The sequence below is a fragment of the Cucurbita pepo genome, chromosome 12 (genome assembly GCF_057944985.1).
Source record: "Cucurbita pepo subsp. pepo isolate OVF chromosome 12, ASM5794498v1, whole genome shotgun sequence".
NCBI lineage: Eukaryota > Viridiplantae > Streptophyta > Magnoliopsida > Cucurbitales > Cucurbitaceae > Cucurbita > Cucurbita pepo.
The window spans coordinates 7374163-7440320 of record NC_141809.1 but is presented as its reverse complement, the minus strand read 5'-3'; the positions used below and the strand labels follow the sequence as shown (position 1 = coordinate 7440320).

The window sequence follows — 66158 nt, the reverse complement described above, 5'->3', positions numbered from 1 at the left end:
CATACCAATATGTTTTTCTATTTAGAATTAAATAAAATACTATTTTGTTTCTCTTTAAGAGTAGCCTACACTTAGGCATAATTTTGAACATATTTGTCTTAGCATATATGCTTGATTACAATTATTGAAGTGTTGTAAACTAAGTTTACTACATTTCCATAATTCCAAAAATTGTCTCATAGACAATTTTGAAGGCAATCATGTTCACTATGCAATCTCGGTTGCATATCGTAACAAGAGTTCAATAATACTGTATAATTTTTTTTTAATACGTGACTATATCTAATATAGTATTGTTTTCTCCTCTTACATCACAATTTTACAAAATTGTATTATGTTGAGAGTTGGAAATAAATTCCACCTTCTATCAACTAATTTTAGTACACAATGTTCTCGTACTATTGACAGATGTCCTTCTCGTACTATCAACTAAACCTTAAACCCTAAACCCTAATACCTACCACCAAGAAGGAAAATATAAACTAACTAAATCTAGTGAATAAAATAAAATATACTACTATTCAAATTTAAAATATCTAATATATATTCCCTAACTAATATATTCTTCAATATTAAATGATTACCTATATTCAATAACTAATTCAAACTAGAAAGAAGTTGCACTAAATTCTGACATCTACATTATCAAGTATTTTCCAAGAATTACATATCAAGTGTAATGAAAAATAAATCTTGGTAGTAGATCTTATATCAGCTATAAGGGGTGGCATCTAGTCTCCACAAAAAATCTAGTAAATCAAATTTACTTTCATTTAGTTTTTTTTCCATAGAGTAATTTGAAAAATTTCTTTCACTATAAGCTAGGAACTATTTCCTACCAATAGCTTTGGTCATAAAATTTTTCTTAAATTTTATAATACTTAATTTGGAGATCATTTAAATAATTATCTAAATTTAGCTTCTATGGACTTAAACATCTCATATGTTTTTTGTCTTTTTCTTATCTTTTAGTCATGACATCCAACATATTAACTAGAAAATATGAACAAAGCTTTCTCATCACCTTTGATTTATCAATCATGTGCTCTTCGAATAATTCGATTCACAATAGGTCTTGAGAACATTTCAAAATAAAGACAAAAAAAAAAAAAAAAAAAAAACACTTCCATCATAGTGCTAATATTATTTTTTCAAGTATTAAAATTTTCTCAACACAGTAGTGAAAATTAAACAATGGAGAGATCTTGAACATTATATTTGAAATATATAAAATATTATTTAATTACAAAGTTCAAATATAAAATATTATTTAATTAGAAACCATCAACTATCCATTCAATTTGAGCATGAGAACAAACAATTTTATAAAATGAACCCTATAAATCATTTCTAATGCTATGGTACTTTAGTGATTTAGAACAAGTGCAGCCGTAGGGTAGGTCAAGTGTTCCTTCACTAAACTGATACAATCTCAACCAAACATTATATCAGAATAACTCTTATTCCTATAATATTTAATTACCATTAGTTCAATCGAGAACATCATTAACAACCTTAATGATCTATTCGTAAATGTAACCCATCATTTTAGATCTTGTAATTTTATACCAACAAGTGCCGCCGTAGGGTAGGTCAAGTCTTGGAAATATAATTACTATCTTATCATTCCCAAGAGTTCACCCTGATATTGACCCATGCAAACACCTTCCGTATGGGGACGGTCCAAAAGCCGCCATGAGGCCCCGCATGGATCTCACGTTATGAACCAATAATGGAGACCATAGGATATGTTGACACATTTCCTTCTCTCATTTACTATAAATACTTTCTCAAGATTCACGTTGATATTTACTCATGCAAACACCTTCCATGGGGGATGGTCTAAAAGCTGCCACGAGGTCCCGCATGAATCTCACGGTGTGAATCAATAATAGAGAACGTAGGATATCCTGACATGTGTCCTTAATATCTTTATATTGACCGATGTCCTCCACCTAAGTATTTTGAAATAGGGTTTTCTATTACTCAGACAAATTAGACTAATCTCATTTATCTAAGTTTTCAATCTACCCTTTCAGAACCCTCATGTTTGTTTGATTGCTTTTAATGTGAATTGCAAAGTTTTTAAACTATTAAAGAAAACTAATCACATCGTGAGCTTGCTTAATGAAATTAAATAAAATTTGACTAATTCAACTCCCAAGTCGGTTCTGAGGTACAAGTGTTCCATTTCTGTCAGCTTAAATACCTCAGCCTAGCCAAAACCTTCCTTAGACAGAGTTCCCTTGTAGTCAATTTTTATTTAAAATTCATTCCTCTTTAATTAACTATTAATTACAAGATTAATGAATGAATTAAACTGTCTTTAGGATCTAGGATCCTATTGAAAACTAATTCCCTTCTAGAATAATCTTAAAAATCTAGCATTTTAAACCCTTTAAAATTAAATTTAATAGATTACTCAAATTCTAATTATATTAGAACAAACCATAATCGTATTAGGTAAATAGCATGCATTCAATTTAAGAAATAAATATCCTAATTTAATTTTCAAGCATAACAATTATACTCAAATGCATATGGAAAATACATCCTAATTAAGAAATCATCTTATTTATATAAGAAAACAACTTAATAAAAAAAATTTCAAATATAACATTTATATTTAAAAAAAAACAATTAAAATGCATGATTATGCTTAACCTATAATGGGATTTTAAACTAAATGACATACCAGATGTATTTAATCAATCAATTTAAAACATACATCATATGCATAATTAAATTAAAAAAAATCAAAATTGACCGGCATGTATAGCATATCTTAGAAATTGAAAATGAATTAAATTACAATAATTTAGATGGAAGACATGTCTTGATTTTCAAGATCTTTTATGTTTGGAACAATTCCAAATTTAATAAAACTAGATTTTAAGATCTTTCCTATTGTAACCAATTCCAAATCTAATAAAATTAGGGTTCGAGATTTTTCCGATTGATGGTGTTAATATAACACATGCGGAAGCAATTTGGATCTTAGGCACTTTTAGAACATCAATTATAGTAAATAACTAGCATGTTCATAAGTATTAAAACTTAATGAGTTTGAATACTAACCTTTTATAGTTCAAATTCCTTTTTCCTCACGAACCGGTTTCGAACTACCTCTAGTGTCTTCTCCACTATCCTCCGGCCTTAGAACGGAATTGTTGAATCCGGTAAGTGACTAAACTTGGGAGGGATTTTGTATATATGAAGAGAGTGTTTGTTAGAGGTTTTTCTCAAGGTTTTTCACCAAGAAGAAGAATACCTTCCATGTATCATGATCACTCTATTTAAAGAGTCATGTTTGCATGTTCATGCAAATTTGAGATCACCAAATTTTGACACTCAAAATTCCACTCAAATGTTTGGGATTATGTGGCAAGCATGCATGTTTGAGTTAACCAAATTTTGACACTCAAAATTCCACTCAAATGTGTGGGTTTATTTGGCAAGCATGCAAGTTTGGTTAAACCAAATTTTGACACCTCAAAATTCCACTAACATGTATTTTTCCATTAAATGAAGTCAACATTTTGACTTTCTTCATTTTAATTCAACAATTAATTTGAATAATTAGTTTAACTATTTAATTAATATTTAATATTAATTCAAATGCCAATCCCAATCAATTTCGACACATAATCAATTCCGACACTTATTTAAATATCTCAGATTCTCTCTTTTTGTTTAATTCGTAAATAAAACAAAAATGCGGTTAAATATATCGTATATATGTAGCGCATATTCCCTAGTTTGAATTCGAACATTTCAAACTCACTCGTCACACTGTTCTAAGGTTTAGTCCGATATGAGCTAGCAGAGGGACCTAATGGACCTATAGATCATGGGCTCCAATGATCCAAGATTAACAGGTTAAACTCATTAACCTGCTTAACCAACATTCGTTAACTACTAGGACACTCCACTATAGCCTAGTAGTTGCACTCCCCTCACTATAGATATATTTTTGTCCATTTGATATAACCATGATTAGTAAGTCGATCCTTCACAGGTTGTTCGTAACTAGAGCTGGGTCAATTTACCGTTTTACCCCTAAAGTTACTTCTTGTTCCTTATGTCTCACTAATCCTCTAATGAACAATTGGTTTGTGGTCCAACCAGTAAACCGAATCCCTCTCAGGCCAATGAGAGGGTGGGGCCCCTTGTTCAAGACTTGGAGTCAGTGCTTAAGGGAATTACCTCTCTTCTATCCGTGAAAGCGGGTAGGAGTGAATTCCATCTTGCACCCCACGTCCCTAGCCATTCACCCAGTCTTACCCCTGAAATGGGAGGCCTATTGAATCGGCGAACTAGAGCCACTCTCACCCATGCAAATCTAAGGATAATTCCGAACAAACAGGAGTTTATGGTTAGCTCAGGATTAAAACCGAGTTACCTAGGTTATCGAATGAAAAGAAAATCAGTCTCAACAGTAAACGACATTATAAAGTGAGAGTGGTTTTCTTCATGGTCCGATCTTATGCAATACTCATTGCATAGGACGCCCCCACTCACATATCTCCACATGTACAATTTAGTGATCACATGAGCTTACGAAATAGAATGTTTTGGATCTATGAATGATTACGAAATAGAAGGTTATTTATGATGAGCTTACGCTTAATCAGTTATGTATACATGAGTGACGTCACTAATTAGGTTAAAGAAAATTAGGGTCGTTACCGTTGTTAAAAGTTAACTCTTAAGGTTAAATTGGTAATCATCTCCATCGATTAAGCAAATTATGAACTTGTTGTAAATTGTCATAATTTTTTTTTATTTAATTTAGTTATTAACTCTCATCCCATGTATAGCTGTTTTGGTTAAATAAAAATATTAATTTAGTTATTTAATCTTTAACCATTTTAAGTAATATCTTATTTATTTTGGTTATTAATCCTCATTTAGTATATATATAACATTCATATTCTACATGAATTATCCCTATATAAAGGGTTTGTCTAGGAGATTGAGGATATCGGAATTTGATTGAGTTTGTGTGTCACATTGTATTTTGAGTGACATTTTGGAGAAACTTTTTGGTAAGAGACTTTGTAGCGTGAGAGTGAAGTATTCACTTGTAAACACTTTGATTATTAGTGATTGGTGGCTATACGTGGATGTAGGGAAATTTCTTGTCTCTGAACCACATAAATCTTTGTCTTTTTGTTTAAATTTTATTAGTTGGTGTTGTGAGTACATTTGATCTTGCTTCCACTATTGGTACAACAATTGATATCATAGTTTTGTGGTTGTAGCATTTCGGCGCATAACAAATGGTATCAGAGCTTTGAAGGTTGTATCATTTTTGTACAAGTGGTATCAAAGCATGGTTGTGATATTTGGGGTATTCTAAAAGTTTTGACCCCATCAACTACAAAACATGCTCACAATCGTGCTTATTTTCTTGAAAATCAATTTTCAAGAATTGTATTTTTCTACTTTCATCCAGATTACTTGTTACAAATGGCAGAATCATCTGATATTAAATCAGGATGTGGATCGAGAATTTTGAGTTTTAATCTTGAAGTAGAAAAATTTGATGGAATCAATAATTTTGGTGTTTGGCGCAAAGTTACTGATTTGTTGGCCATGCAAGACCTTGATGCTTCTCTCGTAGCGGAGATGCCTGAAAACATAATGAAAACATGACAGACGCATAATTATGTATGACTCAAATTTGATCTTGGTTATAACATATGTGAAGATGGAAAGCTCAAAGATTGGAATTGAGAAGTTCAATTGATCCAATTTTGGTTTCTAGAAGATGTAGATGGAAGATTTTCTGTACCAGAAAGATCTCCATGAATCTCTATTGGGGTGAAACCGAATATCATAACCACAGAGCAGCGAAAGCTCAAGGATCGGCAGGCCTTAGGGTTTATTTGGTTGACACTGTCCAAAAATGTGGCGTTTCACATTATCAAGGAGAAGATAATGTAAGTTCTATTGAAGGCACTATTAAATAGGTACGAAAAACCGTTGAGTATGAACAAGGTGTATTTGATTCGAAGATTTTTCAATCTACAAATGTCTGAAGGTAGGTCTGTTGTGGATCATATAAATGAATTCAATATGATTTTAAGTCAACTGAGTTCGGTGGAAATTAATTTTGAAGATTAAATTAAAGAACTGATTTTGATGTCCTCTTTACAGTTGTGGGATACTGTTGTTGTCGCGAACAACCGTTCCCAAATATCTAATAAGTTGAAGTTTAATTAAATTTGAGATTTAGTTCTCAGCGAAAGTATTTGAAAACGGAAAATTAAATTGGAGATTCTTAAGGCAATGCTCTTAGTGTTGATCAAAGGGGAAAAAGTAAATGAAAGAGCCCAAACAAACAAGGACGATGAAAATCAAAGAACCGAAAAAAATCTCCAAACATGCTAAACGTAACGTGTTGCAATAATTCTTATTGTGGACAGCTCGATTGAATCTTGGATTTTGGATTTAGGCGCATTATTCCATTCTACTCTAAGTAAGAAATTGTTTCAAAATTTCAAATCCGAATTTTTTTTTAAGGTGTATCCCTCCGACAACAAAAACCTTGATGATTGAAATGAATGGAGATGACTGCAAACAAACTCGAGTAAGAAATCAGGACATTAAAGAAGTTTAGATATATTTCTGGTCTCAAGAAGAATATAATCTCTATGAATTAGTTGGATAGCACATGTTATGCACCAGAATTTGGAAAAAGTTCGTGAAAGATTGTGAAGGGTTCCATGGTCAGCACATGACACAAAATTTGATATATACGTAGAGTGCATAAACATGGTTGTCGTAAAGTGGAATCATGAGGGATGATTAAATGGTGAGAACCTACAACCCTGAACCATGAAAGACTCAAGGAGTCAGGAATTATGAGAGTGGAGACTTGAGTCCCTACCAAGACCGCCTAACCACCCTTGAGACCTAGAAGGTCACCTTAGTACCTCAGGATGTAGAAGAAAGATTTCTAAACCGATAGTAGCTGGTATGGCGTTCAACTAGTTTCCACTCTTGTACGATACCATCAAGCGAGGTGTTACATTGGTTAGGATTGTGATACTCAGTGGTAGATTGACTATTCTGCATGGTGGGTCCATCCTATGGTAGAACATTGAACACGCAAGTAGTTAGAGGTTAACCTGCACATAAGATTCTTCCTATCGGAGGATTTCCTATGGGAGGATGTTGATCATGCAGGTTGTTGGGTTTTATGTTCTAAAACTCATAGTTTGTAAATAAAAACATATTCTATTTTCAATAAAGTTATCATTGATGTTTATTCAGTAAAGATTGTTATTGAATAAATTGTATTTTACTATCGTTAATCTAAATCCAATAAACTAAGAATACTCTAGCTATAGTATGATTACTTGAACTATATGTAGAAACATAAGAGTGGATCAAGTTCAAGTATATAGTCAAAATGATCTATAGTACAGGGATAAGGCTGAGTACCTTATCTTGGGGACACTATGGATGCGGCCCACTTTTGTATATGACATAACAATGTGATCACTAAATTGTACATGCGGAGACATGTGAGTGGAGGCGTCCTACGCAATGAGTATTGAATAACATTGGACCATGAAGAAAATCACTCTCACTTTATAATGTTGTTTACTGTTGAGACTGATTTTCTTTTCATTCAATGACCTAGGTAACTCTATCTTAATCCTGAGCTAACCATGAACTCCTGTTTATTCAAAATTATCCTTAGAATTGCATGGGTGAGAGTGACTCGAGTTCGCCGACTCAATAGGTCTCCCATTTCAGGGGTAACACTAGGTGAATGGCTGGGGCGTGGGGTGCAAGATGGAATTCGCTCCTACCTACTTTTGGGGATAGAAGAGAGGTAGTTCCCTTAGGTACTGACTCTAGGTATTAAACAAGGGGCTCACCCTCGCATTGGCCTGAGAGGGATTCGGTTTACTAGTTGGACCACAAACCAATTGTTCATAAGAGGATCAGTGGGACATAAGAAACAAGAAGTAACTTCAAGGGTAAAACAGTTAATTGACCCAACTCTAGTTACGACGAGTGTTGGTTAACAAGGTTAATGAATTTAACCGGTTAATCTTGGATTGTTGGAGCTCATGATCTATAGGTCCATTAGGTCCCTCTACTAGCTCATATCAAACTAAACCACAGAACAGTGTGACGAGTGGGTTCGAAGTGTTCGAATTCAAATTAGGGAATATGCGCTACATATATACGATATATTTAACCCTTTTTTGGTTTTATTTATGAATTAAATAAAAAGAGAGAATCTGAGATATTTAAATAAGATTTAAATATTTTAATCAAATATTTGTCGAAATTGACTGGGATTGGGATTTGAATTAATATTAAATATTAATTAAATGGTTTAATTAATCATTTAATATTACTTAATTTGAAATTAATTATTCAAATTAATTGTTGAATTAAAATGAAGAAAGTAAGAAGGTTGGCTTCACTCCATCGAAGAATCCATGTTTGAGTTAGTGGAATTTTGGGATGTCAAAATTTGGTTTAACCAAACTTGCATGCTTGCCAAATAAACCCACAGACAAATTTGAGTATTATTTTGAGTGTCAAAATTTGGTAAACTCAAACTTGCATGTTTGCCACATAATCCCAAACATTTGAGTGGAATATTGAGTGTCAAAATTTTGTGATCTCAAATTTGCATCAACATGCAAACATAACTCTATAAATAAAGTGATCAAGGTACATGAACTTCTCCCTTCCAAAAACCATGAGAAAAACTCTCACAAACTCTCTCTTCATATATACTAAATCCCTCCCAAGTTTAGTCACTCACCGGATTTCACAATCCCGTTCTAAGGTCGGAGAATAGTGGAGAAGACACTAGTGGTGGTTCGAAACCGATTCGTGAGGAAAAAGGAATTTAAACTACAAAAGGTTAGTACTCAAACATCTTGAGTTTTAATACTTATGAACATGCTAGTTATTTACTATAATTGATGTTCTAAGAGTGCCTAAGATCCAAATTGCTTCCTCATGTGTTATATTAACATCATCAATAACTTTTCGAGCTGGCTTGTATCGAAAAGTAGCACGCCCCAACCTTGGGCGATCTCATGGCCTGTGCGACGGGTTTGCCAGTTCACTCCTCCATCGACGACAAGCAGGCTGACACTCACCATGTTCCTCACCTGGTACAAAGTTATATGTCGTAGCGCCTCATCCTTAGATGTCGGATACCGCTATGAAGGTAAAATCTTCTGCCCAAGTGTGTGTACCAAGACTGTGAAACTCTAGAGCCTATAGAGTAAGCTGGTGGTTCCCTACTCTGACATGGATGCGATAAGAGCCTATAAGTATGTTGCTTATTGAATATATTTATACTCATTCCTATTTACATTTCTTTTTCAGGTCCGTGAAGCTACAGATCGTGGCGATAAGGTTCTCGGGAGCTTAGAAGTCACAGAGGAATTGTCGACTTGAGGTGTTTTTGATATGAACCAAGAGACATCAATCATACAATATACTTCAATGTAGCATGAACTGAAACATCTTTTGATAATTTTGACAACCTAAGGCAAGAACACTTGATTGAGATTCGAATCACTCCACAAGCAAGATTGATCATGTCGAGCTTGAATGATTCTACATGCAATCTAAACTACATAGAATTGCAAAGAAACTTAGCCATTGGCTAAAGAAAAGCACAAATGCTTCTTTCTATATTTCCCAAGTCTACTTACAAATACAACATACATGGCTTTATATAGCCTCAAAATGAAACTATTAAAGACATTCCAAGAGTTGTAACATTCATACTTAATGGCGATAATTAACCATTATGTAATTGTAACCTAAAGTAAATTAAAAGTCTTAAATAACAATCAAACTTCATTCCTCTTCAATGTGGCATGAATTGCTTGATAATTTTGACAACATTTTCTTCACATCTTCATTGAAGTATATTGTATGATTGATGTCTCTCGGTTCATATCATTCTCCACTTCTTCAAGAGGATTCGTCCTCGAATCTATTTGTGAAACTTTGCTGCAAAAAAAAAAAAAAAAAAAAAAAGATATGGAAATATAGACGACCTCGCAACACTCTCTCACGTGTATACACTTAAGGAATTTTAGGCCACTCTGTTTGCACTCATTTACACAAATGAAGCTCTCATTCTCACCTCTCAAATTTTTTTAGTAGAGCCCAGATTGGATTTTTTTTATTTTGGGTCGATTAAAAACTATAAAGATAAAAACAAATTGAAAATAAACGCAAAGGAAACATATATCCGATCTTGAGCCTGAAGCTCTGATACCAAATGATATGATAAGGAATCAACTACAAGGGGAGTAAGATTCGGATTACCTTGTTGATCGAATATCTCAAGTCAAGAACACTTTGTTTGAGATTTGAATCACTCCACAAGCAAGATTGATCATGTCTAGCTTCAATGATTCTTGTTGATCAAATATCTCAAGACAAGAACACTTGATTGAGATTCGAATCACTCCACAAGCAAGATTGATCATGTCGAGCTTGAATGATTCTACATGCAACCTAAACTACATAGAGTTGCATAGAATGATATGAACCAAGAGACATCAATCATACAATAACTCTAAATTACTCTAAATTGCAACCCACCCAAAATTTACAACAATCAAACTTCATTCTTCTTCAATGTAGCATGAATTGAAAAATCTTTTGATAATTTTGACAACCTTCTCTTCATATCTTCATTGAAGTATATTGTATGATTGATGTCTCTTGGTTCATATCAGTTTTTCTAGACTACGTACATATAGTTGTCACTTAATACATGTCATATTTGTTGGAATTTATGCCCTAAAGCCTCGTAATTAATTATTTAGTTTTTAACAATAATTTTTATTAGTTTATTTGTAATTTAATTGTTATCCATGGTATGAAAATCCAAGGTTATTAATGTAATCTTGAACCGTATTTGGTTGACATACAAGAGGATCGTGTTCAAGTAATAACCTAAAAAGTCTATAGTATATGGATAAAGTTGGATGCCTTATCTTGGTAACACTATTGATACGACCCACTTTGTAATGGTTACAAATGATTTGATTCAAATCGTTCATATGGAGACATGTAAGTGGGGCTACCCTATACAATGAGTTTGTATAAGACTGGACCAATAAATGTTTAATCTCTCTTTATAAATCCGTTAATTGAGAAGATTAATATTTCACACAATGATCATATGCGAGTCGATCTTAATCCTGAGTGAGTTATGAACTCCTGCCAGTGAGGGCTTGTTCTTTAATTTACATGGGTGAGAATGGCTCTTTAGGCCGATTCAATGTGCCTACAATTTTAAGGACTTGACCAATCAGGGAGTTTGAAACATAATATCATGAGATGAAATTCACTCTTTTCCAGATGAGGAAACTAGATGAGTTGTTCTCTTAAGTACTGATTTCGGGACTTGAACAATGGGGCCCCACCTTCTCTCTGGCCCAAGAGGGACTTGGTTTATGATTGGATCATAAACAAATTGTTTATTAGAGAATCAGTGGTACTTAAGTTGAAAAATGTAATTACAGGGGTAAAACGGACTTTTGACCCAGCTACAATTATGAACAACTCATGAAGGATCGACTTGCTTGTAATGATTATATCAATGGAAATAACTTGTCCTACAGTACATAAGAGTGCAACTCTAGGTCTATAGTGGAGTGACCTATAGTTAATGAATGGAAATTGATTAATTAAAGAGTTTAATTAATTAATTTTGTATCGCTGGAGCTTATAATCGGTAGGTCCATAAGGTTTTCTTGCTAGCTCATAGCAACGTTAAAGGTTCAATTTATTTGAAAGAATATTTGAAGTGTTCAAATTGATATTTAAAATAATTAGATATATTAAATATAAAGGAGAAAATAAATTTAATTTGAAGTGTCAAACTAATATTTATATATTAGATAAATATATTTAATTTGAAGGTTTCAAATTAATATTTAATATATTAAATATATTTAAAAAGAAAAATATATTTATTATATATGATACCATTAAATATGATACATTAAATAAAAATATATTTGAAATTTGAATCAAGTTCAAATTAATTTAATATATATTAGGATATCTTATAATATTTAAATATAGTTTAGATGAGGTATTATATCCTAATAATATTAAATATGTAATTCTATTATTTGCAAACATTCTCAGAGTCATAACAGACCAATCTCTCCCCCTTTCTTTGGAGAATGAAATTACATCTGGAGAGATTTTTCCAAACTGATTACATCTTAGGAGAAATGAACAGGATTACATCTCAAAAAAAAAAAAAAAAAAAAAACAAGAACCCCTTAAACGGATTAGTGTAATGTCCCATGAACAGGATTTGAACCAAATTTTTTAGTATGAATTTGACACCCAATGGCTCCAGCATTTTTCGATATCTTTTGCAATATGACCATATTATTTACTCCTCATGAAGTGTTTCTAAGAAGGAAAATTATTCTTACGGATCAACATGAGTTGTTTTTAGCATATTTTGCTTTACCCACATGTTTGTTAAGACAATTTCAAGAGGTAGCCAAACATAATATTGTTCGAAACTAAACACGCTTAACTTTTGAGTCTTATGATTGAACCACCAAAAGTAGGCAACGTGATTTTTAGAGATAGTTTTCACTCCTAGGAACAATTTAAAACAAGTAACTAATGTGACCATATCATTGAAGATGCAAGGAATTGTGGGGGCCATCAGATGCCAAATTTGGATTCCAAATCCTGGTCCAAATTTTAGGCATGAGATTACATCTTAGGAGGCATGTGAGTAAGGAAAAAGCATGCTACAAAAATTGGTGTTGGTTTGTGTGGATAGTTTTCACTCTTATAAGCAATTCAAGATAAGTTGGTAATGTAGGTATGTCATGGTAGATGCAGGGGAACGTCAAGGGTATCAGTTGCTAGTTGCTGAATCCAAATTTGAAATCGTGGTCCAAATCTTAGCATGGGTACCATTTGCCATTTCCAAATGGCTTAGTTCCTTTTTTTTTTTTTTTTAGATATTATTCTAAACATAAAAATCAAAAGATTTAATTATGTAATAAGGGTTGTTTGAGTTGAATAAATTTATGATCCAATTAACTTACTTAGGCCTCAAAGATATCTCAACTCGACCCAGCTAAACTCACGAACAACAAATATCTTAAGACTTGAAAACACAAAACATAGCATCATGGATCGAGACCAAGTTTTGTTTTTATTTTCTCTCTTTTGTGATTTATGTTATTTTTTTGGCCTTATTTAGCACGGATTTGGGCCAATTTTGATGAGTTCCTCTACATTAAACTCCTAGAACATTTAGCTACTTTTGTTATTTAATTTTTCTAGGACTATCGACATTTTTCCTAAAACTAAACTTGGTCGAGATAAATAGGTAGATAATTCAATATTAAATGTAAATTCCTAAAATACATATTAATACTTGTCACTTAATTTTCTAATCTGAAACCTAAATTTTTTCAAGTCATATCCAAAAGTTGCAACGAAAATTACATGATTGACGAAAAAGATAGATTTAAGGACACGACTTGCTAGATTAGTCACCTCTAATGTCAATTCTTCTTTAACGATAATGATGGATGTGTGCCATATGGGACGGATATAGTTAGGAGATTCGATCTAACTTATTGATTCTGTCTAAAAGATTTCTAATGGTAATTGATTTGTTTAGGGTAAAGGGAAAGAGGAGTTAGATGTTTTTGTTGGTTAAAGATTCTTTCCTTGAGTTATGGATTAGTTTTTTTTTAATAATGGTTGTTACAGTTACATTGTCTTATTTCAAATTCAAATCTAGAACAAAAAAATAAGACTGTAACCAGTTTATTATATAAGGTCGAGGTACTAAAAACATTAGGTTGTTCACGACACAAAGTCTCCTTCAAACATTCGACCATCTTATTTATTTCGAAAAGTACAACAAAAGAAACTCAAAAGAATGAGAGTCAAATGGATAGAGGCAGTCTACTTTTTTAATTAAGGCTGTCTATTATTTTGAAGTTCTCTGGCAATGAACAATTCAAGGGACAACATAAGGAGAGGAGCATATCTTGGGGTTCTGCCTTAATGAAATGATAGGTTTCACATTCGTGCATTGGGAGGAAATAGGACATTTTATTCCATTGTAAGTGAGGTCAATGTTGCTTACTTTTACATCGTCACATGGTAAGTGACGGCTGCAAATAAGTTTGATTGCCAGCGGAGTTGCAGAACTTCCTCTAATGTTCTTGAAGCTCACTATACTCATCTTAATTTTTTAAGGAATCTGAAAATTAAAATGAGACAACAAATGGTTTATTTGTGAAGTTGTAATGAAAAAATGAATCAAAGGTTCGAGAATGCGATCCATACCTACCGATTGCACTGATTCCACGGACAATACTCTTGGTCTATTAGAATAGGGTTGCTAACATTGACCATTATAATGTCCAAAAAGTGCATATTGGTGGCGGTGCCGCTAGCCGCAGAAGCTGGCCACGTTTTGATCCTGATACCATTAGTGGTGTTATTTAACGTGCAGTTCTTTACGATGACACCTTCAACAGGTTCTTCGTTAGTGTATCTTCCAAGACTTCCGATGCTTATTCCATGTCCTGGTCCACACGTCACATTGGTGACTTCAATTAGTTTGCTTCAATCTCCAAGAGAAATGCAATCATCTCCAATTGCAATTTTGGACTTTGTGATTGTGATCTTATTTGATCGACCGATGTGTATTCCATTAGTGTTGGGATTGTTTTCGGGTGCCATTATATTGATATTATGGAATGTGAGGTTGTTGCAGCCGATGATGTTGATATAGAAGTTCTTGCTATCAAGTGATGTTATTCTCTTAACGGTTGAATTGGTGATGAAGTTGAACCTCAAACTCTAAACATTTTGTATAATCAAATAATATTTTGTGAGAGTCGGTAATGATGCTAAAAATTTGAATAGAACCCAATAAAATTGAAAACTCAAAAAAAATTTACTTTTTTCGTGGATTGTTTAAAGATTATCCTCTAGAAAATGAAGAACATTGACCAAATCGTAAATGTCAAGACATGTAAGAGGCTCTTTCAAAAACAACAAGATGCATGAGATTGAGAAGGAAAGCTAAAGGAATATTACTTACAACCCGGAGTTGGGCACAATTTATGCATTTGTGGCAATCGTTCCTTTTCCAAGCTGCCTTTCCTTGGCCATCAAAAACTCCTTCACCTGATAATGTCAATCTATCAACACGTGCAAAAGTGATCCAATTATCTCTGGGAAGACTTTTTAGTGCCTACAATGTTCCTCCAAGTTGAAAGTCAATTGGGCTATTACAAGGTCCTTCAAACTTCCCTTGCTTTACTCTAAATATCCCTCTTGGAATAAAAATTGCACTATAACGATTGGACGTGCATGCATCCCTCCATGCATTTGCTAAAGCCTACATTTCACAACTAACAAAAACTTATAGCAAACAATTGATCAGCTCAACTAGTGATAATATTGATGTTCATATTATATATTTACCTTCATGATGTCAGTACCAGACACTATGTTACCATATCTTTTCAAAGAAAAAACAACATCGGCACTAGATTGAGCATCGACGGTAGGAGCTAACAATAGTAACATCAAAATTGTAGCGGCCAAGAAACTTGATTTGATCGTACTCATGAAGCCTTTGCTTTCTTTTCTTTTTTTATGTATATCATTTGAAAACTAGTGAGAGACAATGATATTTCGTTTTAGATTTGGAACTTTTTATGTATTTAATACAAATTGAAAAATAGGAATCAATTGAGTTGTTTTTAGCATATTTTGTCTTTACCCACATGTTTGTTAAGAAAATTTCAAGAGAACGCCAAACATAATATTGTTCGAAACTAAACACGCTTAAAATTGTAGGCATATTATGGTAGGCATACGCTTAAAATGACTTGTATGACTATAATAAAGCAACAAAATCACTTGTCTCAAAGTATGGTATTGTAACACCAAAAAATGAAAGGAATTAGATCTAACAAGAATAAGCCGCCCATGTAAGACCTAAATGATCAAAAGGGGAGGAATTAAAGGATTAAGGAAGGATGATGATCTCAAGCAAGTCATTTTTATACCCTAACAAGTAATGTTAAGGTGTTTAAGACCTATGTAGAAAGGATTGGAAAGTAAAAGTAAGTGAAAAGGGCAAAAAGGTCATTTTACTAATTATTAAGGACCTTCCCGAATTTTTAGTTGCTTATCTAGAAAGAATTTAGAGATGCTCAAGAAAAAATGACCAACATGAGATAAAAGATTTTTAGAAAAATTATGGATTTTTCAGGAAATATAATATTAAAATATTCGGAAAGCGGGAAATGACCCAAATACCCCTGGAAGAATGTATAATTACGAAAATGGCCCTCTGATGCATCTACAGTGACCATCTGAGAAATATCTCACGAAACTCAAATCCCAGCCGTTGGATCTTCCCCAAATTTGGATATGATCTAGAAGATGGACAGATCATCACATCAAACGGCTATTTTGCAAAACCAAAGTCGGTGAGGCTCTGACTGAAGTAGATATTTCGGGCGGATTTTCCAGAAAATCTAACTGCCAATTCACGACGATTCTGGAGCTTTCAATGTCGGTTTAAGCTCGCCTATAAAGTCTGGAGTATGAGAAACAATATGGAATAAGACTCGAGCAAGGTCGAGCACCCATTCGAGAGTTATGAGAGTTTAGTTTGTGGGTCTCCTACTCTCGGGTTTCTTCCAAATTTGAGAGCAATTCTTCACCATTCCTCCTTAAACTTATTCCAATAGTTTCCAAACAAGATTACCCACAAGTTATATGAAGGAATTGAGAGCTGAAACGTCATAGAACAAAATACCCATGATATCGGAAATCCGGCGTTTCGAGTGAGTTGCATACCGAGAACGATTTCTGAAAATTAAGGTTCCACACTCAAAGACATTCCTCCAAATCAATTCCTATAGCTTGATGAAAGGATATTTAAGAGGTTCCATGAAGAAATCGAGCCTTGAAAACTCCTAGAATCGGCTACCCGATAAGAAATCCCCTGTTTTAGCTCTGGCGAGGAAAATGATTTTGGACGAACTTTGGAGGCTAATATCTTAGGCTATGATCCAAGAAAATGTATGAAATCAATCTCAAGCTCTTCCTTGTAATAGGCTAATATCTTAGGCTATGATCCACCAAAAGGTATGAAATCAATCCCAAGCTCTTCCTTGTAATATCATCGTTAAGTTTCATGAAGAAATCGAGGGGATAAACGAAGAGATCGGGGCTGTGGAAGGCCACTTCCAGACGGCGGCGCAAAGGACGAACGTGTCTTCTTCCTGTCCAGAGGAAGAAGACGATGACGTGGCCGGTTCAGTTGAACCGGCCAAGTAAGCCCAAAATTTGGTCTTCCCTCAGTGTTTTTCAATTTTAACCCCCTTCCAGGCTAGTTCTCATGATATACCTTTATGGTTCTAGAAACTAGACACAATAAGGAGTCTATAGAAGGAAAAGTGAAGTAATTCAAATACCGGAAGCTCAAGAACGGAGGTCCTGAACATCAACAATGAGGTAAGTAGCCACCTTGGACTTTTCTTAAGAAATACATGTAGGAATCGCTTGGATTTTCATATGAACCATAAACCAAGTATTACACAAGGATCTATGAAAAAAAAACTCAAAGAACCGTAAGTTAAGGCGCTGAACCGACCAAATTGCTCGGGATTTAAGGAACATTAAAGTAACCCACTAAATGAGCCCTGATGTCTATGAAACTTTAATGATGAGCATATTATAGCATGTTTAGGTTATATGTGAAATTTAGTGGTCAATGGATAAGGATAATTAGGTAAACCAAGAAACGGGGCAAAATGACCATAATGCCCTTAAGGATCTCTACCTACGGTTCATGAGCTAGATGACCTCCAAATACTATGAAACTCCACAGTAGATCTTATTGTATGATGATTGATGAGGTGGTGAAGTTTGAAAGTCACTGGAACTCGTTAAGTACCAAAACCAAGACTTAGGGGTAAAATGACCATAATGCCCATAAGGAAGACTACCTACGGGTTAAGTCCTAAATGACCTCCCAACATTATGAAATGTTGTATGAATCTTTATCTCATGATGTTGTATAAGGTAATGAAGTTTGGGAATCATTGGGAAACGTTAGATAGCGAAACCAAGATATTGGAAAAAATGTACATCACGATCCACATGACTTTACCTCCTAGGATGACTAACGAGGTACCCATGAAATAAGAAATTCCCCCATAGGTATCCTTGGTTGCTAATAAGATTCTAAGTGTACAAGGTTCCGTTGGACTATTCCTAAGAAGAACCTTTAGGTTCCAACCTTGACCCAAGACGTTATGCATAAACCTAGGATCCCCAAGAGTACAAGGAAACACCTAGGTTAATGTAGATGGTATGCTTAACAAGTTGCTAGGATCCATTCTCGGAGTAACCATTATCTCCCATCACGAAGTGTACCACGAGATTCCTATTCCTCTTTAGGTGAGATGCCCTGCTATATGTACCACGAGTAGGTTGTCATGATGGACTTATTATTTTCCTCACCTAAATGAGATGCTCTGCAACACGATATGCTAGCAGGATGCCACGTTTGTGATAATATCACCTATGCACTCATGGGGAGAAAACTAAGGGTTACTTTGAAAGTGTTTTCAGGACTAAAACACGATATATGACATGACAACCTCTAACGATTAGTTCCTGAAAACGAAACAAGAAGTCATATCCTAGCTCAAGGTCTAAATATGCTCCAAATCACCAACCATGTCCTATAAGGTTTATTTTATATGACATGAGAATAAGCTCAAGATTTCAAGTTGGTTGGAGCAAGTTTGGAATATAAGCCAAGATGGAACTTAAAGAAACGCCTAAAGAAAACATGTCAAGATTCAAGACCCTTCTAGAATCCTCTAAGGAGCCCATTATGAACTTATGACCTTCTAGAATAATTCAAGCTAGTTATTACGATGGGTTCATATGATCACGAATGTATATAACGACTTACGCCTAAAGAAAATAAGAATCTTAGCAACTTATAAGATTAAGAACCAAGAACAAGTTATACAACCACCAAGACAAGAAGAATGTTAGGTACCACTCAAACATAAGGGACCAAAGTCCACAAGACTCAAAATTCAAGAATGCTAGGTATTACTCTAAGCATGTCTAATTGTGGCCCATAACTCCCACCATGCGGTGCTTTCTAAGGAGGATTTTTTCCTCCTCTAGGTGGGATGCCCTGCACCATGTTTGCTTTGCAGGATGTCACGTTTGGCCTCATTCCCCTCACCTAGATGAGATGCCCTACGCCATGTTATGATTTGCAGGATGCCATGTTCATGTATGCACCGATCACGCGACCTATATGGTCTATGTTATATTATGCGACCTTTATGGTCTATGCCATGTTCATGCATGCATCGATCACGTGACCTTTATGGTCTATGCCATGTTCATGCATGTATCGATCACGTGACCTTTATGGTATATCATGGGGAGAACCTATGGCCACAATGGAGCAAGAAGAGAGTAAGTTACCCTAGCCATGAATTAAGATTCTCCTAAGACCTCCCATGGTACGTCATGTGTATGACTTAGACTACGTTGCTTGGAACGTAAGAAGCCTTGAGCGTAGGTATTAAGACTGTGTCGCTTGGAATGTATGAAGCCTCAGACACAGGTTGACAAGTTTATGTCTAGTACCGTAAATCATAAGGGGAGTGTCTTGGAGAACGAATTAAGAACTTACAACAAGAACAAGAATAAGAACAAGAAAAACAAAAAGTGTGGTACCCTAGCATATCAAGGACACGATTAAGAGCCTACAAGTAGGCTGCTTACTGAGTCTTGTACTCATTCTTTATTCTCCATTTTTTCAAGAAATAAGAAGCTGGTCAAGGTCGGGAGCGGACTCTGGAGCTGGTGCCATAGACAAACCTCACCCATCGTCCTTCTACCCTTTTGTGTCGTCCCTTAACTTGTGTTTTAACTGTTATGTTGTGTTTTAAAATACTTTGTATAAACTTTATTTTTGTTTGATATGTTTTAAGTTTTGGTTGTTTTATTTTGTTGAAAAATTTACCCGTCTTTTTAGAGTCATCGAGTCAGCCCGATCTTTACAGGTATGTCCCTAAAATGGTAGGTATATTGAATCGGCTAAAAGAGTCATTCTCACCCATGTAAATTAAAGGACAAGCTCTCACAAGCAGAAGTTCATAACTCACTCAGGATTAAGATCAAGTCGCATATGATCATCATGTGAAATATTAATCTTCTCAATTAACGGATTTATAAAGAAATTTTAAATATTTTTTGGTTCTGTCTTATACAAACTCATTGTATATGATACCCCCACTTACATATCTCCACATGAACGATTTGGATAAAATCATTTGTAACGATTACAAAGTGAGCCGTATCAATAGTGATACCAGGATAAAGCACCCAACTTTATCCATATACTATAGACTCTTTAGGTTATTACTTGAAAACGATTCTCTTGTATGCACCCAACTTTATCCATATACTATAGACTCTTTAGGTTATTACTTGAACACGATTCTCTACTATGTCAACCACATATTGTTCGAGATTACATTAATAACCTTTATTTTCATACCATGGATAACAATTAAATTACAAATAAAATAATAAAAATTATAGTTAAAAAGTAAATAATTAATTAAGAGGCTTTAGAGCATAAATCTCAACAATCTCCCACTTGCTCTATACCCAACACCTTCTCTCACTTGCCCTAGAGAAGATGAGACATGTCTAGTAATCCTAGACATTCTAGATGACCCTCAAACACTTTAGCCTAGAGAGTCATTTTATATAAAACAAAATAATTATCATTAAAAGTCATTTTGGTCACAGCCACGATGCTTTCTCTCTCAATATCATTTTTTATAGATTGATCTTTTAAATTTCCTTCATATTAGTCTTTGTATCACTATCATCACAATGAAAGTGACAAACTAAATCACATGTGAAACACCTTTCAAATGTTTAAGAAATTATTATAGTCATACCAGTCATTTTGTTGCTTTAAAAGTAAAAAATGTTCCGTATACCATACTTCACAATCTAAGGTAAAATTGATCTTAACCTAAATTTTCTAAATTTATGTAACTAGTGTATCACTTAAAGATCAAATCTTTAACTCCATACACAAAATAATAAAATTCTCATTATCCAGGGATACTTTGAGAAAACTTTAATTTTTCCGGTCATACATTAGTTTAACTAATATAATTTAATTAACTATATATTTAAGGTTAATTCTCATCTATGCATTAATTATCTCCCACTCAGGAAAGATAATTAATTATACTCTCAACATTTGAGGTTACTTACGATACTCTTCCTCTTACTTTATATTTCAATGATCATTATCATTCTTTGAAGTCTTGTATCAAATATTTGACAATTTTGTCAACATAATATATATGAGACAATATTGACATTTATCCTTAAATCTCTATTTTTAGGAGATACAAAATTATTCCAAATCTATTTATGTTAGAGTGAAAGATCACATCAATTCATAAGGAGTAATATGTCTCATCACTTGGCTCCCCAAATCGTATTTATCAATCACAGTTTTATACATGATCCCAAGATGAATTGGTTAACTCTTTACTAGTCTCTATGTCGTACATCTACGTATCATGAATACATGATCCTAAGATGAATTGGTCCTCTCTTTCTTATAACATTTTCCATACTACACCAAACATAATTATTTCATTCATAAGCATCGTAAACAAAACCTTAAACCAAACCACCACGAAGAGATCCAGATCAGCTACATAGGGTTCATTTGAAATAGTTCTTACTTTCTTTCATTAAATGACACAACAATTTGATAACTATTTGACAAACCCCGTTTATTGTTCTTTATAATCCAAAATGGTTTAGAAATTTTGGAAACTCCTCGTTCTCAATTTGTTTAAAAAAATAATGACCCTTTAAATTGTTATTTTACCGTCTACGATCGAGTTGCGAAATGCCTTCTTAGGGTAAGTCCGTATTTCCCTCCTCTAATATGTCATTTCTCAAGGAAAATGTATGTATTATTACCTTATGACATGATGTAAAGTGCCTTTTGTATCATATATTTGTTTTATCATTTCCTTATATAAACCCAACATTTTCTATTAATTTCTCCCAAAGTTGGGAACTTAAATAAATGGGACTACTACCCCGTGACTGTCTTCTAATAACAATTGGTTGTGAACTTGATTCGATGGACCTCCCTGTACATTGTGTTAGCATTTTCAAATATTGTCACAGTCGTACATTTTCAACCATACAACGTCACGATTTTGTCACACTCATGGAAAATCTTTTTTTTGCCTGACTTTATGGGTACGATTTTGTCACACTCATGAAAAATCTTTTTTTTGCCTGACTTTATGGCTACATTAGACTTTAGACAAGGTTGGTCACTAACCGAACATGACTTATATAGAAACTAAACTTTGTTCAATCATACATGTAACAACTCTAACCGACTTGCCTCTACCCTAGGCCAAGCCTAAGGCTCTACCTCACCTTTGCCCTACCTCAAAATCCTTCTAATGCAATGTCCCATCTGATATAGTTGTTTTGATTATCAATCGTGACCAAAATAAGTTAACAAATGTTCATATTATAATTTATGTCGATAGGTAATTAACATCGTTTATATTTCACTCGTACTAATCATGTCAAGCTTTAAAAAAAAAAAAGTAATAATAATAATAATAATCCCAGATAAACAACATATAAAAAATATTTATTTATTTAAATATTAAAATCAAACTTTCAAATTTATGGATACATGAATTTTTTGCCTGACCAGTTGTAGCAAATATCATAATTATCGGTTTTATAGTTGAACATACAGACATTTTCCTCACTCATATGCCACGAACATAGCATACTTTCACAATTATCTCTATCTCTCTTATCTATGTAGACATTGAAGTAATGAAACGAGCTAGGCCATTGGAAGGAACAGTAAAACAATGTTGTGCCCCATAAATTTGGACGAAAACTGAAGTCGTAGCTGGCCAAAGGAGTCAGCATGTGGACTCCCAAGTCATCATTGCTTGATTTGCAGTGAACAGCGAGCTGATTTTTAGATTTTAGAGCATTTGTTATCTTGACCATAATCTTTGGGTTTTGGAGGAATGATCCTTCGATGGTAGTCACTTGGTTAGCAAAGAATAATGAAATTAAGAGAGAAAGTGCAAGTGTTGAAAATAAACTCATGTGGTTGAAATGGGAGAGAAAAAGAGATGGGTATGAACACATTTGTTTGTGCATGATTTGTTTCACTCTTTATAGTTGAAAAGGAGTGTAATGGAAGATAACCGTTGATCTGGTAATAACCCAAAAATAAATAAATAAATAAACTAACCCATTTGTTTGTATTTCTAATTCATTATTTTCTTTTTTGTAACATATGGTTTTGTGAGAAGAAGTTAGTTGAGTATTTTAGGGTGGTAGTTATTGGGAGAGGGAAGGGATTAGTTATTATTAATTAATTCTTTTATTATTATTATTTTTTTTACTGTTGTTAAATAGTTTATAATAAAAATAGAACCGTGATTGATAACTGTTATTTTTTAAATGGAAAAATATATGATTGAAACTGTTATTTCTCTCTAAAATTTTTAATTAAAAAAGTAAAACTATAATATGAAATTAATTTTATGTCATGGTCGTTCGGGTCCTTCACCTAGACTAATTTCATAGTGTTTCATGACCTAGCCCAACGAGGCTTTTATCTGGTCATCATATGTAAGGACCGGTCTGACTCGATACTCCAAAAAGGTGAGTAAACTTTCACGAAATAAAACAAACAGTATTTAAAACATAACATTACTTAAAACAAAACAGTGTTCATACATGAGTAATTAAAACACAACATAATAGTTAAAACACCGAATAAGGAACGAACACAAAATATTTCAAAACAAATGGGTTGAAGACGACGGGTGAGGCTTGTCTATGACACCTGCTTCGGAGTCCGCTCCCAACCTCGACTAGCTCCTTATTACCTGAAAAAAAAAATGCAAAATAAGGAAGGAGTACAAGACTCAGCAAGTAGCCTACTTGTAGGCTCTTTATCGTGTCCTTGATAAGCTAGGACACCACACTCTTTCTTTTCTTGTTCTTGTTTCTTTTGTAAGTAATTAGGCCCGTTCTATTTCTGACTTGGAGTTATGTTAAGAATGAGAAATAGAATTGGGACAGAAAGTTACATCTTCATTAATATTCACAATGTTTAAATAGGATACAAGCTACCGACGAATACCTAAAATTAAGGGAAAATATTAACTAACTAAATCTTGAGAGTCAAATAAAATATACTACTAATCAAATCATAAAGTAAAAAAAATATTAATTAAGAATGTATAAGATATATTCCAACACTAATTATTATAATATATTCTCCTAATATTATATCTTAATACTCCCCCTCAAGTTGGAGAGTGGCTGTCAATCACACCGAACTTGTCTTTCAAAAAATCGAACTGACTTCTTCCCAAATTTTTAGTGAAAATATCCGCCAATTGCATTTTAGTCGAAACATAACATGGTTTGATGATTCTAACTTGTAATTTTCTTCGAACTATATGACAATCTATTTCTATGTGTTTCGTACGTTTATGAAAAACTGGATTGGCTGCTATCTGTAACGATGCTTGATTATCACAATACAATAATGCTGGTTCGGACAGTGGAACTTTCAAGTCTTGAAGAATGTATCTTAACCAAGCTAACTCTAAACAAGTATTTGTCACCGCTCGACACTCGGCTTCTGCTGATGATCTGGACACATTGGTTTGCTTTTTAGACTTCCAAGGAATAATTGAATTTCCAAGGAAAATGCAGAACCTAGAAATTAATGGTCTGGAAGTTCGACAACCGCCCCAGTCTGAATCGCAATATGCTTGTAATCTTAAGTTGATTTCAGGTGGTACTACAAGTCCTTGACCAGGAATACCTTTGATGTATCTCAGAACTCGAAGAGTTGCCTCCCAATGTGGTTTTCTTGGTTCATGCATAAATTGACTAAGCACACGAACTGAATACACTATGTCAGGCCTAGTAACGGATAAATATATTAATCTTCCAATCAACCGTCTGTATCTACTTGGATCATTCAACTTCTCCCCTTCTGTTAAAGAAAGTTTCAGATTATGCTCCATAGGAAATCTTTCTGGATGTGCTCCTGTAAGACCAGTGTCTTGAAAAATGTCTAGAGCATACTTCCTTTGAGAGATAAAAATTTCTTTTCTAGACCTAGAAAATTCAATGCCTATAATATATTACAAATTCCCTAAATCTTTGATAAGGAATTTCTCGAGTAAACAAGTCTTGAGATGTTGAATTTCTTTGAAAAATGTCTAGAGCATACTTGCTTGATCCTCTTAATTTCAAGTCCTTGAATCCTTTGGATCTTACATGGGGCGCTTGTTATTTTTGGAGCTAATTTCCTTTATTTTTTTTGGGCGTTACATCATATCTCATCACTTGGCTCCCCAAATCGTATTTATCAATCACAGTTTTATACATGATCCCAAGATGAATTGGTTAACTCTTTACTAGTCTCTATTTCGTACATCTACGTATCATGAATACATGATCCTAAGATGAATTGGTCCTCTCTTTCTTATAACATTTTCCATACTACACCAAACATAATTATTTCATTCATAAGCATCGTAAACAAAACCTTAAACCAAACCACCACGAAGAGATCCAGATCAGCTACATAGGGTTCATTTGAAATAGTTCTTACTTTCTTTCATTAAATGACACAACAATTTGATAACTATTTGACAAACCCCGTTTATTGTTCTTTATAATCCAAAATGGTTTAGAAATTTTGGAAACTCCTCGTTCTCAATTTGTTTAAAAAAATAATGACCCTTTAAATTGTTATTTTACCGTCTACGATCGAGTTGCGAAATGCCTTCTTAGGGTAAGTCCGTATTTCCCTCCTCTAATATGTCATTTCTCAAGGAAAATGTATGTATTATTACCTTATGACATGATGTAAAGTGCCTTTTGTATCATATATTTGTTTTATCATTTCCTTATATAAACCCAACATTTTCTATTAATTTCTCCCAAAGTTGGGAACTTAAATAAATGGGACTACTACCCCGTGACTGTCTTCTAATAACAATTGGTTGTGAACTTGATTCGATGGACCTCCCTGTACATTGTGTTAGCATTTTCAAATATTGTCACAGTCGTACATTTTCAACCATACAACGTCACGATTTTGTCACACTCATGGAAAATCTTTTTTTTGCCTGACTTTATGGGTACGATTTTGTCACACTCATGAAAAATCTTTTTTTTGCCTGACTTTATGGCTACATTAGACTTTAGACAAGGTTGGTCACTAACCGAACATGACTTATATAGAAACTAAACTTTGTTCAATCATACATGTAACAACTCTAACCGACTTGCCTCTACCCTAGGCCAAGCCTAAGGCTCTACCTCACCTTTGCCCTACCTCAAAATCCTTCTAATGCAATGTCCCATCTGATATAGTTGTTTTGATTATCAATCGTGACCAAAATAAGTTAACAAATGTTCATATTATAATTTATGTCGATAGGTAATTAACATCGTTTATATTTCACTCGTACTAATCATGTCAAGCTTTAAAAAAAAAAAAGTAATAATAATAATAATAATCCCAGATAAACAACATATAAAAAATATTTATTTATTTAAATATTAAAATCAAACTTTCAAATTTATGGATACATGAATTTTTTGCCTGACCAGTTGTAGCAAATATCATAATTATCGGTTTTATAGTTGAACATACAGACATTTTCCTCACTCATATGCCACGAACATAGCATACTTTCACAATTATCTCTATCTCTCTTATCTATGTAGACATTGAAGTAATGAAACGAGCTAGGCCATTGGAAGGAACAGTAAACCAATGTTGTGCCCCATAAATTTGGACGAAAACTGAAGTCGTAGCTGGCCAAAGGAGTCAGCATGTGGACTCCCAAGTCATCATTGCTTGATTTGCAGTGAACAGCGAGCTGATTTTTAGATTTTAGAGCATTTGTTATCTTGACCATAATCTTTGGGTTTTGGAGGAATGATCCTTCGATGGTAGTCACTTGGTTAGCAAAGAATAATGAAATTAAGAGAGAAAGTGCAAGTGTTGAAAATAAACTCATGTGGTTGAAATGGGAGAGAAAAAGAGATGGGTATGAACACATTTGTTTGTGCATGATTTGTTTCACTCTTTATAGTTGAAAAGGAGTGTAATGGAAGATAACCGTTGATCTGGTAATAACCCAAAAATAAATAAATAAATAAACTAACCCATTTGTTTGTATTTCTAATTCATTATTTTCTTTTTTGTAACATATGGTTTTGTGAGAAGAAGTTAGTTGAGTATTTTAGGGTGGTAGTTATTGGGAGAGGGAAGGGATTAGTTATTATTAATTAATTCTTTTATTATTATTATTTTTTTTACTGTTGTTAAATAGTTTATAATAAAAATAGAACCGTGATTGATAACTGTTATTTTTTAAATGGAAAAATATATGATTGAAACTGTTATTTCTCTCTAAAATTTTTAATTAAAAAAGTAAAACTATAATATGAAAATTAATTTTATGTCATGGTCGTTCGGGTCCTTCACCTAGACTAATTTCATAGTGTTTCATGACCTAGCCCAACGAGGCTTTTATCTGGTCATCATATGTAAGGACCGGTCTGACTCGATACTCCAAAAGGGTGAGTAAACTTTCACGAAATAAAACAAACAGTATTTAAAACATAACATTACTTAAAACAAAACAGTGTTCATACATGAGTAATTAAAACACAACATAATAGTTAAAACACCGAATAAGGAACGAACACAAAATATTTCAAAACAAATGGGTTGAAGACGACGGGTGAGGCTTGTCTATGACACCTGCTTCGGAGTCCGCTCCCAACCTCGACTAGCTCCTTATTACCTGAAAAAAAAAATGCAAAATAAGGAAGGAGTACAAGACTCAGCAAGTAGCCTACTTGTAGGCTCTTTATCGTGTCCTTGATAAGCTAGGACACCACACTCTTTCTTTTCTTGTTCTTGTTTCTTTTGTAAGTAATTAGGCCCGTTCTATTTCTGACTTGGAGTTATGTTAAGAATGAGAAATAGAATTGGGACAGAAAGTTACATCTTCATTAATATTCACAATGTTTAAATAGGATACAAGCTACCGACGAATACCTAAAATTAAGGGAAAATATTAACTAACTAAATCTTGAGAGTCAAATAAAATATACTACTAATCAAATCATAAAGTAAAAAAAATATTAATTAAGAATGTATAAGATATATTCCAACACTAATTATTATAATATATTCTCCTAATATTATATCTTAATACTCCCCCTCAAGTTGGAGAGTGGCTGTCAATCACACCGAACTTGTCTTTCAAAAAATCGAACTGACTTCTTCCCAAATTTTTAGTGAAAATATCCGCCAATTGCATTTTAGTCGAAACATAACATGGTTTGATGATTCTAACTTGTAATTTTCTTCGAACTATATGACAATCTATTTCTATGTGTTTCGTACGTTTATGAAAAACTGGATTGGCTGCTATCTGTAACGATGCTTGATTATCACAATACAATAATGCTGGTTCGGACAGTGGAACTTTCAAGTCTTGAAGAATGTATCTTAACCAAGCTAACTCTAAACAAGTATTTGTCACCGCTCGACACTCGGCTTCTGCTGATGATCTGGACACATTGGTTTGCTTTTTAGACTTCCAAGGAATAATTGAATTTCCAAGGAAAATGCAGAACCTAGAAATTAATGGTCTGGAAGTTCGACAACCGCCCCAGTCTGAATCGCAATATGCTTGTAATCTTAAGTTGATTTCAGGTGGTACTACAAGTCCTTGACCAGGAATACCTTTGATGTATCTCAGAACTCGAAGAGTTGCCTCCCAATGTGGTTTTCTTGGTTCATGCATAAATTGACTAAGCACACGAACTGAATACACTATGTCAGGCCTAGTAACGGATAAATATATTAATCTTCCAATCAACCGTCTGTATCTACTTGGATCATTCAACTTCTCCCCTTCTGTTAAAGAAAGTTTCAGATTATGCTCCATAGGAAATCTTTCTGGATGTGCTCCTGTAAGACCAGTGTCTTGAAAAATGTCTAGAGCATACTTCCTTTGAGAGATAAAAATTTCTTTTCTAGACCTAGAAAATTCAATGCCTATAATATATTACAAATTCCCTAAATCTTTGATAAGGAATTTCTCGAGTAAACAAGTCTTGAGATGTTGAATTTCTTTGAAAAATGTCTAGAGCATACTTGCTTGATCCTCTTAATTTCAAGTCCTTGAATCCTTTGGATCTTACATGGGGCGCTTGTTATTTTTGGAGCTAATTTCCTTTATTTTTTTTGGGCGTTACATCATATCTCATCACTTGGCTCCCCAAATCGTATTTATCAATCACAGTTTTATACATGATCCCAAGATGAATTGGTTAACTCTTTACTAGTCTCTATTTCGTACATCTACGTATCATGAATACATGATCCTAAGATGAATTGGTCCTCTCTTTCTTATAACATTTTCCATACTACACCAAACATAATTATTTCATTCATAAGCATCGTAAACAAAACCTTAAACCAAACCACCACGAAGAGATCCAGATCAGCTACATAGGGTTCATTTGAAATAGTTCTTACTTTCTTTCATTAAATGACACAACAATTTGATAACTATTTGACAAACCCCGTTTATTGTTCTTTATAATCCAAAATGGTTTAGAAATTTTGGAAACTCCTCGTTCTCAATTTGTTTAAAAAAATAATGACCCTTTAAATTGTTATTTTACCGTCTACGATCGAGTTGCGAAATGCCTTCTTAGGGTAAGTCCGTATTTCCCTCCTCTAATATGTCATTTCTCAAGGAAAATGTATGTATTATTACCTTATGACATGATGTAAAGTGCCTTTTGTATCATATATTTGTTTTATCATTTCCTTATATAAACCCAACATTTTCTATTAATTTCTCCCAAAGTTGGGAACTTAAATAAATGGGACTACTACCCCGTGACTGTCTTCTAATAACAATTGGTTGTGAACTTGATTCGATGGACCTCCCTGTACATTGTGTTAGCATTTTCAAATATTGTCACAGTCGTACATTTTCAACCATACAACGTCACGATTTTGTCACACTCATGGAAAATCTTTTTTTTGCCTGACTTTATGGGTACGATTTTGTCACACTCATGAAAAATCTTTTTTTTGCCTGACTTTATGGCTACATTAGACTTTAGACAAGGTTGGTCACTAACCGAACATGACTTATATAGAAACTAAACTTTGTTCAATCATACATGTAACAACTCTAACCGACTTGCCTCTACCCTAGGCCAAGCCTAAGGCTCTACCTCACCTTTGCCCTACCTCAAAATCCTTCTAATGCAATGTCCCATCTGATATAGTTGTTTTGATTATCAATCGTGACCAAAATAAGTTAACAAATGTTCATATTATAATTTATGTCGATAGGTAATTAACATCGTTTATATTTCACTCGTACTAATCATGTCAAGCTTTAAAAAAAAAAAAGTAATAATAATAATAATAATCCCAGATAAACAACATATAAAAAATATTTATTTATTTAAATATTAAAATCAAACTTTCAAATTTATGGATACATGAATTTTTTGCCTGACCAGTTGTAGCAAATATCATAATTATCGGTTTTATAGTTGAACATACAGACATTTTCCTCACTCATATGCCACGAACATAGCATACTTTCACAATTATCTCTATCTCTCTTATCTATGTAGACATTGAAGTAATGAAACGAGCTAGGCCATTGGAAGGAACAGTAAAACAATGTTGTGCCCCATAAATTTGGACGAAAACTGAAGTCGTAGCTGGCCAAAGGAGTCAGCATGTGGACTCCCAAGTCATCATTGCTTGATTTGTAGTGAACAGCGAGCTGATTTTTAGATTTTAGAGCATTTGTTATCTTGACCATAATCTTTGGGTTTTGGAGGAATGATCCTTCGATGGTAGTCACTTGGTTAGCAAAGAATAATGAAATTAAGAGAGAAAGTGCAAGTGTTGAAAATAAACTCATGTGGTTGAAATGGGAGAGAAAAAGAGATGGGTATGAACACATTTGTTTGTGCATGATTTGTTTCACTCTTTATAGTTGAAAAGGAGTGTAATGGAAGATAACCGTTGATCTGGTAATAACCCAAAAATAAATAAATAAATAAACTAACCCATTTGTTTGTATTTCTAATTCATTATTTTCTTTTTTGTAACATATGGTTTTGTGAGAAGAAGTTAGTTGAGTATTTTAGGGTGGTAGTTATTGGGAGAGGGAAGGGATTAGTTATTATTAATTAATTCTTTTATTATTATTATTTTTTTTACTGTTGTTAAATAGTTTATAATAAAAATAGAACCGTGATTGATAACTGTTATTTTTTAAATGGAAAAATATATGATTGAAACTGTTATTTCTCTCTAAAATTTTTAATTAAAAAAGTAAAACTATAATATGAAAATTAATTTTATGTTATGGTCGTTCGGGTCCTTCACCTAGACTAATTTCATAGTGTTTCATGACCTAGCCCAACGAGGCTTTTATCTGGTCATCATATGTAAGGACCGGTCTGACTCGATACTCCAAAAGGGTGAGTAAACTTTCACGAAATAAAACAAACAGTATTTAAAACATAACATTACTTAAAACAAAACAGTGTTCATACATGAGTAATTAAAACACAACATAATAGTTAAAACACCGAATAAGGAACGAACACAAAATATTTCAAAACAAATGGGTTGAAGACGACGGGTGAGGCTTGTCTATGACACCTGCTTCGGAGTCCGCTCCCAACCTCGACTAGCTCCTTATTACCTGAAAAAAAAAATGCAAAATAAGGAAGGAGTACAAGACTCAGCAAGTAGCCTACTTGTAGGCTCTTTATCGTGTCCTTGATAAGCTAGGACACCACACTCTTTCTTTTCTTGTTCTTGTTTCTTTTGTAAGTAATTAGGCCCGTTCTATTTCTGACTTGGAGTTATGTTAAGAATGAGAAATAGAATTGGGACAGAAAGTTACATCTTCATTAATATTCACAATGTTTAAATAGGATACAAGCTACCGACGAATACCTAAAATTAAGGGAAAATATTAACTAACTAAATCTTGAGAGTCAAATAAAATATACTACTAATCAAATCATAAAGTAAAAAAAATATTAATTAAGAATGTATAAGATATATTCCAACACTAATTATTATAATATATTCTCCTAATATTATATCTTAATACTCCCCCTCAAGTTGGAGAGTGGCTGTCAATCACACCGAACTTGTCTTTCAAAAAATCGAACTGACTTCTTCCCAAATTTTTAGTGAAAATATCCGCCAATTGCATTTTAGTCGAAACATAACATGGTTTGATGATTCTAACTTGTAATTTTCTTCGAACTATATGACAATCTATTTCTATGTGTTTCGTACGTTTATGAAAAACTGGATTGGCTGCTATCTGTAACGATGCTTGATTATCACAATACAATAATGCTGGTTCGGACAGTGGAACTTTCAAGTCTTGAAGAATGTATCTTAACCAAGCTAACTCTAAACAAGTATTTGTCACCGCTCGACACTCGGCTTCTGCTGATGATCTGGACACATTGGTTTGCTTTTTAGACTTCCAAGGAATAATTGAATTTCCAAGGAAAATGCAGAACCTAGAAATTAATGGTCTGGAAGTTCGACAACCGCCCCAGTCTGAATCGCAATATGCTTGTAATCTTAAGTTGATTTCAGGTGGTACTACAAGTCCTTGACCAGGAATACCTTTGATGTATCTCAGAACTCGAAGAGTTGCCTCCCAATGTGGTTTTCTTGGTTCATGCATAAATTGACTAAGCACACGAACTGAATACACTATGTCAGGCCTAGTAACGGATAAATATATTAATCTTCCAATCAACCGTCTGTATCTACTTGGATCATTCAACTTCTCCCCTTCTGTTAAAGAAAGTTTCAGATTATGCTCCATAGGAAATCTTTCTGGATGTGCTCCTGTAAGACCAGTGTCTTGAAAAATGTCTAGAGCATACTTCCTTTGAGAGATAAAAATTTCTTTTCTAGACCTAGAAAATTCAATGCCTATAATATATTACAAATTCCCTAAATCTTTGATAAGGAATTTCTCGAGTAAACAAGTCTTGAGATGTTGAATTTCTTTGAAAAATGTCTAGAGCATACTTGCTTGATCCTCTTAATTTCAAGTCCTTGAATCCTTTGGATCTTACATGGGGCGCTTGTTATTTTTGGAGCTAATTTCCTTTATTTTTTTTGGGCGTTACATCATATCTCATCACTTGGCTCCCCAAATCGTATTTATCAATCACAGTTTTATACATGATCCCAAGATGAATTGGTTAACTCTTTACTAGTCTCTATGTCGTACATCTACGTATCATGAATACATGATCCTAAGATGAATTGGTCCTCTCTTTCTTATAACATTTTCCATACTACACCAAACATAATTATTTCATTCATAAGCATCGTAAACAAAACCTTAAACCAAACCACCACGAAGAGATCCAGATCAGCTACATAGGGTTCATTTGAAATAGTTCTTACTTTCTTTCATTAAATGACACAACAATTTGATAACTATTTGACAAACCCCGTTTATTGTTCTTTATAATCCAAAATGGTTTAGAAATTTTGGAAACTCCTCGTTCTCAATTTGTTTAAAAAAATAATGACCCTTTAAATTGTTATTTTACCGTCTACGATCGAGTTGCGAAATGCCTTCTTAGGGTAAGTCCGTATTTCCCTCCTCTAATATGTCATTTCTCAAGGAAAATGTATGTATTATTACCTTATGACATGATGTAAAGTGCCTTTTGTATCATATATTTGTTTTATCATTTCCTTATATAAACCCAACATTTTCTATTAATTTCTCCCAAAGTTGGGAACTTAAATAAATGGGACTACTACCCCGTGACTGTCTTCTAATAACAATTGGTTGTGAACTTGATTCGATGGACCTCCCTGTACATTGTGTTAGCATTTTCAAATATTGTCACAGTCGTACATTTTCAACCATACAACGTCACGATTTTGTCACACTCATGGAAAATCTTTTTTTTGCCTGACTTTATGGGTACGATTTTGTCACACTCATGAAAAATCTTTTTTTTGCCTGACTTTATGGCTACATTAGACTTTAGACAAGGTTGGTCACTAACCGAACATGACTTATATAGAAACTAAACTTTGTTCAATCATACATGTAACAACTCTAACCGACTTGCCTCTACTCTAGGCCAAGCCTAAGGCTCTACCTCACCTTTGCCCTACCTCAAAATCCTTCTAATGCAATGTCCCATCTGATATAGTTGTTTTGATTATCAATCGTGACCAAAATAAGTTAACAAATGTTCATATTATAATTTATGTCGATAGGTAATTAACATCGTTTATATTTCACTCGTACTAATCATGTCAAGCTTTAAAAAAAAAAAAATAATAATAATAATAATAATCCCAGATAAACAACATATAAAAAATATTTATTTATTTAAATATTAAAATCAAACATTCAAATTTATGGATACATGAATTTTTTGCCTGACCAGTTGTAGCAAATATCATAATTATCGGTTTTATAGTTGAACATACAGACATTTTCCTCACTCATATGCCACGAACATAGCATACTTTCACAATTATCTCTATCTCTCTTATCTATGTAGACATTGAAGTAATGAAACGAGCTAGGCCATTGGAAGGAACAGTAAAACAATGTTGTGCCCCATAAATTTGGACGAAAACTGAAGTCGTAGCTGGCCAAAGGAGTCAGCATGTGGACTCCCAAGTCATCATTGCTTGATTTGCAGTGAACAGCGAGCTGATTTTTAGATTTTAGAGCATTTGTTATCTTGACCATAATCTTTGGGTTTTGGAGGAATGATCCTTCGATGGTAGTCACTTGGTTAGCAAAGAATAATGAAATTAAGAGAGAAAGTGCAAGTGTTGAAAATAAACTCATGTGGTTGAAATGGGAGAGAAAAAGAGATGGGTATGAACACATTTGTTTGTGCATGATTTGTTTCACTCTTTATAGTTGAAAAGGAGTGTAATGGAAGATAACCGTTGATCTGGTAATAACCCAAAAATAAATAAATAAATAAACTAACCCATTTGTTTGTATTTCTAATTCATTATTTTCTTTTTTGTAACATATGGTTTTGTGAGAAGAAGTTAGTTGAGTATTTTAGGGTGGTAGTTATTGGGAGAGGGAAGGGATTAGTTATTATTAATTAATTCTTTTATTATTATTATTTTTTTTACTGTTGTTAAATAGTTTATAATAAAAATAGAACCGTGATTGATAACTGTTATTTTTTAAATGGAAAAATATATGATTGAAACTGTTATTTCTCTCTAAAATTTTTAATTAAAAAAGTAAAACTATAATATGAAAATTAATTTTATGTCATGGTCGTTCGGGTCCTTCACCTAGACTAATTTCATAGTGTTTCATGACCTAGCCCAACGAGGCTTTTATCTGGTCATCATATGTAAGGACCGGTCTGACTCGATACTCCAAAAAGGTGAGTAAACTTTCACGAAATAAAACAAACAGTATTTAAAACATAACATTACTTAAAACAAAACAGTGTTCATACATGAGTAATTAAAACACAACATAATAGTTAAAACACCGAATAAGGAACGAACACAAAATATTTCAAAACAAATGGGTTGAAGACGACGGGTGAGGCTTGTCTATGACACCTGCTTCGGAGTCCGCTCCCAACCTCGACTAGCTCCTTATTACCTGAAAAAAAAAATGCAAAATAAGGAAGGAGTACAAGACTCAGCAAGTAGCCTACTTGTAGGCTCTTTATCGTGTCCTTGATAAGCTAGGACACCACACTCTTTCTTTTCTTGTTCTTGTTTCTTTTGTAAGTAATTAGGCCCGTTCTATTTCTGACTTGGAGTTATGTTAAGAATGAGAAATAGAATTGGGACAGAAAGTTACATCTTCATTAATATTCACAATGTTTAAATAGGATACAAGCTACCGACGAATACCTAAAATTAAGGGAAAATATTAACTAACTAAATCTTGAGAGTCAAATAAAATATACTACTAATCAAATCATAAAGTAAAAAAAATATTAATTAAGAATGTATAAGATATATTCCAACACTAATTATTATAATATATTCTCCTAATATTATATCTTAATACTCCCCCTCAAGTTGGAGAGTGGCTGTCAATCACACCGAACTTGTCTTTCAAAAAATCGAACTGACTTCTTCCCAAATTTTTAGTGAAAATATCCGCCAATTGCATTTTAGTCGAAACATAACATGGTTTGATGATTCTAACTTGTAATTTTCTTCGAACTATATGACAATCTATTTCTATGTGTTTCGTACGTTTATGAAAAACTGGATTGGCTGCTATCTGTAACGATGCTTGATTATCACAATACAATAATGCTGGTTCGGACAGTGGAACTTTCAAGTCTTGAAGAATGTATCTTAACCAAGCTAACTCTAAACAAGTATTTGTCACCGCTCGACACTCGGCTTCTGCTGATGATCTGGACACATTGGTTTGCTTTTTAGACTTCCAAGGAATAATTGAATTTCCAAGGAAAATGCAGAACCTAGAAATTAATGGTCTGGAAGTTCGACAACCGCCCCAGTCTGAATCGCAATATGCTTGTAATCTTAAGTTGATTTCAGGTGGTACTACAAGTCCTTGACCAGGAATACCTTTGATGTATCTCAGAACTCGAAGAGTTGCCTCCCAATGTGGTTTTCTTGGTTCATGCATAAATTGACTAAGCACACGAACTGAATACACTATGTCAGGCCTAGTAACGGATAAATATATTAATCTTCCAATCAACCGTCTGTATCTACTTGGATCATTCAACTTCTCCCCTTCTGTTAAAGAAAGTTTCAGATTATGCTCCATAGGAAATCTTTCTGGATGTGCTCCTGTAAGACCAGTGTCTTGAAAAATGTCTAGAGCATACTTCCTTTGAGAGATAAAAATTTCTTTTCTAGACCTAGAAAATTCAATGCCTATAATATATTACAAATTCCCTAAATCTTTGATAAGGAATTTCTCGAGTAAACAAGTCTTGAGATGTTGAATTTCTTTGAAAAATGTCTAGAGCATACTTGCTTGATCCTCTTAATTTCAAGTCCTTGAATCCTTTGGATCTTACATGGGGCGCTTGTTATTTTTGGAGCTAATTTCCTTTATTTTTTTTGGGCGTTACATCATATCTCATCACTTGGCTCCCCAAATCGTATTTATCAATCACAGTTTTATACATGATCCCAAGATGAATTGGTTAACTCTTTACTAGTCTCTATGTCGTACATCTACGTATCATGAATACATGATCCTAAGATGAATTGGTCCTCTCTTTCTTATAACATTTTCCATACTACACCAAACATAATTATTTCATTCATAAGCATCGTAAACAAAACCTTAAACCAAACCACCACGAAGAGATCCAGATCAGCTACATAGGGTTCATTTGAAATAGTTCTTACTTTCTTTCATTAAATGACACAACAATTTGATAACTATTTGACAAACCCCGTTTATTGTTCTTTATAATCCAAAATGGTTTAGAAATTTTGGAAACTCCTCGTTCTCAATTTGTTTAAAAAAATAATGACCCTTTAAATTGTTATTTTACCGTCTACGATCGAGTTGCGAAATGCCTTCTTAGGGTAAGTCCGTATTTCCCTCCTCTAATATGTCATTTCTCAAGGAAAATGTATGTATTATTACCTTATGACATGATGTAAAGTGCCTTTTGTATCATATATTTGTTTTATCATTTCCTTATATAAACCCAACATTTTCTATTAATTTCTCTCAAAGTTGGGAACTTAAATAAATGGGACTACTACCCCGTGACTGTCTTCTAATAACAATTGGTTGTGAACTTGATTCGATGGACCTCCCTGTACATTGTGTTAGCATTTTCAAATATTGTCACAGTCGTACATTTTCAACCATACAACGTCACGATTTTGTCACACTCATGGAAAATCTTTTTTTTGCCTGACTTTATGGGTACGATTTTGTCACACTCATGAAAAATCTTTTTTTTGCCTGACTTTATGGCTACATTAGACTTTAGACAAGGTTGGTCACTAACCGAACATGACTTATATAGAAACTAAACTTTGTTCAATCATACATGTAACAACTCTAACCGACTTGCCTCTACTCTAGGCCAAGCCTAAGGCTCTACCTCACCTTTGCCCTACCTCAAAATCCTTCTAATGCAATGTCCCATCTGATATAGTTGTTTTGATTATCAATCGTGACCAAAATAAGTTAACAAATGTTCATATTATAATTTATGTCGATAGGTAATTAACATCGTTTATATTTCACTCGTACTAATCATGTCAAGCTTTAAAAAAAAAAAAAAAGTAATAATAATAATAATAATCCCAGATAAACAACATATAAAAAATATTTATTTATTTAAATATTAAAATCAAACTTTCAAATTTATGGATACATGAGTTTTTTGCCGGACCAGTTGTAGCAAATATCATAATTATCGGTTTTATAGTTGAACATACAGACATTTTCCTCACTCATATGCCACGAACATAGCATACTTTCACAATTATCTCTATCTCTCTTATCTATGTAGACATTGAAGTAATGAAACGAGCTAGGCCATTGGAAGGAACAGTAAAACAATGTTGTGCCCCATAAATTTGGACGAAAACTGAAGTCGTAGCTGGCCAAAGGAGTCAGCATGTGGACTCCCAAGTCATCATTGCTTGATTTGCAGTGAACAGCGAGCTGATTTTTAGATTTTAGAGCATTTGTTATCTTGACCATAATCTTTGGGTTTTGGAGGAATGATCCTTCGATGGTAGTCACTTGGTTAGCAAAGAATAATGAAATTAAGAGAGAAAGTGCAAGTGTTGAAAATAAACTCATGTGGTTGAAATGGGAGAGAAAAAGAGATGGGTATGAACACATTTGTTTGTGCATGATTTGTTTCACTCTTTATAGTTGAAAAGGAGTGTAATGGAAGATAACCGTTGATCTGGTAATAACCCAAAAATAAATAAATAAATAAACTAACCCATTTGTTTGTATTTCTAATTCATTATTTTCTTTTTTTGTAACATATGGTTTTGTGAGAAGAAGTTAGTTGAGTATTTTAGGGTGGTAGTTATTGGGAGAGGGAAGGGATTAGTTATTATTAATTAATTCTTTTATTATTATTATTTTTTTTACTGTTGTTAAATAGTTTATAATAAAAATAGAACCGTGATTGATAACTGTTATTTTTTAAATGGAAAAATATATGATTGAAACTGTTATTTCTCTCTAAAATTTTTAATTAAAAAAGTAAAACTATAATATGAAAATTAATTTTATGTCATGGTCGTTCGGGTCCTTCACCTAGACTAATTTCATAGTGTTTCATGACCTAGCCCAACGAGGCTTTTATCTGGTCATCATATGTAAGGACCGGTCTGACTCGATACTCCAAAAAGGTGAGTAAACTTTCACGAAATAAAACAAACAGTATTTAAAACATAACATTACTTAAAACAAAACAGTGTTCATACATGAGTAATTAAAACACAACATAATAGTTAAAACACCGAATAAGGAACGAACACAAAATATTTCAAAACAAATGGGTTGAAGACGACGGGTGAGGCTTGTCTATGACACCTGCTTCGGAGTCCGCTCCCAACCTCGACTAGCTCCTTATTACCTGAAAAAAAAAATGCAAAATAAGGAAGGAGTACAAGACTCAGCAAGTAGCCTACTTGTAGGCTCTTTATCGTGTCCTTGATAAGCTAGGACACCACACTCTTTCTTTTCTTGTTCTTGTTTCTTTTGTAAGTAATTAGGCCCGTTCTATTTCTGACTTGGAGTTATGTTAAGAATGAGAAATAGAATTGGGACAGAAAGTTACATCTTCATTAATATTCACAATGTTTAAATAGGATACAAGCTACCGACGAATACCTAAAATTTCATTAATATTCACAATGTTTAAATAGGATACAAGCTACGGACGAATACCTAAAATTAAGGGAAAATATTAACTAACTAAATCTTGAGAGTCAAATAAAATATACTACTAATCAAATCATAAAGTAAAAAAAATATTAATTAAGAATGTATAAGATATATTCCAACACTAATTATTATAATATATTCTCCTAATATTATATCTTAATACTCCCCCTCAAGTTGGAGAGTGGCTGTCAATCACACCGAACTTGTCTTTCAAAAAATCGAACTGACTTCTTCCCAAATTTTTAGTGAAAATATCCGCCAATTGCATTTTAGTCGAAACATAACATGGTTTGATGATTCTAGCTTGTAATTTTCTTCGAACTATATGACAATCTATTTCTATGTGTTTCGTACGTTTATGAAAAACTGGATTGGCTGCTATCTGTAATGATGCTTGATTATCACAATACAATAATGCTGGTTCGGACAGTGGAACTTTCAAGTCTTGAAGAATGTATCTTAACCAAGCTAACTCTAAACAAGTATTTGTCACCGCTCGACACTCGGCTTCTGCTGATGATCTGGACACATTGGTTTGCTTTTTAGACTTCCAAGGAATAATTGAATTTCCAAGGAAAATGCAGAACCTAGAAATTAATGGTCTGGAAGTTCGACAACCGCCCCAGTCTGAATCGCAATATGCTTGTAATCTTAAGTTGATTTCAGGTGGTACTACAAGTCCTTGACCAGGAATACCTTTGATGTATCTCAGAACTCGAAGAGTTGCCTCCCAATGTGGTTTTCTTGGTTCATGCATAAATTGACTAAGCACACGAACTGAATACACTATGTCAGGCCTAGTAACGGATAAATATATTAATCTTCCAATCAACCGTCTGTATCTACTTGGATCATTCAACTTCTCCCCTTCTGTTAAAGAAAGTTTCAGATTATGCTCCATAGGAAATCTTTCTGGATGTGCTCCTGTAAGACCAGTGTCTTGAAAAATGTCTAGAGCATACTTCCTTTGAGAGATAAAAATTTCTTTTCTAGACCTAGAAAATTCAATGCCTATAATATATTACAAATTCCCTAAATCTTTGATAAGAAATTTCTCGAGTAAACAAGTCTTGAGATGTTGAATTTCTTTGAAAAATGTCTAGCAGAATTTTTGCTTGAGACACTAGGCGGTTGTGCAACAAAGATATTCCCTTGGTAAAGGTCTCATGGGGTAACTGTCGTGAGGAAGAGGCAACTTGGGAACGAGAAGAGGTTGTGAGGAAAGCTTATCCCGAACTCTTCCAAGAGATAGGAACTTTCGGGGACGAAAGTTCCTAAGGAGGGGAGAGTTTGTAACACAAAGAAAAAAAGGGGGGGGGGGGGGGCTAAGTCAACTGAGGGGCAAAAATGTCATTTTGCCACTCCAGCCCTAATAGGGGTCCAAGGAGAACCCCGTCACACCCCCTGCAAAAGAAAAAAAGAGTTAGAGAGAAATTTGAGAGGAGTCAGCCGTGAAGTTTAACGGACCACCGTCGGAATCCACCTTCGGAAGAGACTTGTACAAGGATTGAGAGGTTAGTGAGGCCGACGCTCCATCAAGACCCAAGAACATTTCGCGAGGTAAGGTTATGAACGACATTTCTCAGATCTGAGCTTTTCCTATGTGAATCAAGTCCTAAAATGCTGAAATATTCACCTAGGAACAACTCTATGCACGATCAGTGAAGAAGTTTGGCCAAGACCTCAACCCGAAGGCGGAGATCTGAGAATCGTCTGAGAATGGTGAGTGAACTTTCGACGCTCTTAACTCATCCGGTAGTCAAGAAAAAATTACAAAAAAATACTAGGATGTACCCCGTAACATGATCTAGAATTTTGCCTAAGAAATCATATTGATCCGATCTACAGATTGAAAGATATGAAAATCGGAAAAGGGGACTGTGTTACGGATTACATCTCGAGAAAATTCTCGAAACCGAGTACATCTTACGAGGCATGAAATGGATTACATCTCCAGAAGAAAAAAAAAAAAAAAAAAAAAAAAAAAAAAAAAAAAAGCAAGAACCTCTTAAACCGATTTATGTAATGTTCCATGAACAAGATTTGAACCAAATTTTTTAGTATGAATTTGACACCCAATGGCTCTAGCATTTTCCTGACATCTTTTGGAATATGACCACATTATTTACTCCTCATGAAGTGTTTCTAAGCAGGGTGATTATTCTTACCGATCAACATGAGTTGTTTTTAGCATATTTTGTCTTTACCCACATGTTTGTTAAGAAAATTTCAAGAGGTAGCCAAACATAATATTGTTCGAAACTAAACACGTTTAACTTTTGAGTCTTATGCTTGAAGCACCAAAGTAGGCAACATGATTTTTAGAGATAGTTTTCACTCCTAGGAGCAATTCAAAACAAGTAACTAATGTGACCATATCATTGAAGATGCAAGAAATTGTGGGGGCCATCAGATGCCAAATTTGGATTCCCAAGGTCCAAATTTTAGGTATGAGATTACATCTTAGGAGGCATGTGAGTAAGGAAAAAGCATGCTACAAAAAATGGTGTTGGTTTGTGTGGATAGTTTTCACTCTTATAAGCAATTCAAGATAAGTTGGTAATGTAGGTATGTCATGGTAGATGCAGGGGAACGTCAAGGGTATCAGTTGCTAGTTGCTGAATCCAAATTTAAAATCGTGGTCCAAATCTTAGCAGGGGCATTTGCCATTTCCAAATGGCTTAGTTCCCTTTTTTTTTCTTTTTCTTAAGATTTTATTCTAAACAATAAAATCAAAAGATTTAATTATGTAGTAAGGGTTGTTTCAGTTGAATAAATTTATGATCCAATTAATTGCGCTAGGTCTAAAAATATCTCAACTCAACCCAGCTAAACTCATGAACAACAAATATCTTAAGACTTGAAAAAAGGAAACATAGCATCATCCATCAAGACCAAATTCTGTTTTTATTTTCTCTCTTTTGTGATTTCTGTTATTTTTTGGCCTTATTTACCATGGATTTGGGCAAATTTTGATGAGTTCTGGTACATTAAACTCCTAGAACATTTAGCTACTTTTGATATTTAATTTTTCTAGGACTATCGACATTTTTCCTATAACTAAACTTGGTCGGGATAAATAGGTAGATAATTCGATATTAAATGTAAATTCCTAAAATACATATTAATACTTGTCACTTAATTTTCTAATCTGAAAGCTAAATTTTAACAAGTCATATCCAAAAGTTGCAACCAAAATTACACCATTGACGAAAAAGATAGATTTAAGGACACGACTTGTTGGATTAGTCACCTCAAATTTTAATTCTTCTTTAACAATAATGATGGATCTGTGCAATATGGGAAGTAGTTAGGAGATTCAATCTAACTCATCCATTCTGTCTAAAAGATTTCTAATGGTAATTGATTTGTTTAGGGTAACTAATTGAAAGAGGAGTTAGATATTTTTGTTGGTTAAAGATTCTTTTCTTGAGTAATGGATTAGTTTTTTTTTTAATAATGGTTGTTACAATTACATTGTCTTATTTCCAATAAAAAACTAGAACGAAAAAACAAGACTTGGAACAATTTTATTATATAAGGTGGTGGTAATAAAAACATTAGGTTGTTCACGACACAAAGTCTCCTTCAAACAGTCGACCATCTTATTTATTTCGAAAAGTACAACAAAAGAAACTCAAAAGAATGAGAGTCAAATGGATAGAGGCGGTCTTCTTTTTTAATTAAGGTTGTCTATTATATTTGAAGTTCTATGGCAATGAACAATCCATTGGACAACATAAGGACAGGAGCATATCTTGGGGTTCGGTCTTCCTGAAATGATAGGTTTCACATTCGTGCATTGGGAGGAAATAGGACCTTTTATTCCATTGTAAGTGAGGTCAATGTTGCTTACTTTTACATCGTCACATGGTAAGTGACGGCTGCAAATAAGTTTGATTGCCAGCAGAGTTGCAGAACTTCCTCTAATGTTCTTGAAGCTCACTGTACTAATCTTAATTTTTGAAGGAATCTAAAAATTAAAATGAGACAACAAATGGTTTATTTGTTAAGTTATAATGAAAAAAAATGAATGAAAGGTTCGAGAATGCGATCCATACCTGCCGATTGCACTGATTCCACGGACAATACTCTTGGTCTATTAGAATAGGGTTGCTAACATTGACCATTATAATGTCCAAAAAGTGCATATTGGTGGCGGTGCTGCTAGCAGCAGAAGCTGGCCACGTTTTGATCCTAACACCATTAGTGGTGTTAATTAACGTGCAGTTCTTTACGATGACACCTTCAACAAGTTCTTCGTTAGTGTATCTTCCAAGACTTTCGATGCTTATTCCATGTCCTGGTCTGCACGTCACGTTGGTGACTTCAATTAGTTTGCTTCCATCTCCAAGAGAAATGCAATCATCTCCAGTTGCAATTTTGGACTTTGTGATTGTGATCTTATTGGATGGACCGATGTGTATTCCATCAGAGTTTGGACTGTTTTCTGGTGCCATTATATTGATATTATGGAATGTGAGGTTGTTGCAGCTGAGGACGTTGATATGGAAGTTCTTGCTATCAAGTGATGTTATTCTCTTAACGGTTGAATTGGTGATGAAGTTGAACCTCAAACTCTAAACATTTTGTATAATCAAATAATATTTTGTGAGAGTCGGTAATGAAGCTAAAAATTTGAACAGAACCCAATAAAATTGAAAACTCAAAAAAAATTAACTTCTTTACTTGATTGTTTAAAGATTATCCTCTAGAAAATGAAGAACATTTACCAAATCGTAAATGTCAGAACATTAGAGAAGACATGTAAGAGGCCCTTTCAAAAACAACAAGATGCATGAGATTGAGAAGGAAAGCTAAAGGCATATTACAACAGGGAGTTTGGGCACAATTTATGCTTTGTGGCAATCATTCCTTTTCCAAGCTGCCTTTCCTTGGCCATCAAAAACTCCTTCACCTGATAATGTCAATTTATCAACACGTGCAAAAGTGATCCAATTATCTCCCTGAAGACTTTTTTGTGTCTGCAATGTTCCTCCAAGTTGAAAGTCAATTGGCTATGACAAGGTCCTTCAAACTTCCCTTGCTTTACTTTAAATATCCCTTTCGGAATAAAAATTGCACTAGAACAATTGGACGTGCATGCATCCTTCCATGCATTTCCTAAAGCCTACATTTCACAAGTAACACAAACTTATATCAAACAATTGATCATCTCAACTAGTGATAATATTGATGTTCATATTGTATATTTACCTTCGTGATGTCAGTACCAGACACTATGTTACCATATCTTTTCAAAGGAAAAACAACATCGGCACTAGATTGAGCATCGACGGTAAGAGCTAACAATAGTAACATCAAAATTGTAGCAGCCAAGAAACTCGATTTGATCGTACTCATGAAGCCTGTGCTTTCTTTTCTTTTTTATGTATATGGTTTGAAAACTAGTGAGAGACAATGATATTTCGTTTTAGATTTGGAACTTTTTATTTATTTAATACAAATTGAAAAATAGGAATAAGTTGGGATGGAACTAAAAGAAGTTATGGATCCATTTCCCTCTTTTAATCCAAACATAAATTGATAACTAAACGCTGTTTATTGTTTCTGTAAGTTGTTCATTAATGGGTGTGTTGTAATATCTCTCTCACTAGCCTTTGAATGGTTGAATCTCAAAGAAACTGGGCATTGGCCAAACCCAACGAAGTACTAGCTTTGGGGCCACAAACATTTTTATTTATGACTACATTGGTTAGAGACTGTTTTCAACCTAAAATCGTTAGAAATAAGACTTGTACAAAAGGGGGAAAAAAAAAAGCAAGAACCCGTTAAACCGATTAGTGCAATGTCCCAAGAACAGGATTTGAACCAAATTTTTTAGTATGAATTTGACACCCAGTGGCTCCAGCATTTTTCGACATCTTTTGCACTATGACCACATTATTTATTCCTCATAAAGTGTTTCAAAGAAGAGAGATTATTCTTACCGATCAACCTGAGTTGTTTTTAGCATGTTTTGCTTTACCCACATGTTTGTTAAGAAAATTTCAAGAGGTTGCCAAACATAATATTGTTCCAAACTAAACATGCTTAAAATGGTAGGCATATTATAGGCATATTATAGTAGGCATACGCATAAAATGACTTGTATGACTATAATAAAGCAACAAAATCGCTTGTCTCAAAGTATGGTATGTCCCTCAAATGGTAGGCATATTGAATGGGCTAAAAGAGTCATACTCACCCATGTAAATTAAAGGACAATCTCTCACATGTAGGAGTTCATAACTCACTCAGGATTAAGTTTGAGTCGCATATGATCATAATGTGAAATATTAATCTTCTCAATTAACGGATTTATAAAGAAAGATTAAATATTTCTTAGTTCAGTCTTATACAAACTCATTGTATAGTATACTCCCACTTACATATCTCCATAGGAACGATTTGGATCAAATCATTTGTAACCATTACAAAGTGAGCCATATCAATAGTGTTACCACGATAAAGCACCTAACTTTATTCATATACTATAGACTCTTTAGGTTATTACTTGAACACAATTCTCTTGTATGTCAACCACATACGGTTCAAGTATATTAATAATGTTGGATTTTGATACCATGGATAACAATTAAATTACAAATAAAATAATAAAAATTATAGTTAAAAAGTAAATTAATTACCGGGCTTTAGGGCATAAATCCCAACAATCTCCCACTTACTCTATACCCAACATGTTCTCTCACTTGCCCTATTGAAGATGGGACATGTCTCGTAATCCTAGACATTCTAGATGACCCTCAAACACTTTAAACCTAGAGAGTCATTTTATATAAAACAAAATAATTATCATTAAAAGTCATTTTGGTCATTACCAATGATGCTTTCTCTCTCAATATCATTCTTTATAGATTGATCTTTTATAATTTCCTTAATATTAGTCTTTGTATCACTATCATCACAATGAGAGTGACAAACTAAATCACATGTGAAACACCTTCCAAATGTTTAAGAAATTATTATAGTCATACCAGTCATTTTGTTGCTTTAAAAGTAAAAAATGTTCCGTATACCATACTTCACAATCTAAGGTAAAATTGATCTTAACCTAAATTTTCTAAATTTATGTAACTAGTGTATCACTTAAAGATCAAATCTTTAACTCCATACACAATAAAAAAATTCTCATTATCCATGGATACTTTGAGAAAACTTTAATTTTTCAGGTCATACATTAGTTTAACTAATATAATTTAATTAACTATATATTTAAGGTTAATTCTCATCTATACATTAATTATCTCCCACTCAGGAAAAATAATTAATCATACTCTCAACATTTGAGGTTACTTAGGATACTATTCCTCTGACTTCATATTTCAATGATATTATCATTCTTTGAAGTCTTGCATCAAATATTTGACAATTTTGTCAATATAATATATATGAGTCAATATTGACATTTATCCTTAAATTTCTATTTTTAGGAGATACAAAATTATTCCAAATCTATTTATGGTAGAGTGAAAGATCACATCAATTCATAAGGAGTAATATGTCTCCAATCTAAAAAAAATTGAGAAAATTCACTCATCAATTAGTAATTTTCTTGTTTTCACAAGCTCATTACAATTTATTTAAAGTTTCATTTCATAAATTAACTTTTACTCCTTTAGCAAATATTTTGCTTTTGAATTTTAATAATAAATCCATATAATAATATGTGCAGATGTATCCTCTTAGATTTCTTTTCACAAAAAGAATTCTAAATATTTATTTAACATATCTTATATATACAAAAATGAATTAGAGAATAATAATAGACTCTAGAATTACAATAGGAGAGAAAGTCTACTTCTAGCTACTTTCTCCCATTAAGTTCAACTCTTTGTCATGAGTCTTGTTTTGAAGATCTATATCTTCTTATCTATACATAATTTTCCTTTTGTAGGTCAATTCATATCGTATGAGTTTAACCTCATCAAGAATATCTACAAATCTCTGGATTTTATGACTTTAAAATATTTATCCTTCGTCATCATCCCTCATAACTATTTTGAGGGTAATAAGTCCTTAAATTGGTCATCTAACATGACAATTTGAATTTTAGTAGGATTGAATCATCTCATAATTCCCCCACTACGATGAGACTTATCGAATTAATGACTAGGATCCACTTGACTCTCAAGCGAAATTAAATTGTTAACAACTTGGAACTATTTAATTAACACTATCTTGTTGGATGATGGGACTATGATGGAAGTCCCACATCGACTAATTTAACACTAATTTAGGCCTTTTGGGGAAGCCCAAAGCAAAGCCATGAGAGCTTATGTTCAAAGTGGACAATATCATACCATTGTGGAGAGTCGTGTTCGTCTAACATATCTCACCTTATTATAAGTGAATTTCCACATATCTAGAGTCGCCACTAACGTCTCATGCTCATCTCTAATGCAGAATAAAAATCTAAGCATGCTCACCTTTATTAGCGGAAAAATTTAAAACTTCAGAATACATTAAACATTGGAAAACACTGCCGGACTTACGTGTTTCAAACATCGTGCTTTTAAATATGCAACTATCCTATGCACGCGCCACAGTCTCTGATCACGATGCCACCGTCAACCGTACACGGCCTGAAAATACTCAGTAAGTGACCCCACTATAGGGGCATGCTCACCTTTATTAGCGGAAAAATTTAAAACTTCAGAATACATTAAACATTGGAAAACACTGCCGGACTTACGTGTTTCAAACATCGTGCTTTTAAATATGCAACTATCCTATGCACGCGCCACAGTCTCTGATCACGATGCCACCGTCAACCGTACACGGCCTGCCACCGTCAACCGTACACGGCCTGAAAATACTCAGTAAGTGACCCCACTATAGGGGCCATGCTAATGCAAACACATGCAATCATGAATAGGGACCTATAGGGGCCATGCTAATGCAAACACATGCAATCATGAATAGGGACCTATCTCTAATCATCTTAGGGGTGGCCTCCAGTCTCGGACAAATTGGATGTGTAGTACTTCCCTACACACGACTCACACGTGCGAGTGTGAGTCCCCAGGGCGCTCGCACACCCCCTGGACCCTCTGGTCAAGCTAATCTGTAGCGACGTCCGGAGGTCAGCGGAACCCCATAGTGTCATGCGCCTCATGAACACCCTCATCTGTGTGCTTTCGCACCTGTGCGCATTCGCGCTCATCATAAGGTGCGCGTCCGCACTCATCATCTCTAGGGGAAGTAGCCCTATGCTTATGAACATACAAAATGCATGAGGTCCCTCTAAATCCATCGTAATGTCTCTTCTGACACAACCCTCTAGTCTCATCTCTTTGTTACTCTAGGTAACGCATATCGTGGATATTTATATTAATATCATTTTCATGCTCTTAGTGTTGTGTCCTACATCGATCTAACGACATGATGCAATATGGCACTCATCATCATCTAGCATGCTCAATATGGAAAACATCATCATATTAAGGTAAAAATCATGCAATCATCATGCTCATCATAATGCCATAACGTGCGTCAAACATATTAAGTGTCACTCAACAAAATATGTATAAACTGGCACATATCATCAAGCATCATACAATTTATTTAGCCTATCCTATAGTAAGGCCACTTACCTGGTTGGCCTTAGCCGAAGTATTCCCTAATTTAATTAACATAAGCTCCCGTTCCTCGAGAGCTGCTCCAAAGGTTGCTAAGGTTTGATTCTTATCGCATCGTTCGTCACCTTTTGTTAGTATTTCACATTTTAATTAATAATCCAACTAACAGTATAAAATACCTAAACGGCCTCAATAAAAATCGAGTTCCATGTTTTCATTGTTTCTAAATTATATAGAATAATAAAACTTAAAACTTAAACTAAAGATATGTCAAGATTATTAATATTTCAAGTGGCTTGGATAGTTCAACATTTAATTTTATATCATATAGGTACAAATATAATAATTTCTCATATCTTCTATTCTCATTCTCTAACTTTATGTTATATTTTAATTCTGTTTACAGTGCCACCTAAACAGTACGTTCTCATATCTATATCTTCCATTCTCATTCTCTAACTTTATGTTATATTTTAATTCTGTTTACAGTGCCACCTGAATAGTACTTGCCATTTTCAAACAGTTCTAATTTTCTTTTCTTTCCTAAAATTTCTCTTTTGTTTTTTTTTTCTTTTAACTCTAATTGTTTTAAGCGGTTCAATTCTACCTCCCTATCTCGTTATTTTAAGCAATTTAAATCTAACTCTTTTAATCAATTTGAGTTTAATTCTATAATTCTTTTATTACTTTCTTCCCAGAAGTTTAACTCTACTCCCATATCTAAATCATCTAAATCGTTTAATTCTCTAAATAGTCTACTCCCATATCTAAATAGTTTAATTCTCTAAATCGTTTAATTCAATCCTGTTCAGCAGTTTATTCTGTTCTCACATATATATATTTTTTTTTGGCTTTACTATTTCCAAATCTAATCTTCTCCTCCTTCCATGTATTGTTTTTATCTTCTTCTCTTCCCATGTATTGTTTTTATTATTATTATTATTGGATCTGTTTTCCTAATCTTCCCCTCTCTCTCTTTATTTTTTTTTTTTTTTATCCTGTTTTCCAAAACTTCATTTTTTTTTATTTGGATATGTTTTCCAGATCTTCCTTTTCCCTATCTTCATCTCTTTTTTCTTATCTATCTCTTTTTTTTCGTGCTCAGGACTCTTACTACATAGATAATTTCTAATTCAGATCATTCCAACAGTTAATTTCTAAATTTCTAACCCAGATCTAAATAATTGCTAATATCCTCCATAAAAGGAAAAAGTAAAACTACTAACCTGAAATGACATCTATCTTCGTTTATCTGCCTACCATCTTCGTTTATCTGCCTACCATCTCTCCATTATCTGCCTTCTTCTGATCTCTCCATTATTGTCTAACCATCTATCCATTATTGTCTAACCATCTCTCCATCATATGCATTTGTTTCCTCGAGACAATATTTTCTTTCCGTTTCTGTTTTGTTTGATGAAGTATTGATACAGGATGAGAGAGGTATTTTAGGGGAGGGGATGAGAGATTAAAGGAGAGGTGGGCAGTTTTTTTTTTTTTTTTTTTTTTTTTCCTTATTTTGTTATTTTTATTTTAATATATATATATATTAAACCATCTTCTCTATTTTGTTATTTTTATTCTAATACATATATATTAAACCTAGCGGGGCGTTACAAAAATACTATTTTGTTTATCTTTAGGAGTAGCCTACACTTAGGCATAATTTTGAACATATTTGTCTTAGCATATATGCTTGATTACAATTATTGAAGTGTTGTACACTAAGTTTACTACATTTCCATAATTCCAAAAATTGTCTCATAGACAATTTTGAAGGCAATCATGTTCACTATGCAATCTCGGTTGCATATCGTAACAAGAGTTCAATAATACTGTATAATTTTTTTTTAATACGTGACTATATCTAATATAGTATTGTTTTCTCCTCTTACATCACAATTTTACAAAATTGTATTATGTTGAGAGTTGGAAATAAATTCCACCTTCTATCAACTAATTTTAGTACACAATGTTCTTAGGCATAATTTTGAACATATTTGTCTTAGCATATATGCTTGATTACAATTATTGAAGTGTTGTACACTAAGTTTACTACATTTCCATAATTCCAAAAATTGTCTCATAGACAATTTTGAAGGCAATCATGTTCACTATGCAATCTCGGTTGCATATCGTAACAAGAGTTCAATAATAGTGTATAATTTTTTTTTAATACGTGACTATATCTAATATAGTATTGTTTTCTCCTCTTACATCACAATTTTACAAAATTGTATTACGTTGAGAGTTGGAAATAAATTCCACCTTCTATCAACTAATTTTAGTACACAATGTTCTCATACTATTGACAGATGTCCTTCTCGTACTATCAACTAAACCTTAAACCCTAAACCCTAATACCTACCACAAATATAAACTAACTAAATTTAGTGAATAAAATAAAATATACTACTATTCAAATTTAAAATATCTAATATATATTCCCTAACTAATATATTCTTCAAATATTAAATGATTACATATATTCCATAATTAATTCAAACTAGAGAAGTTTGCACTAAATTCTGACATCTACCTCATCAAGTATTTTTCAAGAATTACATATCAAGTGTAATGAAAAACAAATCTTGATAGTAGATCTTATATCAGCTATAAGGGGTGTCATCTAGTCTCCACAAAAAATCTAGTAAATCATTTAGTTTTTTTTCCATAGAGTAATTTGGAAAATTTCTTTCACTATAAGCTAGGAACTATTTCCTATCAATAGCTTTGGTCATAAAATTTTTCTTAAATTTTATAATACTTAATTTGGAGATCATTTAAATAATTATCTAAATTTAGCTTCTATGGACTTAAACATCTCATATGTTTTTGTCATTTTCTTATCTTTTAGTCATGACATCCAACCTATCAACTAGAAGATATGAACAAAGCTTTCTCATCACCTTTGATTCATCAATCATGTGCTCTTCGAATAATTCGATTTACATTGACAATAGGTCTTGAGAACATTGCAAAATAAAGACAAAAGAAAAAAAAAATCATACACTTCCATCATAGTGCTAATATTATTTTTTCAAGTATTAAAATTTTCTCAATATGACTTATCAGTAGTGAAAATTAAACAATGGAGATGTTGAATATTATATTTGAAATATATAAAATATTATTTAATTACAAACAATCAACTATCCATTCAATTTGAGCATGAGAACAAACAATTTTATAAAATGAACCCTATAAACAATTTCTAATGCTATGGTACTTTAGTGATTTAGAACAAGTGCAGCCGTAGGGTAGGTCAAGTGTTCCTTCACTAAACTGAGACAATCTCAACCAAACATTATATCAGAATAACTCTTATTCCTATAATATTTAATTACCATTAGTTCGGTCAAGAACATCATTAACAACCTTAATGATCTATTCGTAAATGTAACCCATCATTTTAGATCTTGTAATTTTATACCAACAAGTGCCACCGTAGGGTAGGTCAAGTATTGGAAAATTACTATCTTATCCTTCTCAAGAGTTCACCCTGATATTGACCCATGCAAACACCTTCCGCATGGGGACGGTCCAAAAGCCGCCATGAGTCCCCGCATGGATCTCACGTTATGAACCAATGATGGAGACCATAGGATATGTTGACACATTTCCTTCTCTCATTTACTATAAATACTTTCTCAAGATTCACCTTGATATTCACTCATGCAAACACCTTCCGTGGGGGGATGGTCCAAAAGCTGCCACGAGGTCCCGCATGAATCTCACGGTGTGAATCAATAATAGAGAAGGTAGGATATCGACATGTGTCCTTAATATCTTTATATTGACAGATGTCCTTCTCCACCTAAGTATTTTGAAATAGGGTTTTCTATTACTCAGAAAAAGTAGACTAATCTCATTTATCTAAGTTTCCAATCTACCCTTTCATAACCCTTATGTTGGGTGGATTGCTTTTAATGTGAATTGCCAAGTTTTTAAACTATTAAAAAAAACTAATCACATCGTGAGCTTGCTTAATGAAATTAAATAAAATTTGACTAATTCAACTCCCAAGTCGGTTCGAGGTATAGGTGTTCCATTTCTGTCAGCTTAAATACCTCAGCCTAGTCAGAACCTTCCTTAGACAGAGTTCCCTTGTAGTCAATTTTTTATTTAAAATTCATTCCTCTTTAATTAACTATTAATTACAAGATTAATGAATGAATTAAACTGTCTTTAGGATCCTATTGAAAACTAATCCCCTTCGGGAATAATCTTAAAATCTAGCATTTTCAAATTCTAATTATATTAGAACAAACCATTATGGTATTAGGTAAATATCATGCATTCAATTTAAGAAATAAATATCCTAATTTAATTTCTAAGCATAACAATTATACTCAAATGCATATAGAAAATACATCCTAATTAAGAAATCATCTTATTTCTATAAGAAAACAACCTAATAAAAAAATTTCAAATATAACATTTATATTTAAAAAAACAATTAAAATGCATGATTATGCTTAACCTATAATAGGATTTTAAACTAAATGACATACCAGATGCATTTAATCAATCAATTTAAAACATAGAATATATGCATAATTACATTTAAAAAAAAAATCAAAATTGATCGGACATGTCAGGCATATCCTAGAAATTGAAAATGAATTAAATTCCAATAATTTAGATGGAAGACATATCTTGATTTTCAAGATCTTTTATGTTTGGAACAATTCCAAATATAATAAAACTAGATTTTAAGATCTTTCCTATGGTAACAAATTCCAAATCTAATAAAATTAGGATTCGAGATTTTTCTGATTGATGGTGTTAATATAACACATGCGGAAGCAATTTGGATCTTAGGCACTTTTAGAACATCAATTATAGTAAATAACTAGCATGTTCATAAGTATTAAAACTTAATGAGTTTGAATACTAACCTTTTGTAGTTCAAATTCCTTTTTCCTCACGAACCGGTTTCGAACCGCCACTAGTGTCTTCTCCACTATCCTACGGCCTTAGAACGGGATTGTGGAATCCGGTGAGTGACTAAACTTGGGAGGGATTTTTTATATATGAAGAGAGTGTTTGTGAGAGGTTTTTTCTCAAGGTTTTTCACCCAGAAGAAGAAGATCTTCCATGTACCATGATCACTCTATTCAAAGAGTCATGTTTGCATGTTCATGCAAATTTGAGATCACCAAATTTTGACACTCAAAATTCCACTCAAATGTTTGGGATTATGTGGCAAGCATGCATATTTGAGTTAACCAAATTTTGACACTCAAAATTCGACTCAAACGTGTGGGGTTTATTTGGCAAGCATGCAAGTCTGGTTAAACCAAATTTTGACACCTCAAAATTCCACTAACATATATTTTTCCATTAAATGAAGTCAACATTTTGACTTTCTTCATTTTAATTTAACAATTAATTTGAATAATTAATTTCAAATTAAAGTAACATTTAAACTATTTAATTAATATTTAATATTAATTCAAATGCCAATCCCAATCAATTCAGACACATAATTGATTAAGATATTTAAATCTTATTTAAATATCTCATATTCTCTCTTTTTTGTTCAATTCGTAAATAAAACAAAAATGCGGTTAAATATATCGTATATATGTAGCGCATATTCCCTAATTTGAATTCGAACACTTCGAACTCACTCGTCATACTGTTCTATGGTTTAGTCCGATATGAGCTAGCAGAGGGACCTAATGGACCTATAGATCATGGGCTCCAACGATCCAAGATTAACCTGTTAAACTCATTAACCTAGTTAACCAACATTCGTTAACTACTAGGACACTCCACTATAGCCTAGTAGTTGCACTCCCCTCAGTATAGATATATTTTTGTCCATTTGATATAACCATGATTAGTAAGTCGATCCTTCACAGGTTGTTCGTAACTAGAGCTGGGTCAATTTATCGTTTTACCCCTAAAGTTACTTCTTATTCCTTATGCCTCACTGATCCTCTAATGAACAATTGGTTTGTGGTCCAACCAGTAAACCGAATCCCTCTCAGGCCAATGAGAGGGTGGGGCCCCTTGTTCAAGACCTAGAGTCAGTGCTTAAGGGAACTACCTCTCTTCTATCCCTAAAAGTGGGTAGGAGTGAATTCCATCTTGCACCCCACGTCCCCAACCATTCACCTAGTCTTACCCCTGAAATGGGAGGCCTATTGAGTCGGCGAACTAGAGCCACTCTCACCCATGCAAATCTAAGGATAATTCCGAATAAACAGGAGTTCATGGTTAGCTCAGGATTAAAACCGAGTTACCTAGGTTATCGAATGAAAAGAAAATCAGTCTCAATAGTAAACGACATTATAAAGTGAGAGTGGTTTTCTTCATGGTCCGATCTTATGCAATACTCTTTGCATAGGACGCCCCCACTCACATGTCTCCACATGTACAATTTAGTGATCACATTGTTTATATCATATACAAAAGTGGGCCGCATCCATAGTGTCCCCAGAATAAAGTACTCAGCCTTATCCTTATACTATAGATCATTTTGACTATATACTTGAACTTGATCCACTCTTATGTCTCTACATATAGTTCAAGTAATCATACTATAGCCAGAGTGTTCTTAGTTTATTGGATTTAGATTAATGATAGTAAAGTTCACTTTATTCAATGACAATCTTTATTGAATAAACAACAATAATAACTTTATTGAAAATAGAATATGTTTTTGTTTACAAACTATGAGTTTTAGGACATAAAACCCAACATCGATATGTAACTATTCCATATGTAATAAAATTAGGGTTTGAGATCTTTCTCGTATGGAACTATTCCATATGTAAAAAAAATTAGGATTATTTCCTGGTTGGAACAATTCCAAATAGAGAACTTTTCCTATTCAAACAATTCTAAATATACATATTTTACTTTTAGAATAATTCTTAAGGTAGATTTTTTTTAAAAAATTTTTTTGGAACAATTCCAAATGTAGTAAAATTAGGCTTTCAAAACTCTAAATTGTACCGCAAATGGATGAACGTCGTCATGGCCACCGCTGTCACTTTTCAATTTACAATGAACCTAACCGTATACATTTGTCTAACAAATCGGTAAATCTAATGCCAAAAACAATCAATTTTACAAAACAATATTACATATATCTTATATATGAGAAATCAAATACCCACTATACTATTTTTAATTCAAAATAAAAATCAATAGGCTCTATACCAATGGAAGGGAACGAACTCTTCAATGTTCCCCCAATCTTGTTCACTCGTTACATGAACTAGGCATATTTAAATATACATTTTGATTCTTGCTCCGAGTTTATCACATTGCTTGTAAAGTTTTAAACTCGCACAAATTTTTTTGTAACTGTTTTTTCTGTTAGTTGTTCTTTCATTTTCATGCATTGCATAGTGTATTTGAGTCACTCTCGATCTTTCGATGCCTCAAAATTCGGGGTGTAACAAAATAGGTCTCTTAGGTATGTATTTCATAATACAATTTTACATACAATGTATATCCTAGTCGTTTTTCTTTTTTCCTTTCATAAAGTTAACATGGAATCAAAAACCTAAGATATAGTGTTCGAGTATTTGTTTGGTTGTCGTTTTAGTCTTCGATACATATTTATTTCAAGTTGCACTTGTAACTTAGTTGGTTAGAGCACTTGTTTTGCAAGCGAGAGGTCTTGAGTTCAACTCTCAACAAGAGCACAAATAAATTCAATGTTGTTAGACTGAATTCTAAAAGTTTAGCCTAAAGAGTCATTTTATATAAAACAAAATAATACAATTTTAATATTAGATTGAATTCCAAGAGTTTCATAACATATCTATTTCGTAATACAATTTTATTTGATTTGGGTTTACATTATAAAGACAAATTAGTATTTGGCTTATTTTTCTCATTCATATAAATATGTCTTTTGGTTTGTATTTTATGATACACTAGCTTGGGTGTTTATTCGTTTGGTGATTTAAGAATTGATATGTTTTTTGTTTCAAGCAGCTCTTGTAGCTCAGTTGGATAGAGCACCCGTTTAGAGCATTATTGCCCTTTAGTACGTATTCTCCATGATTGTGAGCTAATACATTGAATAGAATAGAGAATATTTCTTTCCGTCAACAAAAGAGGATCGTTCCCCAAATGTCCATTTACAACATGAACGTTATATGTCGTAGGTACCTGTTTATATGTTGAATTCTTGTAACAACTTGAACCCCAACAAAAGCTACAATTAACTTTATTATAATATAAGATTAAAGCCATTTTCGATCTTGCTTCTACTATTGGTAGAACAATTGGTATCATAGTTTTGTGGTTGTAGCATTTCGGCACACAACAAGTGGTATCAGAGCTTTGAAGGTTGTATTAACTTTATTATAATATAAGATTAAAGCCATTTTCGATCTTGCCTCCACTATTGGTACAACAATTGGTATCATAGTTTTGTGGAGCATTTCGGCACACAACAAGTGGTATCAAAGCGTGGTTGTCGTATTTCGGAAATTCTAAAAGTTTTGACCCCCATCAACCATGAAACGTGCTCACAATCGTGTTATGTAGTATGCCATGTAATGTGGGTCATGTGAGACGCCATGTAATGTAAGAAACATATATGCGATGTTAGCACTACTTATGTAATGTCATGTTAGATATGTTAAGGGACCTCATGATGTATGTCACGTGCATCGGGATTCTTCCCCTTTATGTTACGAAAGAATGAAATACGATATTTATGTTTGTCATGATATCATGCAGGCCCTTTTCTGTTATGTGGTGTTCGGCTACGTGTAACATGTTGTGCTCGACCAAGTCAGGTCTAGGGGGTATGTTTACGAGCTCGCCTGGTGGGTCCATGTACACGTACATGGGTCGTGTGTGAAGGAGTGCCACACACCCAACCCTACCCAAAATAGGAAAGCGCCCAAGGCTATGAAAAGTTTATGAAAAGTTAAGGTCCCGCTCATAAAATACCACCCAACCCTACCCAGAATAGGAAAGCGCCCAAGGCTATGAAAAGTTTATGAAAGTCCTTCACACACCCAACCCTACCCAAAATAGGAAAGCGCCCAAGGCTATGAAAAGTTTATGAAAAGTTAAGGTCCCGCTCATAAAATACCACCCAACCCTACCCAGAATAGGAAAGCGCCCAAGGCTATGAAAAGTTTATGAAAAGTTAAGGTACCGCTCATAAAATACTACATTTTTTTCAGGTAAATGGATGGCAACAATGTACGGTTGACCAAGCTTGAAGCTGAGAACAACATGTAAGTTGGAGATGGATATTTTTAGGAGTTTACCATTGGACTGTTTGAAGTTACAGTAGTATTGCTTTATTTAGATTCATTTTTAAATTCATTTAGCTTTATTTAGATTCATTTTTAAATTCAGTTATTTGAAGGTGAAGATGGGATATTTTTAGGAGGTAAGCCAATGTACGTTTGAGGAAGCTGAGAACCCATAAAAGTTGGAGATGGGATATTTTTAGGAGTTTACCATTCGATTGTTTTAAGTTACATTGATTTATTTTTAAATTCAGTTATTTGAAACTCTAATTCATTCTTAAATTCAGTTATCTAAAGTTTATTTTTGGAGATAAGGTTGTTTTGGAGCGGATTCATTTTTAAATTCAGTTATTTGAAAGTTTATTTTTAGAGTTAAGGTTGTTTTAAATTCAGTTATTTGAAAGTCTACATTCATTCTTAAATTCAGTTATCTGAAAGTAGGTTGTTTTGGAGCGGATTCATTTTTAAATTCACTTATTTGAAAGTTTATTTTTAGAGATAAGGATGTTTTGGATCTATGAATTATTACGAAATGATGAGCTTACGCTTAATAAGTTATGTATGCATGAGTGACATCACTAATTAGGTTAAAAGAAAATTAGGGTCGTTACCGTTCTTCTAAAAAAAAGTTAACTCTTAAGGTTAAATTGGTAATCATCTCCACGGATTAAGCAAATTATGAACTTAGTTGTAAATTGTCATAAATTTTTTTATTTAATTTAGTTATTAACTCTCATCCCATGTATAGCAGTTTTGGTTAAATAAAAATATTAATTTGGTTATTTAATCTTTAACCATTTTAATTAATATCTTATTTATTTTGGTTATTAATCCTCATTTAGTATATATATAACATTCATATTGTGTGTCACATTGTATTTTGAGTGACATTTTGGAGAAACTTTTTGGTAAGAGACTTTGTAGCGTGAGAGTAAAGTATTCACTTGTAAACACTTTGATTATTAGTGATTGGTGGCTATACGTGGATGTAGGGGAATTTCTTGTCTCTGAACCACATAAATCTTTGTCTTTTTGTTTAAATTTCATTAGTTGGTGTTGTGAGTACATTTGATCTTGCTTCCACTATTGGTACAACAATTGATATCATAGTTTTGTGGTTGTAGCATTTCGGCGCATAACAAATGGTATCAAAGCTTTGAAGGTTGTATCATTTTTGTACAAGTGGTATCAAAGCCTGGTTGTGGTATTTGGGGTATTCTAAAAGTTTTGACCCCATCAACTACAAAACATGCTCACAATCGTGCTTATTTTCTTGAAAATCAATTTTCAAGAATTGTAATTTTCTACTTTCATCCAGATTACTTGTTACAAATGGCAGAGTCATCTGATATTAAATCAGGATGTGGATCGAGAATTTTGAGTTTTAATCTTGAAGTAGAAAATTTTGATGGAATCAATAATTTTGGTGTTTGGCGCAAAGTTACTGATTTGTTGGCCATGCAAGACCTTGATGCTTCTCTCGTAGCGGAGATGCCTGAAAACATAATGAAAACATGACAGACGCATAATTATGTATGACTCAAATTTGATCTTGGTTATAACATATGTGAAGATGGAAAGCTCAAAGATTGGAATTGAGAAGTTCAATTGATCCAATTTTGGTTTCTAGAAGATGTAGATGGAAGATTTTCTGTACCAGAAAGATCTCCATGAATCTCTATTGGGGTGAAACCGAATATCATAACCACAGAGCAGCGAAAGCTCAAGGATCGGCAGGCCTTAGGGTTGATTTGGTTGACACTGTCCAAAAATGTGGCGTTTCACATTATCAAGGAGAAGATAATGTAAGTTCTATTGAAGGCGCTATTAAATAGGTACGAAAAACCGTTGAGTATGAACAAGGTGTATTTGATTCGAAGATTTTTCAATCTACAAATGTTTGAAGGTAGATCTGTTGTGGATCATATAAATGAATTCAATATGATTTTAAGTCAACTGAGTTCGGTGGAAATTAATTTTGAAGATTAAATTAAAGAACTGATTTTGATGTCCTCTTTACCGTTGTGGGATACTGTTGTTGTCGCGAACAACCATTCCCAAATATCTAATAAGTTGAAGTTTAATTAAATTTGAAATTTAGTTCTCAGCGAAAGTATTTGAAAACGGAAAATTGGAGATTCTTAAGGCAATGCTCTTAGTGTTGATCAAAGGGGAAAAAGTAAATGAAAGAGCCCAAACAAACAAGGACGATGAAAATCAAAGAACCGAAAAAAATCTCCAAACATGCTAAACGTAACGTGTTGCAATAATTCTTATTGTGGACAGCTCGATTGAATCTTGGATTTTGGATTTAGGCGCATTATTCCATTCTACTCTAAGTAAGAAATTGGTTCAAAATTTCAAATCCGAATTTTTTTTTAAGGTGTATCTTGCCGACAACAAAAACCTTGATGATTGAAATGAATGGAGATGTCTGCAAACAAACTCGAGTAAGAAATCAGGACATTAAAGAAGTTTAGATATATTTCTGGTCTCAAGAAGAATATAATCTCTATGGATTAGTTGGATAGCACATGTTATGCACCAGAATTTGGAAAAAGTTCGTGAAAGATTGTGAAGGGTTCCATGGTCAGCACATGACACAAAATTTGATATATACGTAGAGTGCATAAACATGGTTGTCGTAAAGTGGAATCATGAGGGATGATTAGACGGTGAGAACCTACAACCCTGAACCATGAAAGACTCAAGGAGTCAGGAATTATGAGAGTGGAGACTTGAGTCCCTACCAAGACCGCCTAACCACCCTTGAGACCTAGAAGGCCACCTTAGTACCTCAGGATGTAGAAGAAAGATTTCTAAACCGATAGTAGCTGGTATGACGTTCAACTAGTTTCCACTCACCTTTCCACTCTTGTACGATACCATCAAGCGAGGTGTTACATTGGTTAGGATTGTGATACTCAGTGGTAGATCGACTATTCTGCATGGTGGGTCCATCCTATGGTAGAACATTGAACACGCAAGTAGTTAGAGGTTAACCTGCACATAAGATTCTTCCTATGGGAGGATGTTGATCATGCAGGTTGTTGGGTTTTATGTCCTAAAACTCATAGTTTGTAAATAAAAACATATTCTATTTTCAATAAAGTTATCATTGATGTTTATTCAGTAAAGATTGTTATTGAATAAATATGTATTTTACTATCGTTAATCTAAATCCAATAAACTAAGAATACTCTATCTATAGTATGATTACTTGAACTATATGTAGAAACATAAGAGTGGATCAAGTTCAAGTATATAGTCAAAATGATCTATAGTACAGGGATAAGGCTGAGTACCTTATCTTGGGGACACTATGGATGCGGCCCACTTTTGTATATGACATAACAATGTGATCACTAAATTGTACATGCGGAGACATGTGAGTGGAGGCGTCCTACGCAATGAGTATTGAATAAGATTGGACCATGAAGAAAATCACTCTCACTTTATAATGTTGTTTACTGTTGAGACTGATTTTCTTTTCATTCAATGACCTAGGTAACTCTATCTTAATCCTGAGCTAACCATGAACTCCTGTTTATTCAAAATTATCCTTAGAATTGCATGGGTGAGAGTGACTCGAGTTCGCCGACTCAATAGGTCTCCCATTTCAGGGGTAACACTAGGTGAATGGCTGGGGCGTGGGGTGCAAGATGAAATTCGCTCCTACCTACTTTTAGGGATAGAAGAGAGGTAGTTCCCTTAGGTACTGACTCTAGGTATTAAACAAGGGGCTCACCCTCGCATTGGCCTGAGAGGGATTCGGTTTACTAGTTGGACCACAAACCAATTGTTCATAAGAGGATCAGTGGGACATAAGAAACAAGAAGTAACTTCAGGGGTAAAACGGTTAATTGACCCAGCTCTAGTTACGAACAACTTGTGAAGGATCGACTTACTAATCATAGTTATATCAAATGGACAAAAATATATCTTTAGTGAGGGGAGTGCAACTACTAGGCTATAGTGGAGTGTCCTAGTAGTTAACGAGTGTTGGTTAACAAGGTTAATGAATTTAACCGGTTAATCTTGGATTGTTGGAGCTCATGATCTATAGGTCCATTAGGTCCCTCTACTAGCTCATATCGAACTAAACCACAGAACAGTGTGACGAGTGGGTTCGAAGTGTTCGAATTCAAATTAGGGAATATGCGCTACATATATACGATATATTTAACCCTTTTTTGTTTTATTTATGAATTAAATAAAAAGAGAGAATCTGAGATATTTAAATAAGATTTAAATATTTTAATGAAATATGTGTCGAAATTGATTGGGATTGGGATTTGAATTAATATTAAATATTAATTAAATGGTTTATTAATCATTTAATATTACTTAATTTGAAATTAATTATTCAAATTAATTGTTGAATTAAAATGAAGAAAATAAGAAGGTTGGCTTCACTCAATGGAAGAATCCATGTTTGAGTTTGTGGAATTTTGGGATGTCAAAATTTGGTTTAACCAAACTTGCATGCTTGCCAAATAAACCCACAGACAAATTTGAGTATTATTTTGAGTGTCAAAATTTGGTGAACTCAAACTTGCATGTTTGCCACATAATCCCAAACATTTGAGTGGAATATTGAGTGTCAAAATTTGGTGATCTCAAATTTGCATCAACATGCAAACATAACTCTATAAATAGAGTGATCAAGGTACATGAACTTCTCCCTTCCAAAAACCATGAGAAAAACTCTCACAAACTCTCTTCATATATACTAAATCCCTCCCAAGTTTAGTCACTCACCGGATTTCACAATCCCGTTCTAAGGTCGTTGAATAGTGGAGAAGACACTAGTGGTGGTTCGAAACCGATTCGTGAGGAAAAAGGAATTTAAACTACAAAAGGTTAGTACTCAAACATCTTGAGTTTTAATACTTATGAACATGCTAGTTATTTACTATAATTGATGTTATAAGAGTGCCTAAGATCCAAATTGCTTCTTCATGTGTTATATTAACATCATCAATAACTTTTCGAGCTGGCTTGTATCGAAAAGTAGCACGCCCCAACCTTGGGCGATCTCATGGCCTGTGCGACGGGTTTGCCAGTGCACTCCTCCATCGACGACAAGCAGGCTGACACTCACCATGTTCCTCACCTGGTACAAAGTTATATGTCGTAGCGCCTCATCCTTAGATGTCGGATACCGCTATGAAGGTTAAATCTTCTGCCCAAGTGTGTGTACCAAGACTGTGAAACTCTAGAGCCTATAGAGTAAGCTAGTGGTTCCCTACTCTGACATGGATGCGATAAGAGCCTATAAGTATGTTGCTTATTGAATATATTTATACTCATTCCTATTTACATTTCTTTTTCAGGTCCGTGAAGCTACAGATCGTGGCGATAGGGTTCTCGGGAGCTTAGAAGTCACAGAGGAATTGTCGACTTGAGGTGTTTTTGATATGAACCAAGAGACATCAATCATATAATATACTTCAATGTAGCATGAACTGAAACATCTTTTGATAATTTTGACAACCTAAGGCAAGAACACTTGATTGAGATTCGAATCACTCCACAAGCAAGATCGATCATGTCTAGCTTGAATGACTCTTGTTGATCAAATATCTCAAACACTTATTTGAGATTCGAATCACTCCACAAGCAAGATTGATCATGTCGAGCTTGAATGATTCTACATGCAATCTAAACTACATAGAATTGCAAAGAAACTTAGCCATTGGCTAAAGAAAAGCACAAATGCTTCTTTCTATATTTCCCAAGTCTACTTACAAATACAACATACATGGCTTTATATAGCCTCAAAATGAAACTATTAAAGACATTCCAAGAGTTGTAACATTCATACTTAATGGCCATAATTAACCATTATGTAATTGTAACCTAAAGTAAATTAAAAGTCTTAAATAACAATCAAACTTCATTCCTCTTCAATGTGGCATGAATTGCTTGATAATTTTGACAACATTTTCTTCACATCTTCATTGAAGTATATTGTATGATTGATGTCTCTCGGTTCATATCATTCTCTACTTCTTCAAGAGGATTCGTTCTCGAATCTATTTGTGAAACTTTGCTGCAAAAAAAAAAAAAAGATATGGAAATATAGACGACCTCGCAACACTCTCTCACGTGTATACACTCAAGGAATTTTAGGCCACTCTGTTTGCACTCATTTACACAAATGAAGCTCTCATTCTCACCTCTCAAATTTTTTTAGTAGAGCCCAGATTGGATTTTTTTTATTTTGGGTCGATTAAAAACTATAAAGATAAAAACAAATTGAAAATAAACGCAAAGGAAACATATATCCGATCTTGAGCCTGAAGCTCTTATACCAAATGATATGATAAGGAATCAACTACAAGGGGAGTAAGATTCGGATTACCTTGTTGATCGAATATCTCAAGTCAAGAACACTTTGTTTGAGATTTGAATCACTCCACAAGCAAGATTGATCATGTCTAGCTTTAATGATTCTTGTTGATCAAATATCTCAAGACAAGAACACTTGATTGAGATTCGAATCACTCTACAAGCAAGATTGATCATGTCGAGCTTGAATGATTCTACATGCAACCTAAACTACATAGAGTTGCATAGAATGATATGAACCAAGAGACATCAATCATACAATAACTCTAAATTACTCTAAATTGCAACCCACCCAAAATTTACAACAATCAAACTTCATTCTTCTTCAATGTAGCATGAATTGAAAAATCTTTTGATAATTTTGACAATCTTCTCTTCATATCTTCATTGAAGTATATTGTATGATTGATGTCTCTTGGTTCATATCAGTTTTTCTAGACTACGTACATATAGTTGTCACTTAATACATGTCATAATTGTTGGAATTTATGCCCTAAAGCCTCGTAATTAATTATTTAGTTTTTAACAATAATTTTTATTAGTTTATTTGTAATTTAATTGTTATCCATGGTATGAAAATCCAAGGTTATTAATGTAATCTTGAACCGTATTTGGTTGACATACAAGAGGATCGTGTTCAAGTAATAACCTAAAAAGTCTATAGTATATGGATAAAGTTGGATGCCTTATCTTGGTAACACTATTGATACGACCCACTTTGTAATGGT

The 66158-nt window shown here is 33.5% G+C and overlaps 1 pseudogene; it reads right to left on the bottom strand.

Moving 5' to 3' along the window:
• Positions 1-14032: 14032 nt before the first annotated feature.
• Positions 14033-44692, bottom strand: LOC147789904 (exopolygalacturonase-like; annotated as a pseudogene).
• Between the last annotated feature and the right edge of the window lie 21466 nt (positions 44693-66158).